Below are 72,089 nucleotides of genomic sequence, written 5' to 3' on the forward strand. Positions count from 1 at the left end.
TGTAGCCATTTCATTGTGGTCATTTCTTTTTTTGAAAACTATCATGCCACGCTATATGTAAAGTGTACAATTTGAATTGGCTCAAGTTAATGTTATTTTACACTGTTTTGGGTTTGGGCTTCAGGACAAGCTCAATCGAATTTTGGCAAAAGCCTAACTTGAGCCTGCTGAATATGCACCCTAAAGTTATGAATTAACTTTGGCTATTGGGGGCCAATAACCTATACAGCGGTTGAGAGCGCTGGACATGTTCACCCAATTCATACTCATGCCTATGTTTATGGTTCCAGAAATAGTGACAATTACTATTTTACCCCACTACTCTATTGTAACATAGCATTTTCAAAAATGTTCTAAACAACCCCTAACAGCCAAAATTTTTCTACCATGCTAACAATGTATGCCGCTTTCAAGAAATGTTAAAATGACGTTTTCACGGGAGGTGAATTTTCCAATTTTCTGAATATTGTGTTTTTTGAGCATAATTTTTTTCAAAAAATGACTAACCGAGAGTTTTGACTGTTAAAGTCAAAACGGTGACTTGGTAGTGCTATGAACGCAGCTATTATCTTTTAGTATTAACTAAGGTTATGTTTGGTTTGAAAGAAAAAGAAGGAAAAGGTAGAAAAACCTATACAAGATTTGTAAAAATTTCTTATCTTTCCCTTCTTTTCTTTACTTTTTCCTTCAAACCAAACACCTTATAAGAAAAAAAGAGAAAAAACTAATATACATTGACATGTTCATGCGAATGTTATGAACGAACGCAAGTTAAAAACAAAACCATTCACATGGTTCAACACCCTTTAACTCTTTTTTCTGTTTTACCGATTCCCATTTCCTAATTGAGAATAAATCTCTCTCTTCTATGTAGCATGGGTTGTGCACGCGTAAATTGCAAAATAGAAACGGTTCTTTAATGAGCCAATCAATAATTTACAATTAATTGCTCAATTAGCCTCTCTAATCACACAATAATGTAGTGCTATAAGCTTCAACTAATTAATTGGAGTGACGAGTGAGGAATGAATATTCTAACACTTTGTCAATATTTGACACTGCTAACGGCTAAACTAACTATTTCCAAGGTCAAAGGTGGGCCGCCCCAAAGGCAAAACCACGTGTTAACATGTGCAGAGGACCATCCTATAAAGAGAGGAGGACAATAAGACATATTAACGGATTCAATCTCCCACGTCCATCAACATAATGAAGTTGACGTCCCTATAATATACCAAAAATATTAAAAAAAACAACACGACGTGCCTGCATGTGCTTGTGTTAATTGATTAGTGCTACGTAAGCATCTGACAAAGCCGCACCTAATTCATTCATTGAACACGTGGCAACCGCTGAATCTTCTGCCAGTCGTTGCAAACGCAAAATCTAGAAGCAAAATGGAAAAACAAATTTTCAGTTTTCAGTTTTCAGTTTTCAGTAGCCAAGATCCGTCTGTTACCCAAAGAACAGGGACAGCCCTTTATACAAACAGCCAGGCTTTTTTTCTTGCCACGTGGCATAGGTAATTTGGCTTTGAATCGCGCTAATCGAGAATAGCAAAAATGAAATTAAAAACAAAGTCAAAAAAGGTACAGAAATCTCTCTTATCGAAACATATGAATCAAATCTTGAGAGATGATGTTTGCAAAACTTACCAACTAAAATGGCAAAAATAGGCAAATAATCACGGTCCATGTGCTCCCATTTAATGTATTTCACGTTTCACCATCTCCATCAGTGGTCCTCCTCCTCCCCTCCCACTCCCAGTGGTCCAGACTCCAGACCACCCAAATGATTGTAACCGTCTGATCAGTGAGATTCCGTCTAGATAAATGGCCCATTGGGCATGAGATGTGCCAGATGGGAGTGTTACTAGACACTGTGGAGACTGGAGAGGCGATGGAAATGGAGATGGGGCCCAGTTGAAGTCTGAAATAAATAGAACAGCCCAGCAAGCAACCCTAAGAAAGAAGCTCCCTCAAATCTCAATGTGAATTTCTGAAGTCCCATCTATCTACTGTTTGGTTGCAGATGGACAGGCAATAGACAAAACCTATAAGGTGTTTTGTCGTCCACCATTGATGGGATGGGCCGACGGGAGGGATGTGGTCCAGTCCTTTCTCTTCTTCCATCTTCTCTCATAAGTCTTCCATGATTCAGTCATTCAGTGCTGCTGTTCTTGATTGACAAAGAAGTCTCGTGGACCTTTTTAGTAGCTTAGCAATTTTATTTTATTAATAGATCACAACAATTTAGGAACAGGAAAGATTACGCAGATGAGTGCGTAAGCCTTGACTCACCATTCACCATTCACAATTCCCCAATTTAGGTATATCATGGATCATGGATGGTCGTATGGGCCCCTAGTAAGATAGTAATATAATGGGCAAGCCCAAAGTCAAAATCAACTCAACTACAACCATTTGACTAGACTAGACGCGCCATCACCATGGCCCATCATGGGTGTGGAACACGGCAACCGTGTTGGCTCCCTGTCTCAGACTCATGGTTGACTTCATGTGCTCGTCTTCAGCTTCACCATTCTCTTTCATCTTTTCATATCCTTCTTTGGGAAGTCGTCAAGTCGGCAATAAAGGTTGATACATCAACTGTTTAATAGAGAGAGGGAGGGTGGAATGTTCTAAGAAATTTACCAGTTGGACTGGACATAATTAATGAAAAGAAACATGGGCCCCAGCCCAGCAAAAAGAAACAAGGGGAATTATTTGATGGTTTTGATTTGGTGGGCAAGGGCAAAGAACGATAACAGTATTCCCTTCACGAAGGGTCTGTCCACACTCCACAGTGATGTATCATGTGATAGACCTAGACCATTCTGCACACAGTCACAGTGACTAAAAGCTACGATCCAAGCAACTCTCTTATTCCCAGAAAAGATCTAAATATTAGAGAGTCTTCAATTCTCAACATCAATTGGGATTGTTTCGTTCCTTTTAAGCGTTCTGTGGTACAAACCCTTTTATGTTTTCAAGTTATTAACTTATATATTTGGTTTCAATTCACTTATGTGAAATGTTTGATGCGATGTGAACTAAGGCAGTGCGGAGTTCTGAAAGAATGGTCAGACTCAAACCTTTTAGACTAGAAGAGTTAATATATAAATACCACTTTAACCCTGAACCTGAAGGAGGCTCGCTTGATTCCCGTCTCTCTGTCTTCCCCGCTCTGTCCGGTCCGGTCCCTAGTCCATACGCAATTGTCCCTCGACATTTTATCACAAACAGTGATTGTCGGTTCTGTTTGTTAATTTGTTTTCTCATCGAGTCCTTTTTGACTTTCAATCAGAAACCACGTCTTCTGAGTGTAGACATAACAGTAGCTAGAGTCTGTGGACTCTCTTCATTACAATTATATGCTTCCACTCTTTCTCACCAGAAACTGCTCTCATCTCATCTTAGAACTCCCCACCAGTGGATCATGGCAGCTCTTCATCACAAGGTAGCCCAAATTGGTGGTGCCCACACCAAATACATGTCAACATATGATATCCGAATCCAATGGTCACCATCGTTCAATGGGGTATGGCTTGTGGCTCCCACATGATCAAATGAACACAATCTACAAACCGAAGAGAGATTATTTTAATTCAAGTTGGTTGCCTCACATATATAATATAAATATGGACACAAACAGCTGTGCTGTTATTTTTCTCGTCCAAGGAAAATCCCTTCTATAAAACGCGAGAAGACGGCCAGACCAGCTAGGATAGGAGGATTCTCTTAAACTACTTCACTAATATATATTGTGTATATCCTCCGCATTCTCCTCCTCTTTCATTGTTGATGAAAAATGAAACCTTTCCAACCCCGGAAAAGGATTGTCTCTGTCAAAAAGTTCTCATTTAATCTGCTTTGCTTTGCTATCTGCCTCTCCGTCTCCCCCATCTTCGTGTTAATGTAGCTTGAAAGAATTACACCTATTTAATGTTATTGTCACCTGTTTTTCCTATTAATTATATGCATATTCTGGATATATTTCTTTCTGAGAGAAACCCATTAGCTGTTACAACTTCAACCAATCACTCTGCCTCACTGAATCTCTCCTCAACAAAAACGATTTTTCAAGCATTTAATGGCTTTCACATCAGTTTCTCCATTTTCTCCCACTTGGGTAAGTAGGTTCACTTTGTTTTCAAGTCTCTAAACGGATATTCTTCCTCTCTCTCTCTCTCTCTCTCAAATCTCAGGTCAAAACTCATCTCTCTGGATTTGTTCCACCAAACCAATCAATCTGATTTCTTCTGCAGCTTTGCTTTGAGCAGTAATCTCTCTGCTGCCATATCCCCCACCTGCGCTTTCTTTGAAAAATCTCTACAAAATCCGTTTCCCATGGACCCAGTACATAGATACTTCTTTGAGCATGTCCAAGCTCCTCCTCCTGTCAAAAGTCTAGCAAACTCAGACTATCATCTCCACTCTCCTGGTCCGAACACAAGTATCCCCATCTTAGCCATTGCTATACTAGGAATCATGACCACAGCTTTCTTACTAGTGAGCTACTATGTCTTCGTGATCAAATGCTGCTTGAATTGGCATCGTTTCGATCTCCTGAGACGGTTTTCTATCTCACAAGCTCGAAGGCATGAAGACCCACTAATTATCTACGCTCCGGAGAACCGCGGTCTTGATGAATCGTTGATCCGTGCAATCCCAGTTTTTCAATTCAAGAGGGGAGCAGAAGGCGAAGAGAGAAGGTTCTTCGAGTGTGCAGTTTGCTTGAATGAGTTTCAGGAAGAAGAGAAGCTAAGGTTTCTACCCAATTGTGCTCACGTCTTCCATATCGACTGCATTGATATATGGCTCCAAAACAATGCCAATTGCCCTCTCTGCAGATCAAGCATTTCGACAACAGCCAGGTTTCCGCTTGATCAAATTATTGCTCCTACCCCTTCTCCCCAAGATCCACATCCATTTACAGAGAGTCTCGTGGGAGGTAATGAGGATTTCGTAGTAATAGAACTGAGAAGCGAAGAAGGTGCAGATCAAACAACCCATGGACATCAGGAAACAGCAAGTTCAGGAGAACTCTCAGCCCGACATATCAGTCCTTCCCCGAGAAAGTTAGAGCAGAGAATTCTGAACAAGAAACCAAGGAAATTCCATCATGTTTCAAGCATGGGAGATGAGTGCATTAATGTAAGAGAAAAAGACGATCAGTTCTCAATCACACCCATTAGGAGATCCTTCTCCATGGATTCTTCTGCTGATCGGCAGCTCTATCTCTGTGTCCAAGAGATCATACAGCAGAACAGATATCTCAATGAGGTAAGTCCAAGTGAAGGTTGTAGTAACAGAGTTCGTCGGTCGTTCTTCTCGTTCGGCCACAGTCGAGGATCCAGAAGTACAGTTCTTCCTCTCCACTTCGAGCCTTGAAAAGTTAAACAGAGAAAAATTGCAACTTTTCTTTTCCCTTTTTTTTTTCTTATTTTCCCCTTCTTCCTTTACAAGTTTTATTTTTGAGACATAGATTTTGGAGAAGCTACGAGGCCTTTTTTTTCTTTTTTGGTAAATAGAAGTTTCATTAAACCAATGTCATAAAGAGGGCCAGTCTGTATAGAAAATTTGGGTATAATGGGATTAGCAGCTTAAATGCGTAATAGTTTGAACCATGGGCATGATTATAAGCATCATTGCTTAAACCACTATGTGTGGATAAGACCTTTTTCTTTTTAAATTTCTACTTTTCCATCAATGAAATTCACTGTTCTCTCTCTCTCTGCAAGAGTGCAAGCTACAGAAAAAGGAAAAAGTTAGGAAGGGGATTCCTTCACCTCACCGGCTCCTTCTTTTGTCTCGACTAATAATCATTATTTTCGTGAAGGAAATAATGTATGATTAATGATTTTGGTTACATAGCTCCAGTCGTTTCCAGCCTAAAAGGAACGAGCTTCTCTTTTGGTGGGCGAGAGAAACCAAAGAATTCTCTCTCTCTCTCTCTCTCGTCTGTAGTTTAAATTCTTTTATGTAAATCAAGAAACTAATAAATAAATGAGAAAACTACATTGTGGGTTCAACCCAAGCTTACCTACATCAGAAAACCCAAAAATTCCAACCTAGAAAATGTTTAGAAAACTTGGTCAAAACATAGAATATAAAAGGACAGATAACTGTTCTGGGTTGTTGGCTGAGAGAATCCTGGGAAGATTTAATCAGGACACCCACCACCCAAACCAAAACCAAAACCAAACCAGAAGCCTTTCTCCTGTTTTTCCTTTGTCTGAAGAACTAGGTGAGTCAAAATGGAGGACAAGAGCAGAGTACAGGTTCTTTCCTGGGTAATAAGTAAATAGAACAGGGAATTGTAGTAGTACTAGTACCTTTTTATTGACTGCATATGAGAATACGGGCCTTTTCTTTTTTCTTTTTCTTTCTTTGGAGTGTGGACTTATTGAAGAGATGGGATCCAGTCCGGTTCGAGGGAGGAAAACAAAATAGAAAATATTGCAGAGAAGCCATGTGGGCAAAGGGCAATGAGGAGAACTCTGCTTTCTGCTTTCAGAGTAAGCAGGCATATGGCCATATGGGGGCTGAGTTGGTAAGACACAGCGTTCTAGAAGGAAACTTAATTTGATTTTGAGTGCAACTTCCCCAAGGCATAGACAAATGGGTTCCATGTCCGACCTGTTGGCTGCTGCAACACTGCATCTGTATATATGTATAAAAAATATAATTAGTTGAAATATTTAGGCACATGGGTCATATAGAACTAATTAACTGTACAAGTGCTGGCATCTGACATCATAAGGTGCCAGATGGAAATTTGTACAACTGAGCGCACCATAGCCGAAGGGATACCCTAGAGTAAGGAACAAGCATCCTGGTAATGAGGGTACCCGTCACCATTTTCATCTATTAGTAGCAATTATATATATATTTTTAATTAATAAATCATACATATATACAAAATATCATAATTTTTAGTGGAATTTCTTTACTTTTTTATATTAATAATATTGGGAATGCAAAATATAGAAAACTCAAATTTAACAGATGTATTAAGAGATGCATGAATACAATAAAAAAATTAAGATATGAATGGATGGGTTAGAAAAACTCGATAGAATTTTAATAGTTTATGTGAAGTATGAATTACAAGAATTCACTAAGAAAATATTGGAAAATGGTAGAAGAATGAAAATATGGCCTTGAATAAAAAAACCATTAATTTCAATGATCAATTAATTATATTATTTATTTTTAATTATTTGACATATAATATTAACAAGAAAAAGGTTGACAAAATGGCTTAGAAAGTTGAAGCTTGAAGCATGTGTCATTTGTGATATTATAGCTTATTAAAAGAATTTTGCTTTTTATTCATCTGAATACATCATATTAAGTAACAGTTATATATATATGATGCATACACATAAGATACATGTATAGATATCTGTATGTTTATATACATATAATGTATGCATGCATCCGTTTATAAGTTATAACAACTGATATTGGTTTATAATGGTCAAGCATGGATTTGTAAAAGTTTGCTAATTGAGTGTCAGTTTTTTAATAGTATTTTTTTTTTCTTTTGGTTGATCATAGGTTTGTAAAAGTGGAGTATGGTTTCAAAAGGAATGCTTTTCGTGATGGTTTGTAGCAGTTGAAAATGGGTTTATGGCTGATCTGTAACAGTTAGTATTGATTTGTGATGATCGATTATGGACTGATACATACTGACACAAGTATGATACACACCGATATGTGATGGATACCAGGGAGTTATACCAAAATTGATAATTTTCTGCTATGATCAACTAAAACACCAAAGGTTATTTATACTTTAAAGTTTTAGTTTTTAGTTTATAAATATGAGCTAAACAGGGCTGATATCAATAATTGGGTTGAAATAAACCAAATTGGCAAATACTAGTGCAAATAATAGACAATTATCAGATTTCAAATCCAGTATCAAGGAATGTCAATGGACCTGTTTTGGGTTGGACCCGTCCTAATCAAAATTTACTTGGATGGATTGGACAGACCAATAAGACATATCGAATTGGACCATTCCAGATTTATTGGATTAGATTGGATCTGGTCCATCTGTAATAGATATGGGTCGGATTGAACCAATATCTGATCTATTGATAGAAGATATTGAATTGGACCAGTCCAAAATAATCTAAAGTATTCACCGGATTAAATTGGACCTGGTCCATCTGTAATGGACTCATATTTGACCAGATCGGATTGGACCAAATCCAGTTGAATTGATACCCCTACGAAAATCCACTTTAATTCGATTCAAACCCATCCAAATCCATATGTGATAGATATCTATTAACACTAACAGGGTTGGTTTGAGTGTTGCATTCTACTAAAGAGTGGCATGGCAATTGGGTAGATTAGGTGCAGGGTAAAGAGCAACTTAGCCATGACGACAAAAAAAAAATACCCATTTATTTTTCACATATTTGAGTCTAACCCAGCCCAACCAAACCACTTCAACCCATCTCAATCGGCCATCGCAAATAGGTTGGGTTCTCAAGTAAGTCACTTTGTTCATGATATATTATAATATCAAAGTTATTCTTTTTTTATTGTTAATGATGTATAATTAATATAAGAATTCAATCCAAGCCAATCCAATGTGAATCTAAGAGATAAGGTTCCAGAGTATAGCCCTCCCCAACCCTGAAAAATCCCTGATGAATACGGATTCATTTCCAAGTCTCCAATACAATAACCAGCCAGAGACCTTACCAGAAAGCTAGTTAGTACCTTAAGGTTTCAACAGATAAGGTTCGATGCAATACAAATTCAAGTATTGACATATCAAATTTAGATATAATTTGAATTCGAACCATTTAGCAAATTCTAAGAAAGATGAGGTTCAGTTTGGAAGGAGCTGATCCAATCTCGCAACTGAGGCTCTTATCCATCCACAGAGAAGGATACTACCCTTAGAAGCTTCCCAAAATCCAAAAAATTCTTCACTTGACTTTCAACGATTTCCCGCTCCACACAACCTCTCTTTCTCTTGTGAATCCATCCCAGCCTCCCACACCATGACCTCCTCCGGGTTGGAATTGCCTCTCTCCAAGGGAGGGATAAGCGGCCCATCTCCGCTAAACTTAGGCCTGGGTGAAGATTCAAGGCAAGTAAAGAAGCCATTCGCTGCTGTTTGTGGAGGGTTCTTAATTCCCTCCAAACTTTGCCAAACTGAGCTGAGAGGGATGACTGCGTACGGAGAGTATGGCGCCATGGGCTTTACCAATGAAGCGGCCAAATCCAGCCCATCATTAACTTGACTTTCGGTCGAGTTAATGTAGAGATCTACCCACGCCCCAACTCGAAAAAACATTCGCTCCCGCCCACCCTCCTACGAAGAGCGGGAATCTCTGAAATTTTGAAACACCCACCAAACGCTGGGATACGAAGAACGACGTCTCTAGCTTCTCCAGTGACTGGTCCTCCATTGAAACCATCTCCATCGTCGATCCTGTCGAAGTCTGCATTGCAACATCCTTCTTTCCTTCCTCTACAAAGAGACTCTGATAATCGATCCCTGCAACAGTGTCCCCCGGCGCCGACAGCCCCTACAAAACTTTCACTATCTCTTCTCTTTCCCTTGTCAGCGGTGGTTGACGAGGCTTCCTTCTTTTCCTTCGTTTGCGGTGCGCACTCATGGGAAAGCTCGCAGAACCAAGTCCCAATGAAAACCCACCCCTCTCTCTCTCTGCTTGCAATCCGGTTTATTGAATAGAGGCGGAGCAGTCGACCTAAGGTTCAACTCCCCTTTTTTGCTTACCATGGTTAAGCTAAACACTGGGGGCTCCAGGTCTTCAACGGCAACCCTCAACAGGTACCTGATACCTTCCACTTCCAACTCAACCCACTTGGGAATTTCGCGGGCCATCCTACTCCAAACGAGAAGACGAAGGGCCTCGAGGTTTCTCCAGGCTAGATTATCCAGATCCAAAGCAATGAAGCCACCCAATACCAAACAGAGAGGGGAACGCCAAATACCCTGATCCACCACTTACCGTAACCTCCTCTCTACCTTTCAGAACACCCTTCTTGAATCCAGCGAGATAAGGTGAACTTCATACAGTTGAAGGTTTGAGCGCGGGAGTAAAAAGCACCGCAAGCTTCTTCTTTGGAAGCAAAAATTAGAAGCCATTTACTCCCCCAAGCCTTCGCACAGGTGGATTATACCTGTTCATGACACAGCCATACACATGATGACTTAGAATTGATTAGCCAATTGGTATAGAGCACAATAGAGTTTTCTTTGATTACATAAATTTAATGTCTTATTTAATGAATGAAAACAAGTAGCCTGGTCCTTGTGCAGTCCATACCCGAGTTCGGATTTCATCACATTAAAATAATCTGACAAGATTATTATAAATAGAGTGGAGCCAGTTTAATTATAAATACAGATCATCACCCAATAACATTAGGGAGCTTGCACATCTGCTAGGATTGTGATCACAGCATTACCATGCAATCTCCCAATGAAACATGAGCATGCCAGCAATGAAAATAAGAAAGTCATTTACACGATATTTTCAAATTATTTATTTCACTAGTTTGCACGTAACATTGAGAAAAAAATACGAAGGTATAGATTATTTTTGCAAAAACTAATTTTTTATTAATTATTAAAGTTGACTTGATTGGTATACACTTGTTAAAGAGTCATGCACGACCAAGAAATTATTTTCAAGTCATTTATATCGAAGTTATTTTAATTTTTTGTCAGTAACATAATAGTTCTGATAATTTTAATTTATTAATCACCGTGTTCAATAACGAAATCTTATCCTAGTGTGAAGGATATGGTATGAGTATTAACAATCAAATTTGGATTTTGATTTAGGCTTTTCTTTTGGGTAGGGATTTGTATTTAGGCATATCTCACTCAATCTGATCAATTTGGAAATGCACGTAGTAGTAATTCTATTTGTGCGGTCTTTTGGAGTTTTCAAAGTATGGACGATCAAAATTTGGTCCCCCAAAATCATATTACATAGACTGTTGTAGTTGCTATTCAAATCTTTTTAAATCCTATATATCTTTTCATGTGTCGATGATCCAACCAATCAGACCAAACCAATGACTACTGACCCCATCACAATTCTTGTTCGTGTAAACACCTAATCCACTATGCTTCTAAAATCTGTTGACCCTATCAACAACCTGTCAACCTCATTGGTAGAATCGCTCAGCGGGCCAGTTATCGGGTCTTGTATTATCTTAGGGTAAGAGACTTAAAAGATATCATAGGTTTTGGACTGGTTACCTAACTTAACATACCTTGAGTTTTGCAAATGGACTATACCTACCAAATGGATTGACACCAGTAGACTTCAATATACCCTCTATTTCAAAATTGTTAATAACAGTTAAATATGAAGTTATCTGACCTATTTATTTTTTTAAAAACCCCATTTTACCCTTCTTACCCCTATTAAAAACCAGCAATTTCTACAAATTGTTCTGCGTTAGAAAACAGAGATAGCCGCCACCTGTTCAACGAATTATATCAATGGACCAAGTCCATAAAAATCCTCTCCAACCCACACACTAACTCCCCCATATCCTAGGCTGCGTATTTTGGCCCAACATCTCCTTCCCAAGTGCAACATAAACAAAAGACCCCCTCCCCCTTGAGTTGTGCGTGGCATCCTTCCCCTTGGGCACACCCAGCCCACATGCTAGACCACCCTTGCCCTGCTTACCCATCAGGAAACCCCATTGTTCAAAAAAATGCCTCAATGAAGCCATCAACCAAATCCAGGAAAGTTGATTACTTATGCATGTGTTTTGAATGGAATGTAATGAAATGATAATGATGCAACCATGCTAGGTCACCCCTGTATTGCTTACCCGCACACAAAACTACTGAAGAATCAACTAATAAAATTGAAACAAAATTGGACAGCCCAAAGCAAGTTTTTCCTTTATTTATTACCCAAAGCAAGTTATAAAAACTCTCAATACAAAGTTGAAGAGTTCAAACATCTATAAGTACCAACTTCCGTGCCTATAAAGCTTTATTATTCTTGAAATAACTCTCCTTTATGGCTATTATTTTACATTACAGAAAACCTTCCGTTGGATTCAAAATTTGGTGCCAATACACACGTTTCCTCTCTGTTGTACTTTAACATCCTTGCTTCTTCATTGGAAATCCGGTAAACATTTACCAGGACCTCTTCTGGCATGGCCCGAATGGCAGAAGTCCTTCCAACAAGTGGACTTCTCACTGCATTGTCACTGGTCTTAATTGAAACCCATTCAAATCCATTGTCTCCTGCCTGTTTCACTACAGCAAAGTTTTGAGGAATGACGATTAGTTGGCCTTCACAAAGCTGTCCGTCATAGGCAGTCTGACCAGAGTTTCCAACGATCTGAACCCGGGCTTCACCCCTAAGAACGCACATCACGCTGTGTGCGTTTACGTTCCAATGAGGAGACATTATCGCATTCTATACAAATCATGCATCAAAGGCAATTTAGTAAGTTCCATAAAGCACAAATATATCTAAAAGTAAAAAATCATTCAATCAAACTATACTATACAAAAAAGATGATTATGTTTATTAGAACCTAACCTTGTAGAGATGTCCTCTCTCAGCACTAAGTTCATAGACGCCAAGAATAGGGAGGCTTTGGCTGTTAACGTTGGTCACTCGTCCCCCAAAAGGAGTGTATACATCGGAACTCGTGGCTTTCCCAATATTCTGTCTGAGCCTCATGTTGCAAACAGTCTCCTCTAAACCATTTGCATTAGTTTCTTGTTGTCTTTCTTGCTCTTCACTCGATATTGACTTTATCACCTGAAGTCCCCTTTCAACTTGGATGATAGGTCCCCTCTCGTCATTTTTCCTTTGTAGCTTTCTCACCGTCTCCTTTGTCACTCCAAAAGCCTGAGCTAATATCTTTGCATCAAAGCCACTAAAAACATTGTTCGAGCTCTCTTGCCCAACTTCCTCACTCTTGGATGACGAAGATCCTCTTCGTTGTTCTTCCTCTTGTTGTTCTTGTATGTTACCAGCAAGCCAGAAATTCTTTAACAAGCATTTGAATAGAAAATCAGTCATAAGCCTTATTAGATTTTGCATTCATGCATAAAATAATTAAATGAATGCTAGTGAGTCAGCTTACTTACTCTCACTTTTCGATCAAGTTGGTTGAAATTATTACGCGTGTCAATGACGGCAATTGCAACAAGTGGCGTATCACCATCATTGTAGACCCAATAGGAAACTCCATTTGGCACCATTAGGATATCTCCCTCCTTGAAGAATCTTGGTTGTTGGTGAAAGTCCTCGGATCTAGGGCTTCTACAGTGTTGATCCTCGGATTTTCGGCTTGTGCTACTTTGATGTTCTGATTGTTGACTTTTGCTTCCTTGGCTTCTGCTCTCAGATTTATGTCTTCTACTGTCTTGATCCTCTGATTGTTGGCTTCTGCTGTATTGTTCCCCAGATTTTTGTCTTCTACTGTCTTGATCCTCCGATTGTTGACTTTTACCACCTTGATCCTTTGATCTTTGACTGCTACTGCCTTCATCCTCTGATCTTTGGCTTCTACAACCTTCTTCCTCGGATTGTTCATCTTGCTGGAATAATTGGAACGTTTCAGGGCATCCGGGGATTGATAATCCTAAAACTCCCCTACCTGTACGTGGATTACAAGCACGTAAGTCATAACACAAGTTTAATTGAATGGTATATGATAATATAACATGCATAGAACACAATAAATCAGTAGCAATGCAAAAAGGGGTTCAGTGAACTATCCTTGGACAATGTAGAGGATCCTAGGTTAATTGTGATAGACAGGTAAGGAGAGGCCCTTGGGCTGGATAGTAACCCGATAAGCTGCAATCCCAGCACACCTGAACTGTTCATTGTTGTCATCCCAGATTTCAAATTGGCCAGCCTCGGCTTCAATTCTACGAGATGGTTCAAGGGCATCAAGGTTATTGATCTGGCACTCACTTTGTTCTCCTGGAGACTGGTGATCAGGCCGAGTACTCCAACCTTGGCCTTGGTGAGAATTGTATGGCCAGACAGCTAGGCAGCCATGAAACAGAACAAAGAGACGGATACCAAGAGAAAGCAGACATGATTTAGCCATGATTTATAGAAACAGGTGAAGAGAGAATTTGCACTACCAAGCCGTGGTGAAGAGCCGAATAGAATGATCAGGTATTTATAGAGAAGATGGGTGCATTAGAGGTTGACACCTGAGTAATGCCCTTCAGCCACCATTCACATTGCATGGTTCTACCTTGTCATTTTGGCGAACACATGCCTGCATTGATCGCTTTGTACTTCAAACATGTGTAAATATATAATTAGACTACTGTTTTGTGTCCATTGATATATGGTTAATGATAAGATAAAATCTCTCTCTATATATATATATATCATCTGAAATTAAAAAGCTCTACTACTAGTAGATATGGTGGCACGGATGTGTTTCGTTAATTGATCAGTCTTGGCCATGACCCAAAATGTCTTTGATTTATGAATCAAAGACACGTACCGCCAGGACCATCCAAGAAAAACAGAAATATATACATACTATCCCATATAACCTAACCTAGAAAGTATAATCAGGGGCCTCTACTTTTCATGCAGAAAAGACAGAAGAGAAGAAAGAAAAACAAATGATTTATTTGGAAGAGAATGCCAAATAGTAAAGATTTGGTAGCCATGCAATGTGAATGGTAACACATCTGTCCATTTCTTGGGCTGCCCAAAGCCCCACCAACCATAAGAATGATTTAGTTACACTATTACCAAGAAAGCAATGCAAGTTCCGAAGGTATGTAATAAGGAAATTAATGTTTAGATTGAAGTGGACAAGTATGTTTTGGTAGACTTATTTTCAATTTTGGTCAGGCCAGATCGTGATTCATTAATTTAAAAAGAAAAATTGCCAATCACATCCTATAGGCTACCGAGTTGCAAGCTATTATTTATGAAACCATCGATGACAATTCGAATAATGCTTTATGTTTGGTTTAATTCATTGCCTCCAAACACCTCTGCGAAGAATAAGTTCATGACTTTGATCGAATTCAGCTGCTAGACAGATTGCATTAGAATATGCCCATGACATTAGTAATTTATTGCTTTTAATCTCTGCCTAATTTTGTTCAAATGTCTTATTGGACCTCGGCCTTCTCTTTTTCTTTTTCCATTCCCATCCACTAATATATACTTCATACAATTTTGACGTCTTATCATTGTTTCTGTTGAAGACAAAGCTACTGAAGTCTATGATGACCAAGTACTGAGATTTAATATCTTTGGAGATTAAATTTCATGGGTATGTGATTATTTGATTACACAACTTTTACGTGCCTGCATTTTTTTCTTTTGTAAAAAATAAAAGTAGTGTTCTGAAATTTAAAAATTTGTCCATTAAAGATCATGTTTTTTCCTTTTTCACTTTTACACGGTTCCTCGTGAGAAACTTACAAAATTTCCCTTAAACTTATTAATGGGAATTTATGGAGAAAGGTTCAAAATATGGATGCAGGCCGGTACATAGGGAGGGGTGTATCGACATTTATATTTGCTCGCTTCTTTTTTTTGTTTTCTTTTACTTTTACTTTGAAACTGGTTCAAAGGGGTTTGAACTAGGCCAAACCCTGAAACACCCCCTTAACATGTCGGGAAGCCCCCGATACAATACGTATTGACCTATGATATATTGCGATATTTTGATTCTTGCCTAAGAGATATAGAATGGAGCCATGCATGTGTGTGCATGTATCTGCCATAATGAAATGCTTTAGAGACACACTTTGTTTGATCTAGATCTTTCATGTTTAATGTTTTAATCTAATAGTTAAGAGCTAATTATGTGTGAGCATAGGATTTATACCCTCTTTAATAATCATTAACGGGTAATTGATATACAATAGTCACTTGAATTCAAAAATTTGATTATGTATATAACTTTCCTCTTCTCTGAAAATTTTCAAAGTACTTCTTTAGATTGTATAAAATGGAGCAAGTCAAAATAATTTCATATACTTTTTTTTTGCATTTGTCTCTCTAAATCTAAATTACTATACTATCTCGTAGAAGCTATTTTTGGAGGTTCTTTGACTTCACTAATTGCAGTTTCTCATCGAGCTTTTGTATTTTGACAATATTTTTTTTTGAAAAGATAAGGTTAAATATATTCAAAAAGAAAGGAAAGTATACAAAAATAGAAACCCTGCAGAAGCCCAAAACAAACCACTTACAACCCGCACCCAAAGCTCAAGGGCCACAAAACAACACAACATGCACTAGCGAGGAGATCTGAAACCAAACTCCTCAGCCTACTCTAAAAGCTCAAAGCCTAAGAGACCTCCAAAAGAAGAAAGAGCAAGCATACCCTCAATTTAACAGCCCAAGCTATTTCTTCCTCTACTTCTTCTACCCTTTCCCCTGATGCAACGGGCTCCGCGAGGAGGAGTAACAACCATTAGATCATAACATTCCTTCAATCGTTTGGATTTCCTATTTCCGACCAGCAGAATTGACGGTGTAGAAGACACGTCTGACCAAGAACTTTCTGTCTCCAAATCTGACTCTGGTTCCGAGTTCCTTGCAAACTGAGGGTTATGATCCTTTACAAGTTTTGATCCTAAGAACGTACATCACGCTGTGTGCATTTATGTTCCAATGAGGAGACATTATCGCATTCTATATATACAATATGCATCAAAACCAATTTAGTAAGTTCCATTAAGCACAAAAGTAAAAAATCATTCAATCAAACTATACAAAAAGATGATTATGTTTATTAGAACCTAACCTTGTAGAGATGTCCTCTCTCGCGATCTAGTCACTCCTTGCTGGAAGGTAGTTCAGACGTCAGACTGCTAGGTAGTCGGGTCGAACTGCAAGACAAGAAGATTAGAGCTCCCAGGGTATTTTACCCGGTGTGGGCACTCTAATGCTTAAGTTAGCGTAGGAAATTGTGGATAGATTATTTCTTTAAGAGTAATGATATGTGAGATCTAAATCGTTCGTGCCTCACAACCTTTATATAGGTGAGCTGCCATGGGTTTAATGATGCGCGTCTGAGATCACCGGCCCACCTAACCCGGAGTCAGTTCCACACCCGAAGATGGACTCCGAGTAAAATGATAAGGCTTATCTAGGTCTATCCAATTCGGGCGGGATGAAGATCAGATCTATTGGCATGCAGTGTGATCCTGAGGAGATTAGAGATAGTTGGCTCACTTCTAGAAGGAGGCTGCATGGCACCTCGGCAGGTCGGTGAGTGGCGAGCTGCTCGAGCTCTGGTGTCTTTGCTGAGTGACCCAAGGTGACTAGGACTACTAAGGTGTCCGAGGATGCTGAAGTGTCACCAAGTTGATGGGTCGCTCCACGTGTCATCATGTCATTGCTTGGGCCAAATTACCCCTTATCAATTGCCCCCACTCCCAAGCCCGACGTAGATAACTCGGGGTGGGAGTCTTAACAAGCTGAATAGTTTTGGCCTAGTCTATGGTTTAGTCGAGGTCCAACCAACGGTTCAAACCTGATCAACTAAACCAGATCGACCATATGGGGTGAGGCCGTGTCTCAGTCACGCATAGACATTACGCGAAATATAAACTCCACAAACATCAAAAACGCGCTCAATCGAATTCGTACTCAGAATACAAACAATCGCACCCCTGGGAGTCATTGGATCTGTTCAATCTGGTCCGTCTATGGTCGGTTAAGGTGGATATAAATAGGGCCCTTGAGGACCCATTTACTTCGTTCCATTTTGAGCTCTCGAGCGTTTAGAGGTCGTGGAGCATGTTGTCGGCGGCGTCTTCAGATCGGTCGGCAAGGCCGATCTTTCATTTTAGGTAAGTCATCTTCCTTTCTCATTTCATTTCCTTGTGCTTTCGTTCCTTTCAGTATGTTGGGTAGTGAGTCTAGTGGGGAGAGAGTTCAATCCGGTCAGGTCGAGGAGGGGACCTCGGCCCAAGACCAACGAGGATCCCACAAAAGGGCCTTGTCTTCCCACCGGCCAACTAGGCCTAGAGTGTCAGACCAGTTTGGTCCCATTGATTTTTCTGTCGAGGACATCCATAATCTGGTAGCTCGGTTCAAGTTCCCAGATCATTATGGTTATTCCCTCCCTACTGGTGATTACCCTTAGGAGAACAATGAGGGCAAGGTAGTTGTCTTTGAGGAGGCTTTGAAAGCAGGTCTCTGGTTTTCACTCCATCCCTTCAGTCCCGAGGTGTTGAACTATTACGATGTCATCCTCGACCAACTACACCCAAACTCTATCCATACCCTGGTCGGTATGATTTCACTTTTCTTCCACTTTGGCCTTCCTCTTAACATCAGGACCTTCACTGGCAGCTTCCAAATGAAGCAAAATCCTACCAGTACCCCAAGCAAGGTCTGTTATTACTTGTCCTACCGGCCCAGGTACAAACTCCTTCAAGGCTTCCCTTCTAAAGTCTCAACTTGGAAGAGCAAATATTTTTCTCCTTACATTGTCTGGTGGGTGGTCTTTCCCAACGCACTAGAGAGAGGGCGTGAAAGATGTTAGGGAGGAGTTGAGCAAGTAGGTGCAGGTTAGGATGTGGAAACCAGTAGACTGTGAGCTGGATCTAAAGGACTTCTTGGCTGAGGAGAAGCTAATCCAGGTCGGGCTAAGCCCTCCGGGTAGGTCATCGTCTCAAGTTCGAGTGTTTATTTTCTTCACTTCATGTTGATTTAACTAACACTCGGGCTTCTTGTGCAGGTGACATGTCAGGCATCGCAACTTCAAGGTTCCTCTAGAACATGAGGAAGAGGAAAAAGAGGAAGGTGTCTCACAAGGACGCTCCTTGGGCATCTTCTCCAGAGCCAACTATGCCTACTGTTGCCGATGAGATCCCAGTGGCCAACCTGGTCGAGGAAGATCAGGCGAGGAGGCCATCACAAGAGACCGAGGTGGCCCAATCGTTCGAGGTGCGCCCTCTGCAACCAAGATCTCCAACAGCCGAGGAGGCACCTGAGGAGAGGCAAACCATCATGGACTTCTGGACCGCCTTGATAAAGAACAAGGAGGCCATCTTCCCTGAGGAAGTCTCTAACATGTCCGAGATGCGGTCTGGTGAGCTCAACACCAAAGCAATGCGTTTCCTCATGATGGTAAGCTTCCAAGTTCTTCGTTGTACTATTCCCGAGTTGTTTCTTTATACTTAGCTTATTTCTTATCTTTGCAGGCGAACTCCATAGTCCACTCCCTTGTCAAGTAGTCTGAGCGGCATTTGGCGAGGGTTGACAACACCGAGGTGGCAACGAATGAGTACCAATCCCGTGTTGAACGAGTTGTCGGCATCATCGGAAATTTAAAGGACGAGCTGGTGGATGAGAGGAACCATGTCAAGGAGCTGGAGCTTCACATCAAGAAGCTCAAGGAGGAGATTCAGGAAAAGGATGCCTACCTTGCCGAACACGAGGTAAAATTTCTCGATGAGGTCCAAGCTTCTAGAGTCCAAGCGGTTGAGGAGTTCAAGGTTTCACTAGGTTGGTTGGAGGAGAAGGACGAATTTGGCATCACGGCCTTCCGTTAGGGCATCAAACTCTATTGGATGCTAGTGAGGTCGGTGTACCATGAGCTCGACCTCACGCCCATCAAGTCCTCGGCTTGCACCAATGAGATGTTCGACCAGGTTGACCTAGATCCGGATTCTGAAGTGGAGGAAGACGGGGCCGACGAGGGAGATAGGGAGGAAGCTGAAGTGGACGCTGCTAAAGAGGACGCCATCAAGGAGGAGGCCACCGAGGAGGAAGCTGCCGACATTGCTGGAGATGAGGACGAGGAGCCCCAAAATGTCTAAAACTTTTGCCTCTTTTCTTAGACCCCCCTACACATGTGTAAAGTGCCAAGCCTCCGAGCTCAGTCCAAAAAACTTTTCTTTTTTTTTATGACAACGATGTAATCAATTTTTAACTTCAATGAATGAAAGTATTTTTTCTGCACACCTCGTGTTTGTCTTCTTTTAACATTTCTTTTGAATCTGAAACTTCGTAAAAAATAAACCAAGTGTAGGATTATCCCGAGGTGCCTAGCTCTCAAGGTGGCTAGGCATAGTAGGGGATTAACCCGAAGTGTATATATGCCAAGGAAACTAGGCATAGTATGGGATATAACTCGAACTGCCTATATGCCAATTGGGCATAAACTGGGATTACCCCAAACTGCCTATATGCAAAGCAACTAGGCTTTATCAAACTACCGAGGTCGTTACCAAGTCAGCATAGGGGGCTTTTAGGATTAAAGCGACTTGGCATCCCCTTTGAAGTGTAATTTAGCCAACGTGCTCTTTACGCAGGACAGCTCGACCAGGTCACCGAGGTGGGCGGCAGTCTTTAATTGGCGAAGTTGCGGATGCTGGACTCTCGAGCTCATAGGTAGTACCTCCCGAGATTGTCCATGTTCCAAGCATAGGGCACCTTCTTCCCTTCCAACTTCTTGAGCTCGTACATTCCTTCATTGATCACTCGTAATACTCTGTAGGAACCTTCCCAATTCGGGCCTAGCTTACCTACACCGGGCTCAGGTACCATAACTTTCCAAAGTACAAAGTCATCAACTCGGAAGTGGCATCTCTTGACTCAGACATTGTAGTACCAAGCTACTCATTGCTGGTAGGTCACGACCCGAATATAGGCCAAGTCTCGAACTTCTTCCATTAGGTCGAGGTTGGTCCGTAGCTCATCGTCGTTGGCCTCCTCGTTGCAGGCTTCTAATCACAAGGTGGGCACTTCGATCTTGATAGGGATGGCGGCCTACGTTCCATATGTAAGATTGAATGGAGTCTCTTCGATCGTCGTTTTCATTGTAGTTCGGTAGGCCCAAAAGATGTTGGTAAGCTCATCTACCAATAAACCCTTAGCTCAGAAAAGTCGAGCTTTAAGTCTGTGAAGGATTGCTCTATTCGTCGCCTCAGCCTGTCTGTTTGCTTAGGGATGAGCTACCAAAGTGAAGTTTTGCTAGATCCCCATCTCTGTGCACCAATTTTGGAACTTTATGTCCTCAAACTACTTCCCGTTGTGGGATATCAGCACCTTCAGGAGATTGAATCTGCATAGTATGTTCCTCCAGAAGAAATTATATACGTTCCGAGTTGTAATTGTCACCAATGGCTCGACCTCCACCCACTTCGTGAAATAGTCAACCACCATGATGAAGAACCTTCTCTGCCCGTTCGCTGGTGGGAAAGGACCGAGGATGTCTATTCCCCATTGGGAAAATGGCCACGGGCTGGTCAGATACTTAAGGTCGACAGTGGGCTGGTAGGGTATGTTGGCATGCCTTTGGCAGTTGTCACACCTTCGGATGAGCTTGAGTGCGTTCGCCTTCATCATAGGCCAGTAATAGCCTTGCCTTAGCGCCCTACCCCCCAGATGTCCTCCCTCGTCGATCTCGTGTAGCACCTGGCTTGCCTCTAAAGGACACAAGCAGCACAGGTAGGGGAGCGTAAAATATCTCATGTACAACTGTTCGCCAATAATGACATAACGAGCTAATTAGCGCTCTACCCTCCGAGCTGCATTGTGGTCTACTAGTAGGGTCCTGTGGCATAGATAATCAACGAGCAGGTCCATCCAACTTAGTTCTACTGCCAAAATAGGAGCGACCTCTTCTGCCACCATCTCGATACTAGGTCATAGCAGGTCTTCGATGTAGACCGTTCTTCTTGTCACATCGGTCCTTGGTATTTGTTGGATATACCAGGAATGGAAGTCGGGCAGGAGCTCTCTCACCTTGGCCAAATAGGCTGACATGGTGGGCTCTCAGGCCTTGTATTTCCCATTCACCTGGTTCACGACCAGTTGAGAGTTGCTACATACCATAATGTGCTTAGTGTTGACCTCCCTCGCCAAAGTCAACCCGGCTATCAATGCCCCATACTCTACTTCATTGTTCAATGCTTCGAATGAAAACTGGAGGGTATACTCCAGCTTCACCTCGCTAAGCCCGTAAAGTATCAGCCCAACTCCACTTCCATGCTGGTTAGACGAGCCGTCGACATGGAGGATCCAAGGCTCCTCATCCCAGGTCGAGGCATCCCTAGCCGAGACAGGCTCCGCACTAGTCGATGCCTCCGACGTGCTAACTGGCTCAGCCACCCCAAGGGTCAGAGTGTTGAATGTGCACTCATTGACAAAGTCTGCTAGGACATGCGCTTTGATTGTTGCCCGCGGCTCGAACCGGATATCGTACTCTCTCAACTAAATTGCCCACTTTGTCAACCTTCCTGAGACCTCGAGCATCTAAAGAATGTGCTTTAGAGGTTGATTAGTCAAAACTACGACGATATGGGCTTAGAAGTAAGGACGTAGTTTCCAAGCTGCCAAGACTAAGGTGAAGTCTAGCTTCTTTATGTTGGGGTACCTAGTCTCAGCTGCATGCAAGACTTTGCTTATACAGTAGATGGGTCGGTGTACCCTATCTACTTCCCTTACTAGTATCGAGCTCACTACCTCGTCGCTCGTAGAGAGGTAGAGTTTCAGTTCATCTCCAGGTTCAGGTCAAGTCAACAATGGAGGTGGGCTGAGGTACCTTTTGAGCTCATTAAACGCGAGTTGGCACTCCTTGGTCCACTTGAAGTCCTCGCTCCTTTTTATTGCCTTAAAGAATGGTAGAGACCGCCCAACCGATTAAGACATAAATCGGTTCAGGGCAGCAATCCGGCCAGTTAACTTTTGTACTTCTTTGGTTGACCTAGGTGGTCTCATGTCTAGGATTGCCTGGACTTTATTCGGGTTGGCTTTGATGCCACGTCGCTGCACTATGTAGCCAAGGAATTTGCCTGATGTGACCCCAAAGACACACTTGTTCGGATTTAGTTTCATGTTAAATTTTCTTAAAATTTAAAAACAAAATTTAAATCATTAACTAAATAGTTTGAAAATTGGGTCTTCACGACCATGTCATCAACATAACACTCAATTTTATTTCCAATTAATGGAGAAAAAATCTTATTTATAAGTCATTAGGAAGTTGCTCTAGCGTTTTTTAGTCCAAAGGGCATTACTTTATAATAGTATAGCCCCATCTCGATTACAAATGCAATATTTTATTGGTTTTCTAAGTCCATCCAGATCTGGTTGTAGCTGGAGTAGGCATCCATGAAGCTCAGCAACTCGTGCCCTGAGGTCACGTCTACTAGGCGGTCTATTCTAGGGAGCGAGAAACTGTCCTTTGGGCAGACTCTATTGAGGTCAGTGTAGTCGACGCACATGCGCCACTTTCTGTTCACCTTTTTCATAAGCATTGGGTTGGCTGCCCAACTCGGATACTATACCTCTCTAACAAAGTCTATTGCAAGGAGCTTCCCAATCTCCTCATCTACTACCCTCTACCTTTCTAGGGTGAGATTCCTTTTCCTTTGCCTGAATGGCTTGACTAAATGGTCCACATTGAGTTTATGAGTAATTATTGATGGCTTTATGTCGAGCACTTTTGTTGTCGAGCATGCAAAAACATCTAAATTTTGAAATAAAAAACTTACTAGTTGCGACTGAAGTGGTTCTACTAGGCAAACTTTGATCTGGACTGTCTTCTCGGGCTCAATATTGAAGACCAAGACCAAGACAGTGTCCTCCATTGGTCGAGCTCGCTCATTTGTATTCTCGGGGGTGGCTCCAAGTCGACGTCGTCCACCAGCTTCCCCTTGCCCTTCAATGCCACAACAAAGCACTTATGTGACTCTAGTTGGTCGTCACGTACGAAGTGCATGCAAGATGGGCGACCTAGTATAGCATTATATGGGGACGAGGTCACAACCACCAGGAAGGTGTACTCAAATCGGATTGTGTTGGGCTCTGGCACCTTGATATGACCTAAGGCCCTCACCACGTCTCCGTTGAAGCCAATGAGTGGAACATCTGCTGGCTGCAAGTCCTTCCTCTCCAACTGTATCTTCTCAAAGGCCTCCAGGAAAATAATGTTGGTCGAGCTCCCGGAGTCGACCAAAATCCACTTTACCTCGAAGTCATTGATCACCATCTTGACAACAAGGGCATCGTCGTGTAGATATTGGATCCTGCATGTGTCATCCTCAGTGAAGTAAATGACTTCCTCCACACAAGGGTACTTCGGCAAGTTCTCGTTTTCATGCTCAAGCTCTCGGACTGAGTTCCTCACCGCCGCGTTATAACCTTTGGTGATCATGTTAATCACCTCGCGAATAGGCCTCTCCGGTGGTGGTGGATCCCGAAGTAGTTGATCCTGATCCTGGTTCCTGGTTGACTCTAGCACTTCTATTGGATGGACGATAGGTTGACTTCTATCATCATGCTTGATGAATTGCTTCAGGTAGTCGTGATGGATCAGTTCCTCAATCCCATCCTTCAAGTTCTTGCAACTTTCTATGTCGTGGCCTATGTCACGGTGGAAGTGACAATACTTGTTAGGCTTGCGGTTGGTGGGGTCGCCTCTCATTCTGGGTGACCATCTCACATACTCGGTTGTCTTTATTTGCATTAAGATTTTGCCTCGTTTTGCATTCAGGGCGGTGTAGTTCATGCTCTAGATTGAGGGAGTTCTGGATCACCAGCCTGATCTGGAACTCCAATGTGGAGACTTGCTCCTTCTTAGCGACCTGCTTTGCCTGTTGCGGGGTAGCTAGCTCTTCTTCGGCAACTTGCTCTTACGTCGCTGCTTGTTGCTCCCCGCTTCTTCTTCAGCTCACTTTCTCTTCCCAGACAACTCTAACCAAGATCCCAGTGCCTCCTCTGCCTTTGTAAACTTGTCAACCTGGTGGAGGAACTCCTCCATAGTGGATGGAGGGTTCAACTCAACTTCCTAGCGCAAGTCGGGGTGGCAGACGCCGTTGACCGCTGCAGTAAGCTGTACTACTGGGTTGAGGTTGGGAATTTGGAGGCACTCCAAGTTGAATCTCTTGATGTAATCCCGAAGCGTCTTGTTCAGTCATTAGACAATATTGAGTAGGCAAGTCACTGACTTTGGGCACCTCTTGCTAGTGCCAAAGTGCATTGTGAACAGCTCTATGAATTGGTTCCAACTCTTTATCAAGCCCATGGCCAGTCTCGAGTACCACATCCGATTTGTACCTCGGAAAGTTGTTAAGAAGGCCATGTAGAGGCTCGCATCACTCGCCCCATGAAGTTGCATTAGGGCCTGGAAGATGTCGATGTGGTCCACGAGGTCTGTTGTGTCGACATACGACTCTAGGCTCAGGGCTTTGAAGTCCTTAGGTAGTGGAGTCGTAAGGATCTTTGGTGCCAATGGAGAGGTGCGAGTCATCTGTGGTGCTGCTAGCTACATGACAACCTGGCTGACCTCCCCTTTCTTCTCTACCTCCTCGTTGTTAGTGGGAGCGAGGTGGCTTCTCCTAGTGTTGCGACGTGCATTCCAACAATGCCTTCTCCTTGACACCTCGGTCGTGTTGTTGCCTTCTGTCCTGATGGGTGTCATGACTATGTTGTGCTCCTCAATTGGGACCTAGTTCTGGTCATCAGCACGACGAGGTGGATCCGGGACCTAGTCCTGGTTTCTGATGTCGGGCTGTTAGTCACCTGGTTGCTAGTGTTGCTGGTTCAGATTTTGCTATTGGTTCGGCTACTGTTGTGGTTGCTGCATGAAGGTGGGAAACCTTTCTTCCCATGTCCACATCTGGAGGTTCATACCGTGGACATACTGCACCAACTCGTGGAACTGGCGCACATCCCAATGGGAACCACTGATGACTCGACTAGAGGGAGAGGCGCGTTCACCTAGTGTAGAGGGAAGGCTTGGTTTGGCATTGGTGGGACGCCAGGCAAAGTTAAGGGCACTATGAATTGCCCAATGGTCACAGAAGGGACTTCAGGATGTGCTGCAAGCTATTCTTGCCCCCCCTTGTGACCTGGTTGTTGATGATGACGGGCTTATTGTTGCTTGAGGATGCCATTGAATCAGTGAGAGTAAGAAAGCAAGGTGAGACTATAGCTTTTTGCTGTGTGTTCGCACAGACAACGCCAATTGATGATGTGCAATCTGGTCGCTCCCTACTGAAAGGCAGCTCAAACGTCAAACTGCTAGGTAGTCGGGTCGACCTACAAGACAAGAAGATCAGAGCTCCCGGGTACTTTACCTGGTGTGGGCACTCCAATGCTTAAGGGGATGTTTGGAACCGTGGCCATTTTTCAAAAAAATGGTTGCCACATCGGATCCACATAGGCTTTTCAACAAGTGCCCATGTATCTCATTGTTTGGTTCAATCGATTATTAAAAAATCGGGCAAGCCTCAAAAATCGGGACCCTGCGTTTCATGCATCAGTGAACAGTTCCCCCCAATGGTTGACTGATGTGTATCCTATGTGGTGCTTACCTGTCAGCACATACATGAAAAACGGTGATGAAAATCACCTTACCAAACAGCATAGTGTTGCTCACTGCCTACGTGGCAGAAGCGTTTTTTTTTTTTTTGTGACAAATGAATCTTGGAAGCATGGGCGTTTTTTCTTGAAAATCAGTCCCAAAAAGCACCCACGCTTCCAAACACCATGTAAGTTAGTGAAGGAGATTGTGGAGAGCAGATTGCTTTAAGAGTAATAATATGTGAGAGCTAAATCACACGTACCTTGTGAGGCTAGAGGTGAAGCCTTTATATAGGTGAGTTGTTGTGGGCCTTACGATGCATGTCTGAGATCAACGAGCCCACCTAACCCGGAGTCAGTTCCGCACCCGAAGATGGACTCCGAGTAAGCTGATAAGACTTATCTAGGTCCGTTCGATTCGGGCAGGATGATAAGATCTGTTGGCGTGCAGTGTGATCTTGAGGTGATCAGAGATAGTTGGCTCGCTTATAGAAGGAGGCGCTTGGCACCTTAGCAGGTCAGTGAGTGTGGCGAGCTGCTTGGGCCTCGGTGTCTTGGATGAGTGGCCCGAGGTGCCTTGAGGTGACTAGGACTGTTGAGGTGTCTAGGGATGCTGAAGTGTCGCCAAGTCAATGGGTTGCTCCACGTGTCATCATGTCATTGCTCATGCCAAATTACCCCTCATCAAGTACAAATACAAATTCGTAGAGTGCAAAACCTTGTATTTTGTATGTATTTGCATAGTACATATTTGTATTTGTACTCCTTCTAAATTGAGCCTGAGTAAAATTTGGCTCAACTCGGCTAATTTGCAACCCTGAGAATTTAAGCAAATAGATATAAATTGGATAACTACCACAAGTTCCTACAGATACCCTGAAAACAAAGGCACAACTCCACAGGAGACAACTGCCCTGGTTACCCAGTAAGAGACATAACCATGAAAGTTAGAGTTACAATATTGATACCCCAATAAACATATGATTGGGATACCAGCACCAGGAGGTAAATCACCTTGTTGATGAAGTTAGGCATGAATGCTATTGTCTATTTAGGTCATGTTTGGGAGTGTATATTCCAATAAGCACTTATTTGCATTTAGCACCCAATTTTTTCAAGTTTTTATTTTAAAAAATAAGCACTTATTTCATATTAGGCATTTGGTAGTCTTTTTCTCCAATAAGCACTTAACTAAGCATTCGTGACTATTTTATCCTTTATTTTCTTTCAAATTTTCAAAATATACCCTTATGAAAGTACTTTTATTAAACTACTTTTATAAAAACACTTTTATGAAAATACTTTTATAAAGCGCTTTTACAAAAGTAATTTTATAAAAAGTACTTTTACATGAAAACACTTTTGTAAAAGCACTTTTATGAAAGTACTTTTACGAAATTTCATAAAAATATTTTTACAAAAGTACTTTATAAAACAATTTTATGGAAGTACTTTTACGAAGGCACTTTTATGAACATACTTTTATAAAATTCAACTATGGATAATTTTGAAAAAAAAAATTGAATATGTATAAGCACTTAAGAAAAGCTGAAATTTAGGGCTTAAAAATTAAACCCTTGTTTTTAAAATAAACAACTATTCCAGGCTTATTTTCCAAACACCAATAAATGCTTTTAATGGTGTGGTCCTAGCCTAAATAAGTAGTTATTTCGAATGAACACTTATTTTTAAGCACTCCCAAATAAGCACTAGAAATTCATTGATTCAATCTCAGAAAAGTTATTTTTCATTCATTCTGTTCATGTATAATATCATTCATTTTAGTTGATATAATTCATAATATTATATTTTGATCATTTTAATTTAATTTGTTAATGGGACAACCCGAATCTGAGGTAAAACACAATGGACAAGATTTGATCCGAACCCAAATATTAACTAATCAAATTTGGATCTAGGTTATCCGATTCTAGTAAATCCGATTGCAGCTCTAAACAAAGTAAGGTGAGACTGTATAAAGGGAAGATCCCCGACTACACAGACTACAGGGGTGAGGGGGCAAAATAGAGAAAGCAGTCTTGGGTCGACCTGGTTGTCCGACTTCAGGTTTCCCTCTTGGTCGTATCTCTGACAGTCCCTGATCCCCGCTTCCCTGTTCCTATTTAGCAGACTAGCTAACCGAGTGGCTGGTTTAGGCCCAGGGAATCCATTATTCTTCTACATCTAAATTAATCTGGAAAACCAATCACTTTCATTAGATGATCAGGAACTATTACAACATCAAGATACCAATCGGATTCAATTTTCCATAAAGACTAACTAGTTGCCTTTTTGTGGACCACTTGGATAATTGGATCCAAAAGAAAAATGAGGTATCCACCTTGAGACTACATCCATCCACCATATCTTCTTCATCACTGTTCTCCAACATAAACCTAGGACTAGGCTTGCAATGCCAATGCCAATACTGGAGAAATATAGAGCCATATCATTTACCTATTGTTTCACACTTTCAGCACAGATAGACAACAATTCCATGCAATAAGCAGTGAAGGGGCAATTGCAAAATGTCACACATTAAACTCTAAGACTAAGGACTCGGGAGTCCTTACATCTTGCTTTAACATCGCTAGAAAGGAATAAAGAAATTAAAATATTCTATAAGGTTCACAAAGGATTATATAAGAATGATTAGCAAAAATACAAATCAAGTAGATATATAAGCTGACCAGTTAAAAGTATACAAATTTCCTGAATAAGCAATTAATAACTCCTCTCAGAAGCCATTGATGTCAGTTGGCAGGAAAATTCCTAGTGAACTATCACGTACTTACCACTTTCCAGTCTGAAAACCATGGGGAGCCAATGCAAACACCAGATTTCAAAAAAAAAAAAAAAAAAAAAGAAGCTTCTGTAAGTATACAAAAAATATTCTTGGTCAATTCCCACAGACCTCAGGTTTCATGCCTCTGCTGGACGCAAGTTCACTAGTTTGAGGCAGTGGTAAAGCCTTTGTAAGGACCTCAGTTGATGGTGAACCACGAGCCTTGTTCTTTAATTGTTCTAGGAGTCGGTGAGCTTCTCTATATTCATCTCTTGCACTTGGTCCATGGCTTTCCCATGCATCAATTACTCGCTGCTGGAATTCCATTGCAAGGGCATAGCTGCTCCAACCAAGGCCATGAGATAATTGATCAAAAAACTTGTCCCAATATTAATAAAAAACACAATAACTAAAACAAGTCAGTTAACTTCATTTCATGCCACTATACATGTATTTACACAGTGTTTATATGGGCGTATATATATATATATATATATATATATATATAGATAGATAGATATATGTTTCCGCACAAGTTGTTGACAAAGTCCACCAGAATACCAAAACTGAAGAACCATTCCTAAAAATTGCAGTCTAGTAGTCTGAGACTGATACTGGAAGGTAAGCATTCATAATTAGCATATGAAAAGAAAATTACTTGGGCTTCCTTAAAATGTTATTGCCACAATATGTGAACCTTCAAGAACAGGTTGAAGAGGATGATGTTAGCTTTACAATCTTCTCTAATTAAAACGTTTCTTGTCAACACGAAATCACCAAACGTTACTATAATGTTGAAGACGTCTATCAAACAAACAGAATGATTTCCTCGGTCATGTTAAGGAAGTTCAGAATATTCCTTTTTTTTTTGGTAATCAAATATTTCATTTCATTACTACAATATTAACAACAAGAAGAGGAGCACTTAGGATATCAATGGGGACATGTTAATCAGGTAAATTTGCCACACCCTGCCCCTATTAGGATGGATGGGTTTGGTATGAGTATAATCACGTTAAGGTTAGGCTCTGGTTAGGGTGTATGCAACTATTACACTGCCACTGCACAAGTGCTTTTATATAATACATGCGAAGTGCTTTTTATGCAGATACCATATTTTCTGTATAGTAACAAAAGAAATTAATCAAACTAGAAAATAGTTACAAGAACAGGTGAGGAGATTTCACCACAAAAATGGTATAAAAGAAAATACATAACCAATAACTGAACAACTAACTTTTAGATAAAATGATGTTAGATGTCTCCCATAGACTAGCCCCAAAAGACCCTATAGAAAATCTTCAAAATCATTGTTAGCCAAAACCAACTCTACTATCATTCAGCAGATGCCAGCCACCAAATTTCTTATTTGTTGAGACTTTCAGTCAAATACACAATGGTTTCTTTATTTCCAAATATCCCAGCATACCACGAATAGAATAACACTTCATAAGATTTTAACCCTTCTCCTTCCTGGAAATGCATGTCACCTCAAAAAATCTCATTTGAAAGATCAGGCTGAAACCTTTGAATACTTGAAAGTTAAAAGAAGAAATCCCAAACGAATTTAGCAACCTCAGAATGAAGAGATGGCAAGCATCCTCTTTGAAATTTCTATACATGAAGCACAGGCTAGTCATCTGGAAGTCTAAGAGGAACAACTATGCAAATGCTTCAACCCTATTAGGAACCAGGTTACCTCATACCCCTCTTAAAGGAAAATGCTCCACTTGATTCCTGATCATTGTATTCTAAAAGGACATTAGATAAAATTTACCAGCTGAACATACCTTCCACCACCTAGCATCCAATGCTTTTTTTATTTCATTAAAAATATTCAAAAAGTACAAAGCTAACCCCTGTACAACGAGGATCTGTACAAGGATAACTTTCTATAGCTTTACAAAAACAAAATTCCAATAAAAAAAGTATGAGTATGTCTATTTCTGAACAAACAAAGAGTGATTTGCCAACGATGAAAAAACCATGCCCAACACCATTTTGAGAACCACCTCCACTTAATTCTGCCTTCCCTCAAATATTGTAGCCTTTATTTCACTCCACATTGCCCAGAACAGAGCTGCTGAAATAAATGACCTATGCCACCTTTCCAGCCTTGCCCCCTCAAATAACCAAGCACCCAAAAAGCTCTTACATTGCAGGGAAACACATCTTAACACCAAAGATATCCAACATTTAATCCCAAATCCAATAGACAAAATCACAATGTAATAAAAGATGATTAGTGGTTTCCTCTCTTCTCACACATATCCCGCATCCACCACTTCTAAATCCCTTCTGACTAGGTTGTCTCTAGTCAAAATCTTTTGTTTTCTTGTTTTTTTTTTTTTTTGATAATTGTCTCTAGTCAAAATCTTGTTCAATAGAGCTGACCAAACAAAGAAAGCCAACTTAGAAGGAACATTTCTGATCAATATTTTCACTAGGAAAATCAGAATTTTCCTCCCTTATCAAGCTGCTGCCTGCTCTAGAAAGATTGAACAGTAAACTCTCCTGATTTTTCAAACCTCCACAGCCTTTGTGTCCTCTCCCTTGCACTACTGATACTCGTGTTGTATAGTACTTATAGCAACCTGATGAGTAGGGGTGGATACAAGTTGAGCCAAGCTGAATATTAGACTATTTGAGCTCAGCTATGCATAAAAGCATAAGGCTCTAGTTCAGGATCAAGCTAGAATTCAGCTTGACTCAAAAGCTCATATAGTCAAGCTCACCTAGGCTTGAGCTTGATAGTGAGCCAAGCTTCATATAAACAATAAAAAATTATACATATAAAAAATCATTTCTTATTATACATATAAAAAAACATTTCTTACTGCATATTTAACACCCCTCATAAAATGAGGATGAGCTTTCTAATTTCCAAACTCCATCAGGCTACTGTTACATTCTGGCAGCTAGCATCCAATGTATTTGGCCCATCCAACAATGGTTGATGAAAATTGGACTTCATACAATCTAACCACCCCTTGTTTCAAACATTGATTAATGATAATCTTGTTAGAATTAACCAATAAGGTCTCAGAATAGACCCATCTCCATGCAGAAATTTAGTATACCCTGCAAACTCATTATGAAATTTCATGATCACCTTCCGAACAAAATACCCCGTAAGTTGGTGAAACTTACTTACAGAAGGATCCTTGGTTTCCTGCAAACCAAGTTTTGGAAGGATCCTTGGTGCTTTGGTTCTCTTGCTGAATCTTTTCCTCTACTTTTTCAGTGTGCATCTAACCAAGAGGCTTCTGTTGCTGAGTGTTGCAGCTTGTCTTGAGATTCAGTTATTTGGTCCCCTACCTTTAGAAGGAATCTGTTCGACTAGGAGATTGAAGAGATAATGAATATGTTGACTATTCTTCAGACTCAAATGGTTGATTTCTGCTCAGAAGATAAGTGGTATTGGAAGTGGAATCCAGATGGTGTTTTCTCTGTCAATTCTTTGGCTTCCAAACTTTGTAGAAAGGGTGCCACTGATTTCCCATGTTCTCAGGTGTGGAATCCTATTACCCCATCTAAATCCAACTTCCTGGTCTAGACTATGGTTCTGAATAAATGTCTGTCTAGAGCTAATCTTGTGAGAAGGGGCATTCATCTGTTGGACCTTTCGTGCAGTCTATGTGGGAACAATTCTGAAACTACTGACCATCTGTGCATTCACTGCTCTTCTCATCTGTGGAACCACTTTTTCAGCTCCATGAACCTAAGATGGACTATGCCAAGATCGGTAAAAGAGCTTTTGTGTTGCTGGAACATCAAAGGTCTTAACAAGAAAAGGAAGATAGTGTGGAAGACTATTCCTAGTGCTGTCTTATGGTCCATCTGGTCTGAGAGGAATAGTAGGCTTTTCTGTAATAAGGCCTTAAGTCCAGAAGATTTAATCCAGAAGGCTGTGGGCAAGTTAATCACTTGGGTGTCAGTTTCTAAGGAGTTTAGAAATTGTAATTTGTCTGTTGTTTTCCGTTCTAGGTCTTGGTGGAGTATGTAATTGCTGTATTGATCAGTCTACCTTTCTGGGACTGATCTCAGCTTGTATGTGCTGCTTTTGAATAAATAAATATTACGTTACCTTTTTCCAAAAAAAACTTACACCCCTACTAAATCCTCTAATTTTATAATTCCACTCAAGGTTCAAATTTTCGATACAGGTTGATACGCCAGTAGGGGCGTATCATCCTGTATCAAGGCTCGCTTCTCCATTTTTTTTAGTTTTTTTCAATCTGGTTCAAAGGGGTCGGTTTAAGGCCCATCTACCCCCTGAACCATGGTCTGACCTGAAACACCCACTGTAGGGGCGTATTGTGAATCCCTCAATACGATACGTATCGGCCGATACAGCCCAATACGTATTGAATTTTGAACCTTGATTCTACTAAGAACTTCAGTTCAGCCATCAATATGAACAATAAAGGAGAAAGACAATCACTTTGATGTATACCTGTAGATGCCAAAAGGTTTACAACAAAGAACCATTTACCATAATAGAAAATGAAACTGATAAAACACAAGAAAACACCAAACCCCTCTGCTTTTCTCAAACACCCATGATATGCAAGACTTCTTCAAGAAAACTCCATCATATGCTTTTTCAAATTTAAACACCAATCTAATATTATCAATTAGGGGTGTTCGGTCAGTTTGGTTCATAAATAGAACCTAACCGACATTTCAGTTAGTCAATTTTCATGAACCAAACTGAACCAGACCAAATTCAAATCGGTCCAGTTCGGTTCAGTGTTAAATCAGTTAATTTGGTTAGTTAAAATATAAATGTATGTTATATTTATATTAATAATTATTATTATTATTAAAATATATCAACATTTGTAATTAAAATACATATTATATATTATTAATATAAATAGTAATATTAGTATTAATATTAATGTTTATAATAAAATATAAATATATGTATTTATTTTGGTTAATTCAGTTTTCGGTTCAGTTAGGTTGATTTTTTCCCAAACCAAACCAAAAACCAAAGTAACCAAACTGAATTGGCTTATTCGGTTTAGTTCGGTTCAGTTTTGAGTTTGATAACCAAATTTGAACACACTTAATATCAACCTTGGATCCTCATCCTTGAATCAATGCATTTACTTGCTATAAAGACCTTTCGGAAATTGTCTTCCTTCCACAATTGATGTTTGATACGGAACGTTCTAATGTGGAGATCTGAGTAGTGAAAGGATGATGTTAGGGCCAGATTTGGTATGACCATATGAAGATGAAGGGGGAGTTTTTCTTTTTTTTTCTTTTTCTTTTTTTTTATGGTTCTGGCCTTCTGGGTCCTGATAGAGAGTTTTTCCTTCTTTGTTTTGGGAGATATCTTGTCACCTAGCTTGTAACTTTGAATTCTTTAATAAAAAATTTTCTTTTTTATTTATAACCATAAAACAAAAAAAAAAGAAATTTTATGCAGAAGTGCCCTCGAGAATCTGTGGAGTTCCAGACTCAAATGCATGTCCAGCACAACATATCATCCATTTAGGAGAGTCCATGCAACATTTGATAGCAACAAACTTCAAACCCTGGGTACTCTGACCTCCTCTTTCACCCTTGGCAATCTCTCCAGCAACCCAACCCAATACCTCCCCTTCTATCCCACTTCACTACCACCTCCATCATTTAAATTAATCCCTGAAAACCTATGGACTAACCCACCCTTCCCTTACCCACACCCCCTTCTACTTCACCCTCATGACCTTCCCCTCCGGCCCTCCCTACAACTGCTTCCTTCCCTTAGAGTTTTCTTTTTCCTCAAGCTCAAGAATAGCATCTTAGAAACTTCCTCCACTCCTAAACATGGTTCAAAGTATTGATACACCTTTGTGTATCAGCAAGGGTGTATCAGAAGGTGTATCAATGCTTAAACCATGCAATTTGTTTTTCAAAATTTCATTTTTATAAATATTTTTATATCATTTAATAAATAAAACAAAAGGGTTCCTAAAAACACCTTTAAATAGGTGTATCAGAACCCTTCCAATATGACACGATATGCCTGATATGGGGCGTATCATATCGATACTTTGAACCTTGCTCCTAAACATAAGAAACCCAAAGCTCCCTACATGAATATTCTTATCAATGATCTTACTAATATCAATAGACCTCTTAATGAGCTATCTCATCCACATGCACCTTCATTACTTCTTTCGTAGATGTTTCCTGAACATTTACATTTTGCTCCCCTTCTTGTTCACCACTCCGTCCCTAATGAACATCATCATCAGCTATTGGCCTTGTAAAGGCTATTCTACAATATACAAATTGATCTGGACTTTCAGTTTATTTAATATTTTTCGTAAAGCCTTCCAAATTATCAGATTCCTCTCTATCAAGGCTACAGCTAGATACAACAATCCCGGCTTTCACAGACATATATTATCATTGACTCCAAAATTAACCTCCTTTTTTCTGAAAGGTAAAAGCACAATTTTATTAAAGAAAAGAGAAAACTGAGTACAACCGCTTAACAGGTGCTATGATAGTACCCTACAAAGAAACTACAACAGTAATATCTTGAGAAACAACCAACAAAACATAAAAGGCAGAAAACCCTCCTTACAAGCACTGGACACCACCCCCAGAAGCTCCACCAAAAGCACATTCAATCTTCCCTGTCAAACATATCATCTTGCCCTCCTTCATCATTCCAAATTCCCCCCTTTCCCCTGCAGAAGATTCCATAAGTCCTCCCTTCTCTTAAGTTCTTCAAAAATTCTTCTTGTAAAAGACTCCCCTCTCAAAAAGAACAACCCAAACTCCACCTCTCTGTCAACAATTTCTTTCAAGTTTATACTACCTTTCTCCATCCCTCCCCTATCAGCACCACCTTGCCCCCAACCTCCCCCACCTGTCCTTTGCAACCACTCTCCTCCTCCATAAAAGTAGCACTTTTCCCAGATTCCCCCATAGGAGGAGACAATGATAGATTCTTTTTCCCATCAACACCTTGACCTTGCAAATCCTGATTCTCCCCAACAGGGTCAACACAATTAAGATTTCTGAACTTAACCCCTTTTCTTTTGTAAATCCTTTTGAAGTTGCTGGTAGGCCCTCAGTATTTTAGTAACATGCACAATGTAGGTTTTACTTGAAACTCTAGACTACTTTGGTACCACTGAAACAAGCTCCTTCTCACCCACATTTACCCCCCTCTTTCGACCCAAATCAACACCCACTTTACCCACTTCCACTTCATCAACCACTTCACCTCCTAAACTTCAGCATAATCATCAACCACATCTTGACTAATCTCATTAATCAATAGATCATCAGAAAACATATTCTATTGATTACAAATATTATTATCAGTCAAATCATCTTCTCACTTATTCCACTCAGACTCATGTCTACCTTTAATGAGAAACCAGCATCTCTCTCATTCAATGCCACACCCTGATCTTCCTCATTTTCCAACCCAACATTCTTCATCTCTTCACTGAATGACTCCACATAAATCCATCAAAACCAACGCCCTCCAGATGAGTTTTTATCTTTGTTTACCATACTATTTTTATTTATTCAGTTTTTATTAGTATTTTCATTTTTATCTCATCCCGTCTCAATGGTTGAGAGTTTTTGGTACCCTGTAATTGAAATATTCTCCAAGAGGTTAGCAAATTGGAAGAGGAATTACATCTCTTTAGGGGGATAACCTTAATCAAGTCAACCTTAACCAACCTACCAGTTTATTTCCTGTCTACCTTTAGAGTACCAATGAAAGTAGCTAACCAGTTAGAGAAGTAATGAGGGATTTCTTGTGGGAACCAGGGGATACTAAGAAGGATCACTTAGTGAAGTGGGAGGTGGTTTCTAGGAGTAGGGATGATGGGAGCCTTGGGTTAGGAAATATAAGATTAAGAAACATGGCTTTGCTGGGGAAATGGATTTGGAGACTACCGATGGAACAGGACAGACTTTGGCCTAGAGTGATTGTTAGTATTCATGGATTGGAAGATAACGGTTGGGATGCAGGACTCGACCCTAGGGCTTCTCAGTGTTCTCCTTGGAAAGCTATTCAAAGTATTTTGCCTCTTATGCTTCCTTATTTCAAATATGATGTTTGCACTGGAAATAAAGTCTTGTTTTGGGAAGATGTTTGGGTTGGTGAAAACTCCCTTAGAGATAGATTTCCTTCTATTTACTCCTTGTCTGAAAACAAAAGAAAAGTGATCTCTTCAGTGTTTGTTGATAACTCCTGGGATTTGGGCTTGAGAAGAGGTCTAAGGGATTCTGAAATGGGGATGGTTGATGATTTGATCACTCAGTTAGGGGAAGTCTTTCTTGATCAGTCCTGTAGAGATAGCAGAATTTGGAAACCTTCCCATTCATCAAAAAAAAAAAAAAATGGAAACCTTCCCCTTCTGGTTTTTTCAATTGCTCTTCTTCCTATAACATTTTTCTTCATACCTCTAACCTTGTAGGGAACTTTCCTTCAAAGGAGGTGTGGGGTAGCCCTGTACCCCCTAAAATTCAGGCCTTTTGTTGGGAAGTGGTACTCCAAAAAATCAACACCTTGGATTTATTGCAGAAAAAGAGGCCAAATATGTGCCTCTCTCCCCATGTTTGTTGCCTCTATTTGGGTTCTGGTGAGACAATTTCACATTTACTAATCTCATGTCCCTTTGTGTTCTTTATTTGGTCTTGGTTCTCTTCTCTCTTTGGCTGCAGGTGAACTCCCTCCTCAAGCGTGGCAAACCTCTTTGGTCCAACTTTTTATAGGCAACCAACGGTTCGTGGAAGGATTATGTGGAGAGCCACTAGAGCTACTATATTGTGGTCAGTGTGGGAGGAAAGAAACAATAGGATCTTTAAAGGCAGGCGTACATCCAAGGAAGAGGTTGTGGAAGGAATAACTACTAAGGTTATCCATTGGTTGAAATCCTGTGATCTTTTTAAGGATTTCTCAGTTGAAGACATCTATAGAAGTTGGGGTATTGTGGCATCTACTACTACTTCCAAAGCTATGATACAAGAAGTTTGGTCCCCACTGGCACAACAAAGGGGGAAATTGAACTTTGATGGAAGCTCTAGGTAATCCAGGCCCATCTAGCATAGGAGGTGTTTTCAGAGATAATGAAGGCAAGATAATGGCTTTGTTTTCAGGTCCAATAGGAGTTGGAGATTCCTTAAGAGCGGAAATCTTGGCACTACATCAAGGTGTAAAACTGGCCAAACAATTGGGGCTACAGCAAATTGAGATAGAGGGAGACTCCAAGTTAGTAATTGGGTGGATGCAATCAGGGCAGCTGGGAATTTAACCTGTTTTATTTACAGGTCAATTGACCCAACCCATACCAAACACAATCAGTTGACATCCATGTGGAGCTGATAGAGTAAGACAAGGCAACCATTTGAATTGAATCTGTCAAAGAACCATTCAACCTTGAAGAAATAGTTGGTTAGCCACTAGTGTGGGGTTCCATACCCACACTCAGGCTCTAGTTTGTGGTTTCATACCCACACCTATTTGTTTCTAATTTCTTTTATTAGTAGTTTCTATTTTCTTTTATTAGAAGTTTCCAATTCTTTTAAGTTGGGCCGGCTAGCTTTATTGTTTCTAATTTTTGTTTATTTCCTATTCTTGTAAGGAACCTAAAGCTATAAATAAAGAAGTGTATGGGGTGGCAGATCATTAACCACCGAGCCCCTTCTTTCTTTTCTCCTCTCTCTCTCTCTCTCTCTCTCTCTCTTTTCTTCTCTTCGGACCTGTATTACTTCTTTAATACAGTAAACAGTTCTTCTTCTTCTTTCAAGTTGGTATCAGAACCTTCGATCTAGGGTTTCTCGTGTGGATTTAATTCAGCCAACAACATGAGAATTGTTTAGGGCTGAAAGTTCAAAAAGATCCTTACTTCGGCTGATTCTTGGAGGTTGCAAGAAGGCTTTAGCAGCTGTCCTAAGATTGGAGAGAGCTTCTTGTAATCAGGAAGAATCAGGCAGGAATTGAGTGATCAAGATCGATTCTTGATCAAGATTGGAGGTGCCGATCAGCTTTTTCTTGGTTCTTTAATCAAGATTCAAGGTGCTGACAATAATCGATTGATCAAGTTTGAAGACTGAAGGTAGCAATCAGTTTTTTGGGCATTTTTCTTCATAAAGTAAGTACCTTTTCTTAAGATTGATACTCAAAAGGACTTTGTTATTCATTCAGAGAGGTATGGATAGAAAATCTCAGGGCTGATACCAATCAGTCCAAGACTGATATCAATCCCGGGACAGTAGTTGACTGTTATCTAACTGCAAAATCATTGTCCTAGGTCGGCTGTTATCAGCCTTGAAAAACAGTTTTTCTTGTCACAGTAGTTTAAAGCCTCTTCTTAACTTAGAATGGAGTACAAGAACCTAGGGAAAGGTGTTTTTGGGACTGGTGGTTCAGGTAACATGACTGAAAACACATTTCAGATTACAACTGTTAAGTTTGATAGATCAAACTACTTGGAATGGGCCCAATCAGCCATGATGGCTATTGGGGGTAGAGGAAAATTGAACTTCTTGCTAGGGGATGTGAAGGAACCCTCCAAGGAGGACCCTACTTATGCTAGGTGGGTCCAATAGAATTTTTTGGTGATGACATGGTTGTGCAACTCTATGCAGTCACACATCAACCGAAACTACTTGTGGGCCAAAACAGCTAAAGAAATATGGGATGTTATGAAGGAAACCTACTCTCAACCCCTTAATGTTGCTAGGGTTTATGAGCTAAAATGTGAGGTTAAAAATCTGAGGCAAGGAGAGAAGCATGTCTCTATTTACTTTTCAACCTTAAAATCCCTGTGGCATGAAATTGACCATCTTGAAACAATTGAGTGGAAGAGTCAGAAAGATGCACAAACATATAGAAAGCAGGTTGAAACTAACAGAGTTTTTGAGTTCCTAGCTGGTCTGAATTCTGAATATTACAATGTAAGACAACAGTTGTTGACAAGAGATAGTGTGACTTTATCACAAGCCTATTCCCTAGTGCATAGTGAAGAAACTAGGAGAAAGGTTATGTTGTAGCAACAGCCCCCCGAATCAGCCTTGGCAGCAGTTAGACCTAAATCTGGGGGGGATAAGGAGAAGATGGAGGCTAAGAAGGACTTAGTATGTGAACACTGCAAGAAACCTAAACATACTAAGGACACCTATTGGAAGTTGCATCCTCATCTAATTCCAGCAAAGCTCAGAAATAAGAAAGGGAATGCTAATATGGCTGTCAACACTGATAGTACAACTTCATCAGGCACAAGAGGCACTCCTCTAGATACCGTAGTTGTAGTCTGAGCTACTCTAACCTAGCTAGAAAATGAATTTAGTGATTCAGCTCAGCCTACATCAGCTCAACAGCCTACTTCAGCCCTTGCTCATACAGGTACAAGAACTACTGCTTGCCATGCTTTTGTCCTAGGTAATACTAGACCTTCCTAGGTAATAGATTTAGGTGCTTCAGATCATATGACCAACATATCTACTCTTTTTAGTACCTATTGTTTATCCTCTGGGAGAAACAAAGTTTATATTGCTAATGGCTCTCTTGTACTAATTTCTGGCAAGGGAGACATCAAATTATCAGATACCATCATCCTATCCTCAGTTTTGCATGTTCCCAAGCTTATTGCTAACTTACTTTCAATTAGTAGTATTACTAAAAATCAAAACTGTCCAGTAACCTTTTTCCCTAATCGGTGTATTTTTCAGGATCTAGAAACGAAGAAGGTGATTGGCATTGGCCGTGAGATGAATGGAGTCTACCTACTGGAACATTCATAGGGGGGAGCAGAGTGAAGCAGGGAAATTGTTTGTTTCTCAGTCTTGTAGTAAGATTATGCTTTGGAACAACCGCTTAGGTCATTTATCTTTTTGGTCTTTAAAGAGTCTTTTTCCAAACTTGTTTGAGTCAGTATAAGTGTCTAGGTTAAAATGTGAAAGTTGTGAACTTGCAAAACATAGTAGATCATCTTATCCTTTAAGTAACAAAAGAAGCAACATTCCTTTTGAGATTGTGCATACCGATGTTTGGGGGCCCTACCATACTCCCACCATGGGGGGGTACAGATATTTCTTATTATTTGTTGATGACTATACCCGTTTTTCATGGGTCTATCTTATGCACTCTCGAGATGAGGTCCCTTCTCTGACCCAAGCTTTCCATTACATGATCCTAACTCAATTTGAAACCAAGATCAAGATTCTTAGATCTGATAATGCCAAGGAATACTTGCAAAACCCTTGGCATCCTATCTCCTTGATCATGGGATCATTCATCAGAGCATTTGTCCTTACATACCTCAGCAAAACGGGGTTGCTGAGAGAAAAAACAGGCATATTTTAGAGGTAGCCAAAAGCATCATGCTCAACTCCAATGTTCCCATACACTTCTGGGGAGATGCAATCCGTACAGCCATATACTTGATTAACAGGGTTCCTTCACAGATCCTAAACATGCAAACCTCGTTCAGTTTTCTATATCCAGATAAGGACCTATTCACTATTCCCCTCAAAACTTTTGGGTGTACTTGTTTTGTTCAAATCCTTGGACCTCACCGCTCCAAGTTTGATCCCAAAGCCACTAAGTGTATTTTCCTTGGGTATGCACAAAATCAAAAGGGATATTGTTGTTATAAGCCAGTTTCAAGGAAGTGCTTTGTGTCCATGGATGTCACCTTCTTTGAGAATATGCCCTACTATCATAAGGCTTCTCCTCAGGGGGAGAATAGTGAGGAAGGGATTTTAGTTTCAACTCCAAGAATTCCTTTACCCGTCCCGGTTACTGAGGGGGGAGTTGCGAAGAAGGTTGTCAAAAATGCAAGGAGTTGAGAGTGTATCACAGAAAGTGGTGAAGGCAGGTTGATTCTCGTACTCAACAACAATCCAGTCCAATTCCAACATCTTCTACAACTCCAGATCCAAACACTACTACTGCTCCCACTGTTGATTCCACTGTTACAGATGTTCAGCCTTCACCGACAAATGACCTTGATCTTCCAACTACTATTCATAAAGGGAAGCGTCGTTGCACCTCATCCACTGCCCATTGCATCTCCAAGTTCCTTTCCTATAATTGTCTCTCAGAATCCTACAGATCTTACTTGGCATCTATTTCTACTACTCCTATACCCAGAAAAGTGCAAGAAGCTCTTTTGATACCTAAATGGAAGGAAGCAATGCAAGTAGAGATGGATGCTCTTGTCAAGAACAACACATGGGAACTAGTTAACCAACCTGAAGGGAAGAAACTTGTTGGATGCAAATGGGTGTTTACTGTGAAATGTAATGCTGATGGTACTGTAGAGAGGTATAAGGCCAGATTGGTTGCAAAGGGATTCATACAAACTTATGGCATAGACTATACAGAAACCTTTGCACCTGTTGCAAAAATGAACACTATCAGAGTTCTTCTATCCATTGCTGCGAACTTCTCATGGCCACTATTTTAGCTGGATGTTAAGAATGCCTTCCTCAACTGAGACTTGCAAGAGGAAGTATACATGGAGTTACTTCCTATTTTTTATAGTACAGAAGCAGGAAAGAAAGTTTGCCTTTTGAAGAAGGCCTTGTACGAGATGAAACAATCCCTGAGAACTTGGTTTGATAGGTTTAGACTGGCTTTGGACAAATTCGGATACATACAGGCTCAGTCAGATCACACTCTCTTCTTTAAGAAGACAGGCCATTTCCTAACTCTACTTGTAGTCTATGTTGATGACATTGTGATAACAGGAAGTGACACTAGTGAAATTGAAACCCTTAAACAACACTTTCATAAGCAATTTGAAGTGAAAGACCTAGGAAAGTTACACTATTTCCTAGGAATTGAGGTAGTTTGATCTAAGCATGGCATTTTCATCTCCCAAAGGAAGTATGTTCTAGACTTATTGGAAGAAACTAGCAAGTTAGGAGTGAAACCTACTGATACTCCCATTGAACTTAACCATAAGATAAGTGCAAAAAGTGGAGAACTCTTTGAGGACAGGGCTATGTATCAAAGGCTGGTTGGGAAACTTCTTTATCTCTATCTAATCCGACCAGATATTTCTTATGCCATTAGTGTTGTCAATCAATACATGCATTCTCCTAGGACCACCCATCTCCTTGCAGTAGAAAGGATCCTTGCCTACTTAAAGAGATGTCCAGGGAGAGGTATACTCTTCAAGAATAATGGTCATATGAAAATAGAAGTGTATACAGATGCGGATTGGGCTGGATGTGTTGACGATAGGAGGTCCACCTCTGGATATTGTGCATTTGTGGGGGGAAATCTTGTTTCCTAGAGAAGCAAGAAACAAAATGTTGTTGCTCGCTCCAGTGCAGAAGCAGAATACAGATCCATAGCCAATGGTGTTGCAGAAGTGTTATGGCTGAGATCCTTTGTAAAGACTACTGGAACAGACCAACAGAAAGCAATTAATCAGTTTTACAAGAGGAGGCCACGTCAGCACAACTAATCGTCCACTTGCAACAGCTATAACAGAAAGAAATCAAAGATTGTAAACAGTATAAGTAGTGAAGCACAAAGAGAAATAAGATAGGAATTCTTTCGGCATTAATCTCTCTCTGTCTCTCTCTCTCTCTCTCTCTCCTTCCAATGAACTTAGGAGGTTGGATCCCTCGAAGAGCCCTGAGTTAGGCAAGTTCCTAACAAGTTGGTAACAGAGCTAGCATGACCAACACAAGAAACACGTCAGTAGACACCCGAGTGGATCAGATGGAGGTAGAGATCCATCGAATGTCTTCAGATCTCAAAGAAATGAATGAAGGTTTCACTGCTCTCCTCAATCGGCTGAAGCAGGTGGCAACGAACAACAACAGAGGAAGCCAAGAAGAGCGCAGCAATGAAAACAACCGCAAAACAAGGCCGGCGGCAACGAAAGCAGCCAAAATCGATTTCCCCATCTTCTCAGGTGGCGACCCAACTCCCTGGATTCTCAGAGCCGACGGTACTTCGATTACCATGAGACACATGGGCAAGACAGGGTAGCTCTAGCTTCTACGCATCTTGAAGGGGAAGCTATCCTCTGGTTTCAATGGTACCGACGGGGGCACCCTCGTCAAACTTGGGCAGACTTCACTGATGCCATGACTATCCATTTTGGATCGTCTGGGTTCGAAGATCATGATGAGAGTTTGGCAAAGCTATGGCAGGTGGGATCAGTTAATGATTACCAGACGGAGTTCAAAAAGCTGGTCGTGAGAGTCCAAGGGTGGACGAAGAAGGCGTTGGTGGGAAGCTTCGTCGACGGCCTGAAAGAAGAACTGCGACTGGAAGTGAAGGCGATGCAGCCCACTTCGGTCATAAATGCGGCAACGCTAGCAAGATTGTATGAGGATAAGTTCGCTCGAGCAAGAAAGGTGCAACGGCCATGGGGTCCAGGAACCAAGACGACAGCACCAGACAAGGAGGAAGGAATATTGGGCCCAGGCCCATTGGTTCCTTTCAAACGGCTGTCCTGGGCAGAGATGCAAGCCCGCAAAGACAAAGGACTTTGTTACAACTGCGAAGAGAAATTCGGATCGGGCCATCGGTGCAAGAAACAACAAGCATTTCTCCTCCAAACAGATGCCAAAGAGGAAGACGACCTCACCGGTTACGGGGAATCTAACCCAGGGTGGGAAATACAACCCAATGGCACACCTGAAATATCTTTACAAGCCCTTACGGGACTTGCGTCCCCTCAAATAATGAGTTGCAGGGCTAATCCAGGGACGCCAAGTGTCGATCCTCATAGACAGTGGCAGCTCCCTTGACTTCATAACTCAAGTCTTGGTGGATAAAATGGGACTCCTGGTTCAACCAACAACGGCTTTTACGGTTCATGTGGCCAATGGCAATAGCCTATCCTGCAATAGCATTTGCATGGGCTTACCACTAAAAGTTCAGGGTCACCAGTTTGTGGTGGACCTATATCCTCTTCATCTCAGTGGAGTGGACGTGGTGCTAGGCATTCAATGGTTAAGACACCTAGGGCCCGTGATCTGTGACTGGGCCCGTCTCACCATGGACTTCACATCAGGGAACTCTATAATCCATCTACAAGGGCAAACATGCAAGGGTCCAAGGCCCATCAATCTTGCAACATTAACAAAGAAAATGGGAGATCGGGATCAGCCCATATTCATGCACATGGACTCAAATTGGACCAGCCTATATTTAGCTAACAGCAGCCCAGCCCAAATGGGCCTAGAGACTTCCAAAGCCGCCTACAACAACTCCTTCAGCAATATGGCAGCGTGTTCGAAGAACCCCAAGAACTTCCACCACGTTTGGAGCATGACCACCGCATCCCCCTCATGCCAAGAGCTGCCCCAACCAATGTAAGACCTTACCGATACCCTTACTTTCAAAAATTTGAAATCGGGAAGCAAGTTCAAGATATGCTTAAGCAAGGGATAATACAGCCCAGTCACAGCCCATTCTCTTCACCAGTATTATTAGTCAAAAAGAAGGATGGGACGTGGCAATTTTGTATTGATTACAAAGCCCTTAACAATATCACCATTAAAGACTGATTTCCAATACCGGTCATTGATGAGCTGCTTGATGAACTCAGTCAGGCCACCATATTCTCAAAATTAGATTTACGAGCTAGGTATCATCAAATAAGGGTACATAGGGAGGATGTTCACAAAACAGCTTTCAGAACACAATGATGTCCACTATGAGTTCCTGGTCATGCCATTTGGGCTGACCAATGCTCTAGCCACATTTCAAGCATTAATGAACGACATATTCCGACCATATTTACGTAAGTTCATCCTTGTTTTCTTTGATGACATATTGGTCTATAGCCCCAATTGGGAGAAGCATCTGAATCATCTACAGGTCACCCTTGCAACACTTGAGGCCCACCAGTTGTTCGCTAAAGAGTCCAAGTGCTCCTTTGGACAAAACCAAGTTCACTACTTGGGACATGTTGTAGAGAACGGAACTGTAGCAGCCGACCCAGATAAAATCTCCAATATAATGGGCTGGCCGCAACGCAAAAGTGTGAAAGAGTTGAGGGCCTTCTTGGGCTTGACTAGGTACTACTGCCACTTCATCAAAAACTACGGCCTAATAGCTACCCTGTTGACCTAATTGCTGAAACAAGATGCTTTTCACTAGTCAACCCAGGCCCAACAAGCTTTTGAGCAGTTGAGAGAAGTAGTTGTGAGCCCTCCAACATTAGCATTGCTTGATTTCAAAAAGACTTCATCATTGAATGTGATGCCTCCAGTCAAGGTGTTGGGGTTGTTCTCATGCAAGAGGAGTGACCACTAGCCTTTTTCAGCAAGGCCTTAACATCACAAAAGTGGGCCAAATCAGTTTATGAACGAGAATTAATAGCAGTGGCCTTAGTAGTCCAACGTTGGCGATCCTACGTGCTCGGTAGACAGTTCATAATTCAGATCGACCATCAAAGTTTGAAGTTCTTATTGGATCAATCAGTCCTATCCCCAGAACAACAACAATGGATATCCAAGCTACCAGGGTACAACTACATAATTGAGTACAAAGCAGGGGCTGCTAATCAGGTGGCTGACGCCCTCTCACGGCACCCACAATCATTTTAGTTACTAGTATCTTCCTCAACTTCTCCACTCCTAGATCTACTTCGAAAAGAAGCCCAATCCCATAGGGAGTTACAGCAGTTGAAGGCCCAAGTATTGGCAAATCCCTCACTGCACCCCAGGTACACCATTAAGAATGATCTACTCTTCTTCAAGGGACGCACGAAAATTCCGGCAGATTCTGCTCATCTCAGGAAACTCCTGGAATTATTCCATGCCTCACTCACAGGTGGCCACTCCAGCATCCTACGAACACAAAAACGCATCGCCACACAATTCCATTGGAAAGGCATGCGTCCATCTATCTAGAACTTCATAGCCGGGTGTGCAGTATGCCAACAAAACAAGTCGGCCACTACAACACCAGCAGGCCTCTTGCAACCACTCCCAATACCAACCCAAGTCTGGGATGATATATCAATGGATTTCATCACAGGATTGCCCATTTCTGCCGGCAAAACAGTTATCCTTGTGGTAGTGGATAGATTGACGAAATATAGTCATTTCCTACCTCTATCCACCCATTTACAGCAGTCACAGTTGCTGAATTGTTCCTCCGGGAAATTGTGCGCCTACACGGGCTCCCCAACTCAATTATATCAGACAGGGACCCTATTTTTATGAGCCATTTCTGGGCTGAGCTTTTTCGCCTGCACGGGGCTAAACTCTTCAAGTCAACTAGCTACCACCCCCAATCTGATGGACATACAGAGGCGGTTAACAAGAGTCTCAAAACACATCTGAGATGCTTCGCGGGAGATCGACCAAGACAATGGGTGAAGTGGATCCACTGGGCTGAATGGTGGTCCAACACCACTTTCCATAGCACCGTTGGGATGACACCCTTCAGAGCTCTATATGGTCGGGACCCTCCCCCTCTACTTCCTTATGAAAAAGGGACCACCACAGTAGTGGCCTTAGAAGAACAGCTGACGCAACGAGATGAGGTGTTAAAGAACTGAGACATCATCTCTTACAGGCACAGCAATGGATGAAGCACACCTATGATAAACATCACAAGAATGTCCAATATGAAGTCGATGATTGGGTGTTTCTCAAATTACAACCTTTCAGACAGATTTCAGTTGCAAGCCAACAGTGGAACAAACTCAGCTCACGCTATTTTGGACCATTTAAAATCCTTGAGAGAATAGGGTCAGTGGCCTACAAGCTGGACCTTCCGGCAACATCAAAACTGCACCCGGTATTCCATATCTCCTTACTGAAGAAAGGGCCGAAGCCAGGAGTCATTACAAGTGCGACCCTTCCCACATTTTCAGATGAAGGACAAGGTGCAAACTGAGCCAACCCGCATCATTGATTTCAGATGGGTGCGTCGGGGTGGAAGAGTCATCCAGAAGCATTAGTTGTTTGGTCTAAACTCCCAGAAGAGGATGCAACCTGGGAATCCTACTTAGATATGCAATCAAATCTTCCCACATTAGACCTTGGGGGCAAGGTCGCTCTAAAGGAGGGGGGGATTGTAAAGACTACTGGAACAGACCAACAAAAAGCACTTAATCAGTTTTACAAGAGGAGGCCACGTCAACACAACTAATTGTCCACTTGCAACAGCTATAACAGAAAGAAATCAAAGATTGTAAACAGTATAAGTAGTGAAACACAAAGAGAAATAAGACAGGAATTCTTTCGGCATTAATCTCTCTCTCTCTCTCCTTCCAACGAATTCAGAAGGTTGGCTCCCTCGAAGAGCCCTGAGTTAGGCAGGTTCCTAACATCCATGCTTAATGAGTTGGAGGTTGATTATGAGAAGCCTTTGATGATATATTGTGATAATCAAGCTACAATTAATATTGTCCACAACCCAATACAGCATGACAAGACTAAGCATATTGAGGTTGACAGACATTTTATCCGAGAGTCGCATCTCAAGAAGTATGCCTTCCTTGCATTGCCTCAGACATACAGTTAGCTGATCTCTTCACCAAAGCAATCACAAAAAGCAAATTGGAGACAGATCTACGCAAGTTGGCATGACAAATATCTACTCCCAACTTGAGGGGGAGTGAAGAAATAGTTGGTTAGCCACGAGTGTGGGTAACTCAGGCTCTAGTGTGTGTAGTTTCATACCCACACCTAGTTGTTTCTAATTTCTTTTATTAGTAGTTTCTAATTTCTTTTATTAGTAGTTTCTATTTTCTTTTATTAGAAGTTTCTAATTCTTTTAAGTTGGGCCAGCTGGCCTTATTGTTTCTAATTTTTGTTTTGTTTCTAAATTTTGTAAGGAACCTAAAGCTATAAATAAAGAAGTGTATGGGGCGGCAGATCATTAACCACCGAAGAACCCCCTCTCTCTCTCTCTCTCTCTCTCTCTCTTTCTTCTTTGAACCTGTATTACTTCTCTAATATAGTAAACAGTTTTTCTTCTTCTTCTTTCAAGTAACCTAAAAGCTTAAGCTGTTAAGTGAGGTCCTTGAATAGGTTTTATTCTCTAACATGCCCCCTCACACGAAAGCCCATTGGGCTTGAAGCATGTGCTGAAACTTAATTAATTATAATGGGGGTGATGAGAATCGAACACTAGACCACTTGGTCAAAGTGGCTCTGATACCATGTCAAAGAACCATTCAACCTAAAAGCTTAAGCTGTTAAGTGAGGTCCTTGAATAGGTTTTATTCTCTAACAGAATCTTTGGAATACGCTAATCAACTGAAGAAGTGAAGAGACAGCAATATACAGAAAGATAGGGACATGGACAAGAAAAGCATGTGCTGAAACTTAATTAATTATAATGGGGGTGAGGAGAATCGAACACTAGACCACTTGGTCAAAGTGGCTCTGATACCATGTCAAAGAACCATTCAACCTAAAATCTTAAGCTGTTAAGTGAGGTCCTTGAATAGGTTTTATTCCTTAACAGAATCTTTGGAATAAGCTAATCAACTGAAGAAGTGAAGAGACAGCAATATACAGAAAGATAGGGACATGGACAAGGAAAACATGTAGATATTTTGCAGTATGAACAAATCCACTGCAGAGAATATCAATAACTGAAAAAGTCCCTTATTAAGCTTGTTATATACAAGCTCCTATAAAGCCCACCACCAGATCTGAAAGTTTAAGACCCCTACCCACCATTAGATATCCTTATCTAACTACGCAGACCAATCACAGACTGGATTGGCAATTCAAAAAGCATGTCAAAATAACATAAATTGCATTAGTATTCACCAACACACGAAAGAAAAATAGCACAATACATAGAAAGGGCAGTTTAAAACTAGAAAGCATTCTTACCTCCCCATGGCTGCATAAGCTTTTGAAAGATTCTGGCATGCTTCAATTGAATCTGCATGATGCGGACCAAGTGATACATCCATAATGTCCTTGGCAACTGCAAACATCTGGGCAGCAGACTGAGGTCTGTCCAGCTCTAAGTAGACTGCTCCCAAATTGTTATAGATATATCCCACTCCAAAATGTTTTGGCCCAAAACTCTCCTTCAACCTTTCTGCTGCACTCTCCAAGTATGGAATTGCCTGTGGAACCTTACCTGTCAACAGTAGTAGCCAACCTATCCGTGCAGAAACACTCCCTTCTGAATGCTGTTCTTGTGGGAGTTTCTCAAGTATGGCCAGACATCTCTTTAATAGTGAGATTGCAATTTCAAAGTCATTCATTGTCTCATACAACATAGATATTTCCATGTAAGCTTCAGCAACTTCTATGGGTGATACGGTTTCTTTTTTATCAAGAATACCACAGGATATCTCTAGACACCTCTTTGAATCAGCAAACTTCTCCTGATTACACAAGGCTTTTGCCATTGAAATAAACACAAGGGCTCGGTTTTCACTCTCCTTATCTGTCTGCTGAACAACACCCTTTAAAGTGTTAATTGCCTCATCATACTTTCCCAAGGCAATTTGCATATTGGCAGCATCAATCTCTGCACGCAACAGATCAGAACTTAGGCCCCAATTCTTTAAGACCTTCTGTGAGAGTTCATTCTGCTCTAATGCCTTCTCATGCTCTTCCAAGCCACAATAAATAACACCAAGAAGACGTCTATCGTGTGCAACCTCAACTGAGTTGTTGCCCAATTGAGCCTTGTGTATTTCCAATGCCTTCAAACAAAAAGGCAAAGCCTCTTTGAAATTCAAAACTGCCACATAGGCCTCTGCCAAGTCCCTATTAGCAATACCCAATTCTCTACTATCCGCCTCCAGAGCCATCTCTTTTAATTCCAAACACTTTCTAAGATTACCCAGAGCCTCCTCCCTTCGACCCATTGCTGTCTTTGTGTTTGCTAAATCAAGCTGAACAGCATGAAGAACAGGTCTGATATCACTAGCATCATATCCCTCTTCCTCCAATCTCCCCAGTATCCTATTAGCTCTATTTAGATACCCTAAGCTATCGTTAAATTTCTTCAATTTATAACTAGCAGAACCCATCAAATGTAAAGTCATTGCGACTGATAAAGAAACTTTATTATCGCGGTCTAATATCTTTAAGGCTCTATTAGCGAAATCTAGAGACTTCTCAGGGTCCGTACCTTCTTGGTCGAGCTTAAGGCCTACTTTCAGACATGCCAGCCCAAGCTCGTTCTCACTGAAAACCGATTCCATATCTTTGAAAGCTCTGAGAATCTCTTCAGTTGTCGTTGCAGATTCAAATTCTTCTTCAATTTCATTTTTCTCTTTGATTTTTCTCTGTCTGGAGGACAGATGAGGTGACTGCTCAACAAGGGTATCAAGATTTCGAGACGGGTGATTCTGAAATTGATACTTTTTGTTCTTAAAGAGCAACAATCCACGGGTTCTTTTACAGGATTTGAGATGGGAAGGAGAGAAGGGTAATGGGTTCTCCGTGAGGGGTAACGGAGTGGCGTCTGAGATGAAATCTCTGCAGAAAACTGAATTGGTTCTGCATCGGGTGAGATGTGAAAGAAGAGAAGATGACGCTCTTCTCATGACTGAAGAGAGGATTTAACCTGCGCCTTTCTGGTTTCAGAAAGAGATGAACTATGCCCGTTAAACCCTTGAAAAACCTGTTGGAGATGTCTAAACTTCAGTGTTGGTGAAGTATGAGTGTATGACTTTGCACACTATGCATACGAAGGGAGCGTGGGAAAAAAAAGGAAGTGCAGAATGCTAAGGCTACGCGAGAGTGTCGCCGTAACATGTACGATGAATTAATAAGGGAAGGGAAAATTCGCGATAGGTACTTTAGCCCGAGTGCCAATGTAGTATCCGAACTTTAAAATCAGTTAGAAGACAAAAAAACTTAAATACCCCTCAGCTATTTCAAGTAATGCATGAACCGTATAAATCACTGTTCACACTTGCAGTTAATGAGATTCCGAAAACCAGCTTCCTCACGCTGGTGATGTCAAGCAAAATGCATAGAAAAGTTGAAATGGACGCTCGAACACAACGACGAAAAAATTGAAATCGAAGAATCCAGTGCCATTGCCGAAAAGACGACTCCTGTTACTGTGACGATTTTAGATTAGACTACAATATGGATTGATGGATTTCCTCAATTTTATTTGTTGTCGTGGAGAGGTGGATGAATACAATTACAATCTTGGAAAATACAGACACAACTTCACCTCTTTCTTCGCAACTTCACCTTTCCAATTAAGCAAGCTGAAGAGCTAAGCAAAACTAGAGTTTGAATGCACTGATGATGAACCTGTGATTGTGAAGACCTTTTAAATTTCATACTATTTTTTTCCGATCTAAATTTTAACTTTTGAGGGAAGGAATAAAAATAGAGTACTTTATTATGATATGGGTATTATTTTTATCTGTTTCAATCGGTTATTAAGAGAAACTGAGCAAGTGACGTATTTGGTTTGGATTCTCTCTTCTGGAGAGAAGATGAGGGAAAAGTTACAATTTTTCATCTGGGCTTTGTTTCTCTGCGGTTCCTGTCTCGGTAGATTTGTGGTGGAAAAGAATAGCTTACGGGTGACTTCACCGCAGTCATTGAAAGGTGTTTACGAATGCGCAACTGGGAATTTTGGTGTTCCTCACTTCCTCAGTATGGCGCGCGGCACCATGGTTGGGACTGTGGTTTACCCGAAAGTGAACCAATAGGCATGCAAGGACTTCGACGAGGTCGATCTATCTTTCAAATCGAAGCCTGGAGGTCTTCCGACCTTTCTTCTTTCTGATAGAGGAGGTCAGTTATGTTCTGTTTGCATATGTTTTTGTATTTTTTGAACCGGGTAACTTTATAGCTTCCTTGAGTTTTAATTTGTTTGCGTCAATAAATGCTTCCTCGTGATTGATCGATTCTGTGATCTATGATTTCATGTTGTTTATTAATTCTGTGATCTATGGTAAGAATCAGTTCACGCTAGCGACTCGCAGCTGAATGTGTTCTCAACGGTGAATCAGGGGCTCCATACTACTGTAGAGTGGAGAACTGGAGACGGGCCTGATCGAACTTCGACGTTCTCAATGGTGAATACAGGAATGGTGAAACTCCGTCTCAACTCATGGATCGATGATGACTGGTTATCCACCCAGCTTGGGCTCGAGTTGTAAGACTCAGGAAGTGATTGCATTGGCGCAGGTCCATTGGCAAGAATATCGGAAAGACTTCCACTGTAATCGGCCATTAAGCTCAAGTAGTTCATCACGTATCGACTAAGAGGGTGCAGTCCACCACCAAGAACAAAGGATTTCGATGGATCCTTGTGAACTGCCGATTCGAAGTCCGATAGCATCGTTCTCACCGCGTCACCTAGTCTGATGAGTGAGGAGAGGGCTTGTGATCTTATCACGCTTGGGTTTTCATCATGAACCGATGGTTGTTTCATTTTCTTGAAAAAGAAGATTATGAAAGTGTGTTTATTTTCAAAAGTAATTTTGACATTTTCAAATGTCTTAAATTGGACATGAGGTCAAGTGATATACATAATTAATGGTCCACTAACGGTAGGTACTAGATTGTCGGGTTTCGAAAGTTCGGATACTATAGTGTCGCATTTTAAACTTCGGGTATTAAGGGAAAATTTCTGATTAGTACCATGTATTTGGGCCTAGTGCCACTTTGGTCCCCGAACTTTAAAATGCAACAATTCAATATCCAAACTTTTAAAACGTGCCAATCCAATACATGTCGTTAACCAGTCTTTAAGTGGTATTTGAAAAGACATAAATGACCATCCAGTGCCATCTAATTTTCTTTATCAACCTTCCAAACGTTAACAAAAAATGAATAGTACCAAATCTTTTTCTCTTATATTCAAGAAAGTTGGGACCACGTCTCATTGGGCATTCTAGTGACCCTAGCTTTCTTGAATAAAAGAGCCACAGATTTTGGACTGTTCATTTTTGTCAACGTTTGGATGGTTGATAAAGAAAATTATGACACTCTAAGGGATTTTGCATCTTTTCAAATGCCACTTAATGGTTGGTTAACCATAGGTACTAAATTGGCATGTTTTGAAAGTTTGGATACTGAATTGTCGCATTTTAAAGTTCAGGGGATCAAAGTGGCACTAGGCCCAAAGTATAGGGTACTAATCGGGAATTTTCCCAATTAATAATGATAGTCAAGGTTTTAAAAACCAACCCGAAAACATAACCATTCTAGCTACTGGTTTTTGGGCCAATGGTTCAACCATCCGAGTTGAACGGTTCGGAAGGTTTGCATTAGGGAAAATATTTCTCATATAAAAGTTTTATATGAGAAAGGAGAAGAGACTATGTTGTCGGTTGAGAAAGAAAAAATAAAAAAAGAACAAAAGAAGGAAACAAAGAAAGGAAAAAAAAAGAAAATGAGATAAAGGAAAGGAAGGAGGGTGTAGGCACCACATTTTAGCGCCCCTTAGTCTTTCTACATCATTTTGAGATTCAAGCATGCTTCAGCTAACCTTATGGTCGACCTAGGGGTATTTTTGGAATTTTTCAAAAGTTGGGGCCTCAAGGATCCAAAACCATAGGTACATAGAGCCCAAAAATCCAAATCCAATGACACTAATATCACCCAAATCTGACACTATTTACCCCTTCATCTTGAGACCCGAAGCCGGAACCGATTCCGATCGTCCGATTGGAGTCATTTTCATCTCAATCTTCATTTCACATCAAATCCAAAATCCGAGACCATAGTTACGTAAAGCCCAAAAATCCAAATCCAACAACACCAAGATCACCCAAATCCAACACCATTTACCCTTCATCCTGAGACCCGAAGCCGGAACCGATTTCGATTGTCCGATCATATTCATTTTGATCCTAATCTTCATTTCACATTAAATCCAAAATCCGAGACCATAGGTACGTAGAGCCCAAAAATCCGAATCCAACTACAACAAGATTACCCGAGTCCGACACCGTTTACCCCATCATCCTAAGACCCGAAGCCAGAACCAATTATGATCGTCCGGTCGGAGTCATTTTAATCCTAATCCTCATTTCACATCAAATCCAAAATCCGAGACCATAGGTATGTAGAGCCCAAAAATCCAAATCCAAGACACCAAGATCACCCGAGTCCGACACCATTTACCCCATCATCCTAAGACCCGAAGCTGGAACCGATTCCGATCGTCCGGTCGGAGTCATTTTAATCCTAATCCTCATTTCACATCAAATCCAAAACCCGAGACCATAGGTATGTAGAGCCCCAAAGTTCAAATCCAAGACACCAAGATCACCCGAGTCCGACACCATTTACCCCATCATCCTAAGACCCAAAGCCGGAACTGATTCTGATCGCCCGATTGGAGTCATTTTAATCCTAATCCTCATTCACAAAAAATCCAAAATCCGAGACCATAGGTACATAGAGCCCAAAAATCCGAATCCAATGACACCAAGATCACCCGAATCCGACACCGCTTACCCCTTCATCTCAAGACCTGAAACCGGAACCGATATCGATCATCCGATCGGGATCATCTCTGATCCTAAATCCTAACCCCCATAAAATCTGAAATCCAACTTTATAGATTGACAGATCTCGAAATTCTAAGTCCAACGGTACCAAGATCGTCCAATTCCAACACCATTAGCCCCTCTATCTTGAGACCCGAAGCTATACTCAACCTGGGTCCTCCGTTTAGAATCCTCTTCACAATAACTTCAAACCTAGGGCATTCCACGATCCAAACTTCCCCTCAGCCTCTAGAAACATCTTAAAAATCTAAGATTTGACCAGCTATGGCTTCCAATCAATCAAGTCAATCACCTAAACTTGGAATGTCCAGTTTAGGTAAATTGGTGAAATCTTTCACTCTTTGTCTTGATTGATTGAGAGAATCTCTCACAAACTGTCTTGACAGCCCATTCACTCAATCAATCTCCCTCCAAAAACCATTCAAACATCAGCCATTGATCTCTCTTATCTTCCATCTCAGCCCTCCATTCCCCTCTCAAAAAATCTATAAGTACCACCCTTTTCTCACATCCAAAACACACAAGAAAGCGTAGAGATCCTACACTCACTAGTGTAGAGAATACACCCTTCACGTCCCAAGCAGCCCCAAGCTTCACTAACCCATGTTCTACACTCCTCCACCATCTCTCATGTCCCTAGAGTCTCCCCATATCATTGTTTTAGTCCAAGAGCTCCCCAAGTCGTGTCGAAGAGACGATGCTGAAAGCATTCTTGAAATAAGAATTGTGCAACAGAAATGATACTCGATCCAGAAGTGTTTCTACACATCTTGGGCTACATATCCAACGTCTTTGACCTCCCAAATGACTGGAAATTCATCTTCAACTTAAAGAATTTCACAAAGTTTTCAAAGACAATCATGAAGAAGCATAGCAAGGGCAACTATAAAGGCCATGTTGTTGATAGAAAAACTGGCGAGAGGTGATTCCCACTTTATGATCCGTAAGGTTTGACGTTCCTTTTTTTTTATTCTTCTATTGTAGGCTTGCAATTTCCATTTGTGTTAGTTAATTTTTGTTTCTGCCCAAGTAGCTAAGTAGGATTGACGTTCCGATCAATCAAAGACATTGATAGAATTTCTTTTGTCTAAAGTAGCTGTTGTTTTTTAGTTCTACTTAACTCATTTCTCATTTCTAATAATCCTCTCACTTGCTTAATTGACATCGCTTCTTGCATTTAGATTTTCTAATTTCAGCCTTACAATTGATAGATTAGAATAGTTAAAATTGTCGGATTTGATCACTTCATGTTTTTTAGTAACTTTTTGCTTAATTGCATTTTGCATTCTGCATTAAATTAGTTAATACCTTACAACGCTTAATTTCATAAACAGTCCATTAATTAGTCATTCTTTTTTTTTTCTTTAATTTCATAGCCATTTAAATCTCTGCTCTCGTAGATTTTATTTCTAGTTTTCCTTGTCTTAGCATCATTCTCTCGCCGTCTTTTATTTTGCATGATAAGCAATAATATATCATAAGTCTCATTTTACTTAGTTGCTGTACATGGCCATTTAATTTAGCTGTACACTTTAATTTAGTAGAATGCATTTTATTAGGAACTACCGATAAGAAGTTGTGTCATCATGGTAGGTCAATATTTTCATGGCTGGGTTAGTTCATCAATTTATCAATTTATTATGTGCATTCAGGCCATTATCTTTTGGACCTAACAGCAGTTCTCCCTTGATTAGTTGCTCCCACAAAGCTTCTAATAATTCTCCATTGTTAGATTAATCCTTATGCCTTTTTATGGAATTCTGTTTAGAGTCTTGAACTATAGGATATTCATCATGTAATCTCTTTTGTTTTTTTTTTTCCTTTTTCTTCTTCTTTTCTGTTATTTACAATAAATAGCATGCAATCATTCTCATGTCTCATTTTATTTACATTTATCATTCTAGGTCTGTATTAGTTTCGTTATCTTTAGCCTTTAATTTCCAGTAGGCCGGTTTATTTCTTGTACAATGTTTAATTAATCTATTTGTAGTTCCTTCTTGAGTAGTTATTTAATTCTTTAGTTTTTCACTTTTATTCAGATATTTTCTTTCTTTGAGTGTGTGATTGATAATTATCTCAAGCCCAAAATTATGAAAGTTTCCTTGGAACATTAGTGAAGAGAGGCCGGTTCAATCAGGTGTGTGTGGGGTGCCTAGCACCTTCCCACACTGTACTTTGGTCCCCGGACCCTAAGAATCTCATCCTCATTGGGCAACGAGTCACCAAGAAAACAAAATGTTTTTCTTAAAAAATCTCGGGTTTTCCCAAATTCCCAATTCCAAAAATTCACATGGCGACTCCAAACTCCATTGAATCCATAATCCATTTTATCCGCCCCTCCCTTTGGGTCGGGTAACCACAGAGAGAAGGAGGAAAGAAGAAGGAAGAGGAGAATGATTCAACGCTCACCGGTGACGATGATGGCGAGGTGGTGGCAACAGACGCAAATCTGATCTAAGATCGATTTCTCTACAACCTCTACAATTTTCTCTTCCTCCTCCTCCTCCTCTCTCTCTCTCTCTCTCTCTCTATGTATGTATGTGTGTTGGACCTCAAATATGAGTTCATGTCTCAGACTCTCAGTTTCTCCCTCTTTATCCTCTACAACTTTCTTAAACTGTGAACTGCTATCCAAGTTGAACAAGTCGACAATTCGACCACCCGGGTCAGCGATTTTCTGACCAAGTCAATGGTTTTTGACCCAGGAACGGGTTAAGGGTGAAATGGAAATAGTTGCTTGGACGGTTTCCAAGCCAAATGCTCCCACCATTTGGGTCAATTACGGTTCAAAAACATTGATGATAGTACAAATTCCAATTTCTATGTTATTTTGGGGCTAAGATCTTTGACCCACGAGTTGTTCCCACATCTCTACCCACGAGACATTACAATTGTACATTAGGAAATGGGAATATCACCCTTGTCAATTGGTGGTGCTTTGTGGGTTGGGATATAGGTAGCAAATTCCAAGTGGTTATTTTGGTGATCAGTGGTGTTAGGTAAGTGTTAAACCAATTTAGATTGATGATTTTTTTATTTTTTTTTTAATAAATCTTTTTTTCCAAAACATGCCTTTAATTAAAAAAAATCAAATATTTGAGTACCTGATGGGAAAGAGGGATAGAGGGTAATTTTTCTCCTAAATGATGAATAGGAAGGGGGATGGGAATATGACCCCCGTTACCCTCCAATGTAAGCTTGGGTTTGCTGGCCACAAAATACTAATCACAAGATCTTTCAACTAGGGGGTGCTCTAGGCCTATTTTCCAAATCAAATCGATATTATTGGTTTTTGGAAAATCAGTAATTGAAACTGAACCAAAGCCAATCTGTTGATTGGTTTGGTTAATCACTGATTTAGTTCATCAATTTTATGTTTTCTGATATTTATAATATATTATAAATATATATATAAATATTAGAAATACATATAAATTATTATATTATAAATAATAAATAATATCCTCTACTCCTAGTTCTAACCGTAATAGTTAGATTTCCAATTATTTAGGGACGAGATGGGAGAGTCGCCTGGGGAACTCGTGGTGTTCCTTCCTTTGCTTCGATGGTTGCATCCTCTACAAATCCTTTCCCAACTATTCTTGATCCACTAGTGGTGGATAATCCTTTGAAGGTTCCTTCAATTAAGTGGGGAGAACCTGCAGTTCTTTTCTCAGAGGAAGATATCGAAAAATCTCTCTCCCCTCATCAGTTCACTTTGGTTGGAAAATGTTCTGATGGACGTCCTTCTCTTGCTAAAATCAGGGAATTTTCGGTGGGTACGTTCAGGCTTCAAAGAGCTCTTGTCGTCACTGCCCTAAATCCTAGACATGTGCTTCTCGGGTTTGAAAGTGAAGAGGAATACCTTAGGGTTTGGCTACGAGAGGTGGTTTTTGTCAAAGACTACTTGCTCAGATTTTTGAAATGGACGCCAGGTTTAGAGTTAGGGTGGGAACCATCAGTTATGCTGCTTTGGATCTCTTTGCCAAAGTTGTCGATCAATATGTACAATGATAGGTATTTGCGTTCGATTGCACATGTAGCAGGAAGAGTTCTGAAGGTTGAACTAGCCACTACACGTTTGACTAGAACTACGATGACTAGGGTTTGTGTGGAGGTGGATCTGTTGAAGGAGAACCTTAGTTGTGTTTAGGTTGGGCCCAAGAAAGAGGGGTTCTAGCAGAAAATAATTTAGGAGAATCTACCCAAGTATTGTACTTTCTGCTTCAAAAATGGTCATGGCGAAGGGGATTGTAAATTGAAAACTAAAAGAACTTCAAAAGCAGAGGGAGAGCCAAGACCAATGCTACTTCAATTTCAAAGCCAATGGAACAAGCACCCTCTTCCAGAAGGAAATAGATTGTGAAGCAGATTTACCAATGAGTACGAAGAGCACCTGTAGTTACCACAGAGAGGGTATTGACAAAAACTCTAAATTTGGAGGAGGTATGGGTTCCACAACTTGAGGTTACTGATATGGTGGAGATCCCTGCTGATGGGGTGCGAAAATCTTTTGCCTCCAAAGATGATATCAGTGTGAACCCTGTTTGGCCATACCTGCTGGAGACTATTTGTCCTCTCTCTTCTAGGAAGCCAGAAAGGCTTTGGAGTTTGGAGGATCTAAGGAATTCCAAATTGGAATTGGATGAAAGATTTAATTGTTGGGGACACAGCAATGCCAACAAATCTGATGTTGAGTTGCTTGACAAAATTATTGAACGAATGAAAGGTCCTTCTTGTGCACTCTCTGAGGACGAAGCTGGATTGGATGTGGAGACGAATTGGATGCAAGTGGTTCGAAAGAAAAGGCCTAGAAAGAACGGTCTACTTCTAGTTGTTCCTAATGAATGGTCTTTTATGGAATATTCGAGGGATTTCTAATGATCCCTCCATTACTCGCTTAAAAAAACTCTGCAAGTTACATAAATTAGGTGTGGTGGCTGTGGCTGAACCCATGATTGGGGATGATAGACTCTCTTTGATTACCAGGAGACTTAATATGACTGGTTTCATTGTTAATATTAGTAGCAAAATTGTTTTGTTTTGGAATAGTTTTTTCTCTATATAGCTGATAGAGGAATATGATTAGATTTAAACTATGAGAATTACTACTTTTGCCGATGAGGCTTTTATTCTATTTGTGGTTTATGCCAAATGTGACCGGTTGGAAAGAATGGTTCTATGGGAAAGAATCTAGAATTTAGCTTATTGGGTTTCGGAACCTTGGCTGATAGCTAGTGACTTTAATGTGGTTATGTGTAGAGTGGAAAAGGTTGGAGGGAGAAGTCCTGATGTTTCTGCAATAGAGGATTTTGTAGATATGATCAATGCAGTGGGTTTGGTGGACATGGGTTTCTCTGGTAGCAGATTCTCCTGGTGCAATAATAAAGAAGGATTGCACTGTGTTTGGGCTCGACTTGATCGGTTTCTAGTAAACTCTAGATGGGCTTAATCTTTTCCCTTGAAACCGGTAAGCCATTTAAATCAAACTTGTTCAGATCACTGTCCCTCGAGTTTTTTAGTTGAGGAGGAAAGGCAAACAGGTCCTAAACCTTTCAGATTTCAACAGATGTGGTTGTCTCACCAATCTTTTCACAATGTAGTTAGGGATTGCTGGAATGAAAATGTTCATTCAAATCTTCTTGTGAGTTTATTTCTTAAATTATATAAATTAAGGGGTAAACTCAAACAATGGAATTGGGAGGCTTTTGGGAACATTCATCGGGCTGTGAAAGAGGCCGAGGACAAAGTTCAATGTGCAGAGATGAATCATTTATAGGTGAATTCAGCCACCAGTCTCACTGAACTTAGGGAAGAATAGAAGAAACTTCAGGAAATCCACAGATTGGAGGAAATTTTTTGGCGACAAAAATCTAGAATCAAATGGTTGAAAGAAGGGGATAGAAACTCCAAATTTTTCCACCTCTCTATTAAAATGAAGAGAATGAGAAGCAGAATTTGTAAAATCAAAAACTCGGTAAGAGATTAGATTACTGATCTAAAGGAAATGAAATTGAATGCAGTGAACTACTTTTGCAATGTTTTGTCAGATAAAGGGGCGGAATGTGATGATGATTTGTTGGAGGTTATCTCATGTGTGGTAAATTAGGAAGACAATGATGTTTTATTGGATGCTCCTTTAGAGGCTGAAATCCATGAGGTGGTCCACACCATGGATAAAGATAGTGCTCCGGGACCAGATGGCTTTACGAGACATTTCTTTGTTTCTTGTTGGAACATCATTGGTAATGACGTGGTAAGGGCTGTACAACACTTTTTTAATGGTGCCCAGCTCCCGGTGGGTTACACTTCTTTTATTACTCTCATTACAAAATGCAAAGTTCCTAAAAGTTTTGCAGATTTTTGCCCCATAAATCTAGGTAATTTTTGCTACAAAATTATTTCAAAGGTGGTTACTAAGAGGTTAGCAAGTATCTTACCTAGACTGATTTCACAAGAATAGGGTGCTTTTATACAGGGATGAAATATCATGGATAATGTGGCCCTGGTGCAAGAACTGGTTAATGATATTGATAGGAAGGCGGCAGGGGAATGTAGTGTTGAAACTAGACATGGTGAAAGCCTATGATCGGCTGAATTGGTCCTTTCTCTTTGATGTTTTGAGGAGGTTCGGTTTCAGTGAAGCATGGATTGGTTTGGTGAAAAAAATGGTTAACAACTGTTGGTTCTTTAGTTCTTAGGAATGGAGGAGTCATAGGATACTTTTAGTCCACAAGAGGGTTGCTTCAAGGGGAGCCTCTGTCTCCATATCTGTTTATCATCGCAGAGGAAGTCCTAAACAGAATTTTGTCTAAATTGGGTGAGAATTATCCTGTAGGTGTTTTTGCTACTCAAAGACTGTCTGGTTATCACTCATAGACTTTATGCCAATGACACAATTATCTTCACTCGAGGATTCAAGCAAGTACTAGAGAAAGTCATGGAAGTCATCTGAAGATATGAAAAGTGTTCGGGTCAATTGGTGAATAAGACAAAGGGTTGCTTCTTCACTTCAACAAAAGCCTCTCATAGCAGAATCCAGATTATCAATTTAGCTAAAGGTTATATGCATAAGAAATTACCTTTCATTTATCTTGGTATTCCAATCGGTAAGGGTAGGGTGAAAGCATAAGCTTTTAATGATGTAGTGCAGAAAGATGTGGCCAAAATTTCTTGTTGGAAAGGGAAAATGATTTCAGTAGGAGACAAGATTGTATTACTCAGACATGTTTTAAACAACATTCCTATCTATTTGATGTCAGCAGTGGCAACACCGGAATGTGTTATTAGGCGACTAGAACAGTTGATGAAAAGGTTTCTTATGGGCAAATCTAACTCAGCCAATCAGCACCATTGGGTTGCATAGGAAAAAATTGTGAGACCTTTCTCAAAAGGGGGGCTCCAAATTAAGAGTTTATATGATGTTCATAAAGCTCTTCGGGTGAAGGCTTTGTGGCGGGTGCTTTTTCACAATTCTTTATGGGCTGATTTCTTTAGAGCCAAGGTTTTGAAACATAGTCATTTTTATACAACCATCCCTCTTACACTTTACATACTTGGAAGGTAAATATGGAACTAAGAGGTGATTTAGTTCATCTTTTGAGGTGGATGGTGGGTAGAGGAGCAATCAATTTTTGGTTTGATAGGTGAACTATGGATGGCCCCTTGATTGATAAAGTCCAACATGAAGGGTTGAATTTGCAATTGAGGTTTGTGATGTCCTAGATGAAGGGGCTTGGCACCTAGATTGGGTTCGGGGTTTTCTAGAGAATGATGTCCTAAACAGCATTCAAGAGTCTGGTGTGAGGCTCTCCAACTGCCACAACAAAATAGTTTGGCTAATTGAGGCGAAGGGGGAATTTACTGTAAAATCAGCTTGGTCTTTTTATAGGATTGCTCATCCTTCTGTGAACTGATCCAAGGTGGTGTGGAATGCTCTATTGCCAACCAAGATAAGTTTCTTTATCTGAAAACTTATGGTAGTGAAGGTCAGTGTGGATGTTGATATTAAAGAGCTGGGAATTCCACTGGCTTCTAGATGTATGTGTTGTCGTGACCCTTCAGAAGAAGACATCAATCATGTGTTGGTGTGTGGCTATTTAGCTCGAAAAGTGTGACTCTTCTTCAATAGAATTTTAGGGTTGCCTTTTAGGGGGAATGAGAGTATTAAGGAGCTTCTCTCTTGTTGGTTTTTAGTGGCATCAGATAGGAATCAATGGGTTGTTGTGGTGGGGCTGATTGCATGCTTTGCTGTTTGGGAGATTTGGAAAGAGAGAAATAGGTGCAAGATGGAAAATAAATTCAGATGCTCAAAGTTGGTGATTTGGGTGGTAGTGTGGTGGCTTCATGAGGTTTCTTCTTCTTTAATTCTAACCCATAAGGTGAACTACAACCAACAGCTATCCTTGCTAGGTTTGGGGTTGTGGATCCAATCGATCAGAGGAAGGAACATTAAAGTGGTGCACTTGATGGTGGTTTCGGAGGGCTTTTTGAAACTTAATGTTGATGGTGCTTCTAGAGGAAATCCCAACCCCTGTGGTGGAGGGGGTATTATTAGAAATGGAAGGAATGGTTATATTTGTGCCTTCTCTAACACATGTTACTAAAACTAATTTAGTTGCAGAAGCTATGACCTTGCTGGATGGATTAAACCTTGTCGTTTCTTTAGGTTTAATTAAGATTATGGTTGATTCGGATTCCAAAATCTTGTTTGATATTCTTAATGGGGTTTGTACGACCCCTTGGAAGCTTTGGTTTTGGTTGTCTCAAGTACAAAAGCTTAGGAGTAGACTGGAATTCTTTTGTGTACATATTTATAGAGAGGTTAATCAACCAATGGATGCTCTTGCAAAGCTTGGTTGCTTAACTTCTTAGAAAACTGTTTATGACTGTATAGAAATTCTTCCTTCTCATGTCCAGAACTTGGTTACCGCAGATGGTGTAGGTTTTCCTTTTTTGCCAATTCGTTGATCGTAGGTTTCCTGAACACCTGATGTTTATATGAGTCGGGTTTCCTCTGTATAGTTTTGAGGGGTAAGGCCTCACGCCCCCCCCCCCCCCCCCTCCGAGGTTTTTATTTCATATGAATAAATTTGCGGTGGCCACCCCTCCACTGGGAGTAAATTTTGGGGTTAAAATAATAATAATAATAAATAAATATATTATGTATTATAAATGTATATAATGCATATATATTCATTTATAATATATTGATAATATAAATATATATATATAATATACATATGTATACCGGTCAATTCAGTTAATCACTGGTTTTTTATATTGGTTAACCAAAACTAAACTAATACATTTGTTTTTCTAAAAATACCAAACCTAAATTGAACCAATTGGTTTGGTTAACCAAAAATTTTGGTTCGACCTTGTGAATTTGGTTTGGTTATTTGATTTTTTGGTTTTTTTTATGATCACTCCTACGTGACAATACAATTTTTCATGTAAGGAGAGATGGAAATAGGATTGATCTAAATCATCTTTTGGTCTGTCCCATTCTATGTTTACCAAATTGACAAGCCATTATTTATAATGACTCTTTTATCTTTAAAATGAAAGCAATTGATCTAGTTTTCCTAAAAAAACTAAAAGACAAACAAAAACATTAATGACAAGCCGACGCATTGTAACATTAGATCCACATATATGCTCCCACATCCCACTTCAAAGTTCAAACCATTGAAAAACCATTTAGTAGAGGATGTTTCAAGTTGTATTAGACTTGAAACATGAACACTTTGAAAATTGGTTGCAGTGGTGCTATAGAGAAAATGTTGAAAATATATTTCCTCCAATGGCATTAACTAATAATCTAAGTGGAGGAAACATGTTGTAGAGCTAGTGCATTACAAGGAGGTGAAGCCAAGTCACTTTTTGTCCTTCCAAAAGGATTAAAACCCATTTTCCATTACAAACATTTGAAACCCTAGAGAGACCATTGTTCCTATAAGTGCCAAACCATCGTTGACTCAAACAGTCAAACCATTTGGCTCAAAAACCATCTAGGCAACCGGTTTCGTTTCACCCTTAACTTGGTATTTGCCTAAAAACCATTGATTTGGTCAATGACCCATTGACCTGGGTGGTTGAATTGTCGACCCGCTCAATGACTTTTAATCATTTTTATTTTAATTATATTTTTAAGATGGAATAAGTTGTCTATTCGAACCAAATGATCGAACTATCAACTTTGAAACCGATGGCCAAAACGGTTCCGATTCCGGGTCGGTTTTTAAAACCTTGGTTCCTATTAATAGATTGAAGGAGGAGAGCATTGAATAGTCACCATTGGTTGTTGCCATTAAAGTTCTTCTCCACCTTCTCTTAGGGCTTGCTTGTTTCCTCTTAACTCTTATCTCTTAAGAGGAATCTTACAACTTTAAGAGAAAAATGGGTGTTCATTTCCTCTTATCTCTTATCTCTTAAAGAGGAACCTTACAACTTTTTGTTTTCCAATGATACCCCCAAAACACAAACAAAAATTCTTATATATGGGATTAAAATGGACATTTGACAATTTTCAGAATTCAAAATTCAGAACAACATTTTCTGCAGTTAGGGTTCAAAGGAAAGAAAAGTTCACCAATACCAATATATCTCTTAATGTAATTATTGCACTTTCATATGTCAAATGTCAGTGGAAATGAACAGGCCCTTGGTCTCTCTTTTTCTCACTTCTATTTGTAGTTTAGTAGCAAGGGAGTAATAGGACTATGTGACCCATGTTGAAGAGCTAGGAGAAGTATTATATACATAAGTATTCTTATTTAATGGTTTAGATAGGTTCATCATAACCATTTTTAACACAAGGCCTAGTAGTCCTACCTATGCCCAAGTGATCAACTTGTGCCCAGAGCACACCTCACAACACATGGCATCCCCTACATTGGGAACATCTTCCCATGAATGACAATATCATGGGAGACGTTCTCAATGCATGATTAAAAGCACTATGAGGCGCGCTTTGTGAGGAGCAAATCCAAAATCATGCATTCCATGCATATATATGATAAAATATGATTGCCTAGGATAGTAAAACCCGTTTGGCATCGTTTCATAGGAATGATTATCGTGTTTTGGATGTTTTCGCAAAACAAAAATATGTTTGGTTGTGAAGAAAGCATTGATCCATTTCATTTTCATGCAAGAACATGCCTTTAAGAAATTGTCATTTCTTTGGAACTATTCTTTAAGAACATGCTCTAAGCGCATTATGCCCTTTAAAATTATGAACATGTGTGTGTTCTACATGCAAAATTCGAGCCAAATGAGTGATTTTGACCCAAATACATAATAAAAATCCAAAGAAAAAAAAAAAGAAACCTACCCCCTAACACTCAAGCCAATGTTCTTCCATTGCTTGAAACCAAGGTTTTAAAAATCAGACTAGACACGAAACTATTTTATCCATTGGTTCCCGGTAGACCTGTTCACGAGCCGTGCCTCTACATTAACAGAATATGTTCAGGCCCGACCATTGGGCCTAGGTCTTGAGCCCGAGCCTGGCCCGACCATTGGGGCCTAGGTCTTGAGCCTGAGCCTGGCCCTCATATAAAGCCCAAAGCCTGGACCCAAACCCAAGCATGGTTAGAAATTTGAAAAATATATTTTTTCCTTTTTAATTCAAATAAAAGCTGTTTTATGTATACTAAAAGACCTCAAAACCTAAAAAAATAATGAAAAGTCTCATTATTACTTGGAAAAAGAGAAGAAAAATATATTATACATATGCTTTTTTATTATATAAAATATATTTTTATTAATATAATGCATTACCATGTCGGGCTCAGGCTCGAGCTGGGCTTTTTTGAGAAAACCCGAACCCAGGAGCCTGAAATCTTGTCCAAGCCTGACTTAGTTCGGGTTGGGCCGGGCCAGCCCGTCAGGCTACCCGGCCCATGAACAGGTCTAGTTCCTGGGTCAAATGGTTTGACTGTCTAGTTAGAATGGATGGCCCATTCTGATTTAAAAAATAAAGAATATAATATAATATACTATAATATAAATATAAATAGCCAAAACCACTGTTCGGGTTGACCACACGGGTTAATAGATCGCTAAACCAAATCAACGGTTTTTGGCCTAGTAACGGTTTTAGGGTGAAACATAACCGGTTTACCTGATTGGTTCCCATATTAATCAATCCAACTGTTTAGTCCAATCCGGTTGTTAAAACCATTTATCTGAATGAGATAGCCATCAATTCAAGCATCTAAGACACCATTCTTTTATCCTTAGGCAATGACAAACTAGACTCAGGTAATATATTTTGTGTTCTTTTTCTTCCATACTTTTTGTAATCTCAATTTTTTTCATGCCTAAAACCCTAAAAACTTTAGTCACAAGTCAACAAATATAAATTACTCACTTTAGTTGTAACAGAGGTAAATTATTCACGTTTGTTTCGCTAATAATTTCTCCCTTTTTTGCAGTTTAGGTCAACCTTCTTTTCCATTCAACCCATGGGTTCGACTATCCAAACCCCATTCCAGACGATCAAGAATGTTCTTAATTATCTTCATGTTTGTATTACGGGAAAAGAAAGGTGAGCTTGCATTAATCTATATAAAACAAATTTAATTAGTTTGTTATTCTGGAATGATTCTGTATTTACATTACGTTTAATGAATACCTTATTCATTTATTCTTCTTCCTTCATGTGGATATCGAAAATTGTGTTTAGAGTTTTCCATGAAGTGATAATTTGATTTAAGATAAATAGTTAATGATCTAAAGAAAAGGACGATCCAAACAACATTGAAAGGAAATACGTACAATTTACCAAATAGATAAATTGTTTATATATTAGACCTGTTCACAAGCCGGGTTGGGCTTTGTCTATGTATTAACAAAATACATTTAGGTCTGATCCTGAAGCTCAGGTTTGAGCCCAACAAGAAATTTGAAAACAGATTTTTTTTTCTTTTTTATTCAATAAAAAATGTTTTATTTATATTAAAACCCTCAAAACTCAAAAATAATAAAAGATCTCACTATTACTTGAAAAACAGAGAAGAGAAACAAAGAAAAAATATTGTATATATATATATATATTATTAAATAAAAAATGTTTTTTATTATTTAAAATATATTATTAAGTCGGGCTTTGTCTTGGACTAGGTTTTTTTGAGAAAGCTCGAGCCCAATCCAAAAAAAGGTCGGGCCCAGTATTTTAGGCCCGAGCCCGAGCCCATGGGCCTAAAATTATATCCAAGCCCGACTTAGAATGGGTCAACCCAGACCGTTGGGCTACCCGGCCCACGAATAGGTCTAATACACACATTTTTTTTTTATATTTCTATATCTATAAAAATTATTCATATTTGACACACTTATATTTTGTTTAACACTTAACATGATGATTGATGAATATGTAATATTAAAGATGTACCCAAATGTTATCTACAATTTTTTGTACTTTTATGTGTTTTATCTTTTTTTTTTAATTTTTATTATTAGTTAACTATGACATCAAGGGTTAACAAATTTTGACCCAAAAGGTTGAATTATTGACTCACCATCAAATAGGAAAAGAACTTTTTCCACTGAGTTGGTTTAAAATCTGAACTTTATTTATGTCATCAATAAAAACAATTATTATTTGTCACACTTGTTTTTCTTTAATATGGTTAATAATAATTGATATAGGATTCAATGAAAGAATGAGAATTAATACCCTAACTATAAGACTTAATTAGATTGAATTGAATGAGGAGAAATGTAGTTGTTCAAATTATATTTTGTACCTTTACAATTAGAGAGGGACCAAATTCAAAAATAGGGGCATTTTAGTTAAGATTAGGATTCAATGAACATTAATGGGAGTTAAAAATTAGGGTATTTTAGATAAGGAGAAAAAGTGGTTGTTCAAATTACATTTCTATCGTTATAATTAAAGAGGGACTAAATTTAAAAATTAGGGTATTTTAGTCAAACAAAAGTTCCACACTCCCATTTACACTTTTTTTTAACTAGTAAGCATGCATGTGCTTTACACGTAGCAATTCTAGATGATGATAATAATAGTATTTTTTTATTTTTATTATTAATAAGACTACTAGGCTATATTCTTCTTTTTGTAATGTTTTATCTTTTTGGTGTATCTTTTGTTGTTCATTTATCAAAGAAATATAAGATTTAAATAGAGATAATTAAATGAAGTGAATGATGTTGTTTGATTCGAGGTGTGCTGAGCCGAATACGTAGTAGATAGTCCTACCAATTGGATGAGGTCAAGGTAGAAGGATAAGGTTGTGCATTGTAGTCTACAAGTACAGAGAGAATTAGAGGCCCAAGGAATTTATCCCTGAGTAGGCACTTCAGCGCTCAAGTCAGTAATGAAGAGAGAGAGAGAGAGAGAGAGAGAGAGAGATTGGTTGGGCCGAGTAGGTAGAGAGCTCTGGTCCAAGCCGAGGAGAGTAATGTGTGCTAGATCCCAAAGAGCTTACCTTAAGGGGGAGATTACTTTATATAGACTGAACACCCATGTTGTTGTCGAATGTGGTTCACAGGATTGTCGGGATGAGGTCGCACACCGATGTTCTCGAGAGGTCCTGCTCTTTCTGGTGGGCTGCATCTCCTTTTCTATGCAGGACTCTACTTCCTCGTGAGGCCTCTCCATAATGTGGTTGGTGACGTGTGCCGATATGGCCTAAAGTCATTGGCCACAGAGGCAAGGATTAAAACATCGATACGATACGTGGTGTATCGTATTGGTATTGGATTGCACCGATATGGGATACACTACGACTGTAGGTGTATCTTGTTGGTCGTGCGTATCGGTCTGATATGTGCCGATACCAAAGTGTATCGACTGTCGTTTCGATTAATGGTGCAGTGTCTTACAATAAAAAAAAGAGGGGCATAACTTGAACATACATCGATCAATGCACGCCTAATGCCATGTGCGCTTTCACCACAAAGCCATTTGTTATTTTGTGTTAATAAGTGTAATAAAATAACTTTTATTAAACTTAATGTTTACATGTAAACAAAAACCAACATACATTTATTTTCAAAAACTTCAACTATAAATTAAAAAGAATGATATTCAAAATTAGTATTTTAAATAAATGGACACACACACACACACACATATATATATATATCAAAAGTGATTTCTAATTTTAAAAATTTATACAAATAAAATATTCATAATAGAATAATTATTTTAATACTTAAATTTTATAAATTTTCATATGGTATATATCTTAAATTTTTATAAATTATTAATTAATATTTTAATTTGCATTAAATAACAAAGTATTTATTATTTACAAAAATAAAAGTATTATTTACAAAGTATTTGAAAATACAATACAAATTGAATCTGTCAAATCCATTAATCTACATTTTATATAAAATATAATTTTTAACTTCAAAATTTTATAAAAATAAAATACTAATAATAGAATAATTTTTTTAGTAATTAAAATCTATCAATTTTCATATGATATGTCACGATGCGCGATCTGGAAGCTCCTAGCTGGAAGGCTGCCTGGACGTTGCTCACGTGGCGAGCTGGATCAAATTGCAAAATAGGGACCAGAGAAACCGAGGTGGATGACCCGGCGAGGTCACTCCGATGCTTAAGTTAGTATTCTTGCTTGTGGTTGCGAGCTAAAAGCTTGAACGCAAATAATCATGCATGCCAAGGCCCTGGAGGGGTTGATGCCTTTATATAGCTGAGCTGTCGTGGGTCTCACGAAACGGTTCTAGGATCTTCGGCCTAAGTAGATGAGATCCGTTTCCACTTTAGCTAGGGAGTAACATATCAGTCAATGAAGTTTATCGTTACCGCCAAATCCGGGTGAGGAGAGGATAAGGCCCGCCGTTATGTGGCGTGATCCTGGGAGGTTTGAAGTCCGCTGAAAAGCTTCTGGAGTCAATTACGTGTCACTTCGGTTCCTAGGCCCCGAACTGCCATAGGTGTTGAGGTGCCACTATACCGAGGTAACTCTTAGGTCGAGGTGGCTTTGTACCGAGGTGACCAAACACCCGAGCTCTGAAAACTACTGACTAGGCTCCTCTTGCTGAGTTGTCACCCTACGAGCAAATCGCATCCACATGACCTTTACTTACTAGGTCGTGCCAAATTACCCCTCATCAATTGCCCTCCACTCCTCATGCCAGGGGTCCTAACCCGGCGCAGGGAGTTCATGACGAGCCCAGGTGGATTTGGCACGAAGTCTATGTGATATGGAGGCCAGACCGTTGGTCGGACCTGTTCAACTGTTTGGCTCAACCAGGAAATAACCCAAATCACGTATCAGGTACACGCGGACATCAAGCCAATTATAAACTCCACGAACGTCAAAATGCATGCTAAACTGATTTCAACCTCGAGTAGCATGGAACCAATTTTCCTAGGAGTTGTTGGATCGCGCAAATCCCAGCCGTTGATCCCTGGATATACTGGTTATAAATAGAGGTTGAAGGGCCCATTTTCTTCGCCATAAAACCACGAATCCAAAGTCCTTGAGGTCGCATTCAAGTATTCAAGCTCGGTGTCAGCTATTCCCAAGTCCGAGGT

At 40.1% G+C, this 72,089-nt stretch overlaps 4 protein-coding genes across 4 annotated transcripts; 1 reads left to right on the forward strand and 3 right to left on the reverse strand.

Annotated features, from left to right (window-relative positions):
* Positions 1-3,187: 3,187 nt before the first annotated feature.
* LOC104610035 (RING-H2 finger protein ATL16-like) lies at positions 3,188-5,733 on the forward strand. The gene has a single exon (XM_010276490.3). The coding sequence runs from the start codon at positions 4,350-4,352 to the stop codon at positions 5,391-5,393; it is 1,044 nt and encodes a 347-aa protein (XP_010274792.1). The 5' UTR covers positions 3,188-4,349; the 3' UTR covers positions 5,394-5,733.
* Positions 5,734-11,905: 6,172 nt separating this feature from the next.
* LOC148804072 (cocosin 1-like) lies at positions 11,906-14,165 on the reverse strand. The gene is made up of 4 exons (XM_088894990.1): positions 13,979-14,165; positions 13,144-13,655; positions 12,587-13,042; positions 11,906-12,460 (listed from the first exon to the last, which is right to left on the reverse strand). Exons 1-4 carry the CDS (start codon positions 14,115-14,117, stop codon positions 12,065-12,067), a joined length of 1,503 nt encoding a protein of 500 aa, XP_088751116.1. The 5' UTR covers positions 14,118-14,165; the 3' UTR covers positions 11,906-12,064.
* Positions 14,166-23,534: 9,369 nt separating this feature from the next.
* On the reverse strand, positions 23,535-24,527 carry LOC104610095 (uncharacterized). The gene has a single exon (XM_010276569.2). The coding sequence runs from the start codon at positions 24,525-24,527 to the stop codon at positions 23,535-23,537; it is 993 nt and encodes a 330-aa protein (XP_010274871.2).
* A 4,448-nt stretch (positions 24,528-28,975) lies between these two features.
* LOC104610037 (Tetratricopeptide repeat (TPR)-like superfamily protein) lies at positions 28,976-51,751 on the reverse strand. The gene is made up of 2 exons (XM_010276491.3): positions 49,923-51,751; positions 28,976-29,448 (listed from the first exon to the last, which is right to left on the reverse strand). Exons 1-2 carry the CDS (start codon positions 51,599-51,601, stop codon positions 29,223-29,225), a joined length of 1,905 nt encoding a protein of 634 aa, XP_010274793.1. The 5' UTR covers positions 51,602-51,751; the 3' UTR covers positions 28,976-29,222.
* Positions 51,752-72,089: the final 20,338 nt, after the last annotated feature.

This window comes from Nelumbo nucifera, chromosome 1 (assembly GCF_055504915.1).
Source record: "Nelumbo nucifera cultivar China Antique chromosome 1, China Antique-T2T, whole genome shotgun sequence".
Lineage (NCBI taxonomy): Eukaryota > Viridiplantae > Streptophyta > Magnoliopsida > Proteales > Nelumbonaceae > Nelumbo > Nelumbo nucifera.

Excerpts from the sequence above, each read along its gene's own strand:
- LOC104610035 (XM_010276490.3), top strand. The coding sequence starts at position 4,350 with ATGGACCCAGTACATAGATACTTCTTTGAGCATGTCCAAGCTCCTCCT.
- LOC148804072 (XM_088894990.1), bottom strand. The coding sequence starts at position 14,117 with ATGGCTAAATCATGTCTGCTTTCTCTTGGTATCCGTCTCTTTGTTCTG. Across the intron at positions 13,656-13,978 it reads CCAGTCTCCAGGAGAACAAA|GTAGGGGAGTTTTAGGATTA; the intron begins GTGAGTGCCAGA and ends ATCCACGTACAG. Across the intron at positions 13,043-13,143 it reads AACTTGATCGAAAAGTGAGA|AATTTCTGGCTTGCTGGTAA; the intron begins GTAAGTAAGCTG and ends TGCTTGTTAAAG.
- LOC104610095 (XM_010276569.2), bottom strand. The coding sequence starts at position 24,527 with ATGAACTACACCGCCCTGAATGCAAAACGAGGCAAAATCTTAATGCAA.
- LOC104610037 (XM_010276491.3), bottom strand. The coding sequence starts at position 51,601 with ATGAGAAGAGCGTCATCTTCTCTTCTTTCACATCTCACCCGATGCAGA. Across the intron at positions 29,449-49,922 it reads GCTTATGCAGCCATGGGGAG|CTATGCCCTTGCAATGGAAT; the intron begins GTAAGAATGCTT and ends TGGTTGGAGCAG.